The 72,089-nt window shown below is 44.2% G+C and overlaps 1 protein-coding gene across 1 annotated transcript; it reads right to left on the reverse strand.

The window, feature by feature from the left end:
- Positions 1–11,611: 11,611 nt before the first annotated feature.
- CPEB4 (cytoplasmic polyadenylation element binding protein 4) lies at positions 11,612–49,826 on the reverse strand. Its single transcript, XM_084215503.1, has 8 exons — positions 47,050–49,826; positions 38,199–38,280; positions 21,619–21,792; positions 20,492–20,581; positions 19,925–20,043; positions 18,979–19,093; positions 18,611–18,792; positions 11,612–15,957 (listed from the first exon to the last, which is right to left on the reverse strand). The coding sequence occupies exons 1-8, from the start codon at positions 48,169–48,171 to the stop codon at positions 15,730–15,732; spliced, it is 2,112 nt and encodes a 703-aa protein (XP_084071629.1). The 5' UTR covers positions 48,172–49,826; the 3' UTR covers positions 11,612–15,729.
- Positions 49,827–72,089: the final 22,263 nt, after the last annotated feature.

Genomic DNA, 72,089 nt, shown 5'->3' on the forward strand with positions numbered 1-72,089 from the left:
CATACACTGTATTATCTTAAATTGTGCAGCAGCTACAATGCCTCTAATTGAAATTGGCTGAATGCAGAGCACCAGTTTTAATTCCCAAGTCATTTTCCAGTAATGAAAGAACTGCATTCAGGGCACAGAGAGAGAACATGTTCCATGGTTTTGTTAAATTGTGTTACAGCAACCTTTGGGGAGCATCTAATTTATTTATTGTATGTATGAAATCAACCACTATTTTCCTTACGTGAAAAAATAAATTATTATTCATAAAACTACTGCCTTGGACTCATCTGTGAATAAGTTTAATTACGTATTTCACATGTTCAGAAAAACTTGCAGATGTTTGATGTGCATGTCTTTAATGTCAGGCTGCAGCAAACACTTCCACCATCCTTCCTCCAAATTAAGACATACAAGACCCTCCATGAAACAAAAGGGTTTGTTCCGAAAAAGCTGGAAGTGCCTAAAGTATGGAATGAATTCTATTTGTGAGTTGTAAAACCTACTATCCAAAAAAAACAGCTGAATGGACCTTAAACCTTGGGATCTTCACTTGTATTAACAATTTGTTTTCCCTAGTAAAATAAAACATTAGCAGTTCATTTCCTACCTTCTCTACCCAACTGGCTGCAGGTTGACAGTCGACTTCTGAACCTTTCATTTTCCTCAAGCATTTTTGAAATCACTTTCCAGACTTTGTGCCAGACTTTGGACTGAAAGATAAAATGTGAAGCATATAAAAAGTTTGCATTAAAACATCTATAGGGCAGAACTTTGAACTCCCCACTGTGACTATGATGTCCAGCTGGGTTTTTCTGTTGAGGACTGGGAAAGAAGGGAAGAAGGGATGTGGGATATATGGAAGAATCACCTCTATTTAAAGGTCAGAAACATAAATTCCTCCATGATTTTTCACATGAGATCTCCACCTTCTTTCTTGCCTTGAACTCTTGTGTTTACCTAGGACCTGAGTAGTGCCCTTCTAGATAAGCAAAGCTCATGAGAACGTGTGTAGAGCCATTAAGCTTTTTCAAAGTCATCCAAAATGGGGGGCAAAAAAAAGATTGTGTAGTTTTCCAGGAGTAAAAAGTTTCCCATGTGGTCCCTCAGCAGCAGCATAACTGAGGCCCAAACTCAGATTCCAGAATAGCAATGCTCTTGCCTATCTCATATCAAATCCATATTAATTTGTTTTATCGATATTGTAAACTTTTATGTTAGAGGCATAAAGCTCTGTCCATAGGGGGCAGGTTTCAAACTTGTGCACTGGAAAGATTAAATTGGAATTGTGGACAAAAAGCATTCAGGCAGAGGTGGCCTAACAAATATTAGGCTGTTGACATGCTGATATTTGGACTTTTGCTGGACTTCATTTGAGAAACTTGTTTAAATCAAAAGATAATTCCTTTCTCAAGGCCATTTATTGCTAAAACGTTCTATATATTCCTCATTGTTTTTGAAGACTATTCAGTGCACCAGGAGAGCCATATTCCAGGATGCTATTAGCTGTTCCTCTGCAGTTGGTAGCATTTTGCTGTTTTTAAATCAAGTATCTACGACATGGCTCTGTTCTAGTCCAGCTGATTACTTGTACTTCACATATTACAGAGTCTCATAATGAGTTACTGCTTAACAAATGTTCCTCTTAAAATTTCAAGCATTTGTCGAACTACTGAACAGGAACACATTTGTGAAGCAGAAAGTAATTCTGCATTGCTCCAAGGATGGCATTAATAGCCTGGGTTCCTGCCTTCGCTTATTTGTAACTCGTGGGATTTCTTTGTTTAAAACATGAGAGGAAGAGGAGCTGCAGAGCTTTTTCCTGCTGGGTTTCACCCCAAGGTGTGCTGCACCCTGGCCCAAATCCAGCAAAGCATTTCAGTACAGGCTTTTTAAGTCAACAGCATACTCTCATTTTTCAAGGTAAGCACACACTTAAGTGCTTTATTGAATAAGAGCCAGAATTTTAAAGCCTCCAGAGAGGGAAGATAATACCATTTTCTCTTTTCTCTAACTAAGGTTTTCAGTAACAAGCTACCAATTCCATCTTTTAATCTCCCTCCTGCTCTCACACACAGAGAACAAGCAGCTTTCTCAAATGCCAAGGCAGCTAATTGAGCCGCCACACTTTATACCTTTTTCTTCTTTCGTTTAATGACTTTATCAACGTTTCTTGAAGGGATGGGAAAGTCAAAGGTGTCCACCTTAGCCTCTCGAGGGTCACCTGGAAAGAGTTTAGAAAGCATTTTTTTTAGTATTTAGAATATGTTCCTAAGGAAGATGTTGATCACTGTTACAGGTTGCCCGGTGAAGCTGTGGCTGCCCCATCCCCGGAAATGTCCAAGACAGGTTGGATGGAGCTCTGAACAGCTTGGTCTAGTGGAAGGTGTCCCTAGGAAGAGGGTGGAACTGGATGGTCTTTAAGGTCCCTCCCAACCCAAATCACTCTATGATTCCACAGAGATCCTTATTTCTGGTCACTTTACAAGGTATCAATCCTTACATCCTGCAGCTTGTTCCCTTCTTTACTCCATTATAACCATGGGGCAAATGAGCATCTCTCAAACACCACAAAACAGATTCCAAAACTACACAGCACCCACATATTAGACAACAGGCTTCTGGGAGCTTTTAATTCCCTCTCTTTCCCAGAACTGGACACAGCAATCCAGGTGTGACCTCACCAGTGCCCAGAACAGGGGAAGAATCACCCCACCCGGGTTTTGCAGTTCCCGCTATTCCTGGTACAATTAAGACAACACTTGAGCCACCTCCGGCTCTCAGAGAGCCCGACAGAAGGGGACTGTCCCGGGGTCTCACGTACCGCTGCTGGTGCGGCTGCCGGCTCTCGCCTCGCCGCCGCTTCCCGCTCGCCTCCCGCTGCCGCCCGGCCCGGGACTGCGCCCGGCCCGCGGCTCCGGGGCGGCCCTCGGAGCCCCAGCCCGGCCCGGGGGGCACTGCCGCCAGCCCCGGCCCAGGCGGATCACGGTGCCGCAGCGGTGCGAGCCGAAGCTGTTCACGTACACCAGCGGCACGGGCGGGCGGGCGCGGCGGCCGCGCTCCATCTGCGGCGGGGCCGCGGGCATGAGGGAACCGGGGCCGGGGGCTTGAGGGTAACCGGGGATTGAGGCTTAGTGAGGAGAGACGAGGGTCGGTGAGGGGAGCGGGGGCTGAGGTGAACCGGGGGCTGAAAGGAGCCGCAGCTGAGGGGGCGGCAAGGGGAGCGGGGGACCGAGGGGCCGGTGGGGGGAACCGGGGCTGAGGGGGGGTGAGGGGAATTCAGGGGTCAACGAGGGGGACCGGGCACTGAGAGGAGCCGGGCTGGAGATCTGTGAGGGGAGCCGGGGACTGAGAGGAGCCGGGCTGGAGGTCTGTGAGGGGAGCCGGGGACTGAGAGGAGCCGGGCTGGGGGTCTGTGAGGGGAACCGGGGACTGAGAGGAGCCGGGCTGGGGGTCTGTGAGGGGAACCGGGGATAGGTCAGGGAAAGGAGCCCAGGGCTGTGAGACCAGGCGGGACTGAGTGGGCAGCGAGGGGTTGGTGAGAGGAGCCGGGGACTGAGGGGCTGCATGTCCCCCTGTCCCTGGGTCAGTGCTAGAGTTTAGCCCACATTGCTGCTGCCCGAAGCCATTTATTGATATATTTCATGCAAGTTATTGATCAGTTTGTACCAGTGGTAAGGGGACTCCAGGCTAAAGGTTGTTTGATGTCTTGTTTGTCTCTACAGCGGGGGAACCCTGGCATCCCTTTGGTGTTGGTGCTGCTGCAGTGCCTGCACTGATAGAGGGATTTCCTCTCCAAACAGTGCACCCCCTCCAGCCATGCACAGATCAATAATGAAACATCAAATACCGCAACAGATGTGTGACATTGACAGGATGCCTGGCGGGTCAGTCCAGTCCATGCAGGTGCTCAGGGTCCCATTGCAGCCATGAGTTTGTTTGGTATGGATGGTGACAACTGGCATTCTCAAACCACTGAAGAGCTCAAGTCATAGATTCATGGAATGGTTTGGGTTGGAAGAAACCTTAAACACCATCCAGTTCCATTCCCTGCCATGTGCAGGGACACCTTCCACTGTCCCAGGTTGCTCCAAGCCCCATCCAGCCTGGCCTTGAGCACTTCCAGGGATGGGGCATCCACAGCTTCTCTGGGTACCCTGTGCCAGGGCCTCACAGGGAAGAATTTATGTCAAGTCCCGCTGATGTTTTCTTTGTCACTAAAATACTGCTCCAGATTGCTTCCCAGAGTTCAGTTTGCACAGGGTTGCAAATTAGAAATAATAAATTCTATGAAAATACCTACTTTTCCTAATTGTTTCAGCAGCACTGGCAGCATGAATGATGTAACGGTACGTGATGGATGCAAAGAGACCACGAAGCAAACCATGGTGATTCCTCGGCTTTGAAGAGGCTGAGGGTCCCTGTGTGTGTTCAGAGAAGGGAATGGAGCTAGGGGAGCTGGAAAATGGGCTCAGACTGGAGAAAAGGAGGCTCAGGGGCGCCCTTGTGGCTCTGCACAGCTCCTGACAGGAGGGGACAGCCAGGTGGGCATCCAGGATGAGAGGGAACAGCCCCAGGCTGGGCCAGGGCAGGCTCAGGTGGGCACAGCAGGAATTTCCCCATGGAAAGGGAGCTCAGGCACTGGAACTGCCCAGGGAGGGTTGGATCCCCATCCCTGGAGGTGGCACTCGGTGCTCTGGGCTGGGGACAGGGTGGGGATGTGGCACAGCTGAACTCGGTGATCCCGGAGCTCTTTCCCCCTCAGCGGTTCCCGCGCCGGGCCCGGCCGGCGCAGTGCGGGCGGGCCCCGCCAGGTGGCGGCCGCTCCCGCGGAACCGGCGCTGCCCGGCGCCGCCGCTCCGGCCGGCAGCGAGCGCGGCCTGCCAAGCATCCCCGGACTGCCGGCTCTTGTACACACTGCCCGCTAAAGGCATGTGGCGTATGCAGCTCCAAGCGAGGAAAAACAACTCGTAGAGTCACGGCCTGACAGAGTAATTCGTTGTTTCCCAGTTATAAAAGGACATCTCCTGCAGGGACCAAAGGGTGTGGACTGAAAAGGAGGTTGTATGTGTGACACAACCACCGAGTTAGGAGCCTTGAGATCAACTGTGACCTCCTATATTTGGGAAAGGTTCTTCCCCCAGAGGATGCTGGCACTGCCCAGGCTCCCCTGGGAATCGGTAGGGCCCCAAGGCTGCCCGAGTTCCAGGAGGGCTTGGACAGCGCTCCAGGGATGAGCAGGGTGGGATTTTGGGACTGTGCAGGGATAGGAGCTGGATCAATGATCCCTTTGGGTCCCTTCTACTCTGGATATTCTATGATTGTACAAGTCTCAATTCCACTCCTCCACAAACCCAAACTCTCTCCTCTGTCTAAACCTGCACTAACCAACTGTACCAGTGAGGCAGCAGCCAGTGAGTTCAGTTTGGGATATTAAAACCAAAAGCTTCATTAAAAACTGGTCCTGGCATACAGACTTCCCCAGGTGCATCCATCCCAAAGCCCTGGTAAAGAAATCCCTTCTTTAGCTGCAGTGCTGCCCACACCACAACCCCCCAGTGAATGCTCACACACAACCCCAAAGAGCCCCGTGTTCATTCCATGACTGTCTCGGCATTGTGCAGGAACACTTGCTGCTGTATCTGCCAGGGCAGGAGCTGCCTGTGCCAGCTGGCAGCTGCTTCCTTCCTCCGGCCTCCTCGGGGCACCACGGCTGCCAAGGCAGTGGTTTCTCAGCACCTGTACTCACAGAAACGCTTCCACCCTGCTAATGCAAACACACACAGACCTCGTGGGGCACATTTTGTCCACTTTTCCCAACAGCACGTTGCCAGCGCTTTGATCTCAAATGCAAATTCAGCTCAGATCCTTTTTCGGATCTGCTGCTACCCAGAAAAATCAGTGCCACCTAAAATCTCTCTGCAGATCTGTCAAGCTCAGCTATTTTAGCTGCACACTGCTCTTCATCCACCTTTCCACATGTGTGAACTGACTACCAGCTGGCCACTATCTCTGTATTAATCACCTTGAGCAAACATCTCAGCTTTTCACCACAGCTGCAACTGTCTGGTTAAAAATAGCCCAGATTCCAGCGTTCAGCCTGCACCTCATTGTGTGTTTGCTATGTGCTCCAATGGCAGCTCCTCCATCTCACGACTTGGTTCCTGAATTCCATTGTTTCAGTTTTGCTTTGGCCAAGGATGTGTCATCATTCATGAGCCCTGACAGTCCTTTTAAAATGAGGCAGCTTTTGGTGCCTACAGCTGATGCCAGTGAGAAGGAAGGAAGGAGCCATTGGGACATTGCTGCACACGTGGTCAGAGATTCTCTGAAAAAACCCACACTTTGGCTCCTGGGGGAGATTTGGGTTTCTCTGAGTGCTCTTTGCAGTGGAAAGTACTCACATGATTCCACAGAATTCATGTAATCACAGCATGGGTTGGGTGGGACCTTTAAAGATATCTCATTCTTGCTCTTCTATGGGCAGGGACACCTGCCACTGTCCCAGGTGCTCCCAGCCCTGTCCAGCCTGGCCTTGGGCACTGCCAGGGATCCAGGGGCAGCCACAGCTGCTCTGGGCACCTGTGCCAGGGCCTGCTCACACTCCCAGGGAACAATTTCTTCCATACATCTCACCTAAACTTACCCTAAAATTCAACATAACTCAGGCAAGGCCATTGCTCATTAAGTGTAACATTACCTTGATGAACTGCAAAGGGTGAATACATCTGAGGTAGGACTCTGATACTGAACAGGGAAAAGTGTGCTCATTCTGACAACAGCTACACTCAAACCTTCTTAATTATACCCTCAGCAGTAGCACAAACAATTATTCTATCACCTTCATTTTCACAGAATATTTAATAAGTCACTGGAGTGAGGGATTTCATTAGTATGTGGTTACTGCACAAAAGACACTGGGGACCATTTATTAGTGTAACCAGGAATCATTATAAAAACAAAAGTCACAACTTCTGCTAAGTCAAAGCAATGAATTTGCCTTCAGCTTCTTCTTACTTCTTTCATCATTTAGCCTGGCTCTCAGTTAATTGTGTGAGCAGTAATGGGGCAGCAGAGAGAGAAAATGGAACAGCACCTGCATTTCACAGCAGTGAACCTGCACAGCTCCCACTGCTTTACAAACCACGCACATGGGAATCCCTCCCTCCACACCACTCATAAGGAGAAGCCAAATCGCCCATCTCTTCATGCTGTGCATAAAAATATTTAGCAGACTATAAACTGTGTTACATAAAAGCCTGAGCCTCCCCTGGAGAGATTTCCAAATCACTGAGAAGATCCATGGGCTTTACAACAAAACCCACGTCAAGGAGATCAAAACCTCTGGCTTAGCAGAACTTTGTGTTACAGCATTTCAACAGATTGCCAGTTGGAAATAAAACTATGGGGAAAATGAGGAGACAAAACGAGCTCTGAGATTACACCAGAATGCACAGACTGAATTGCAGGAAAGGCTGGTAGTCAAGTGGATGAAGCAGAAGGCAGGTGAGGACGTCACTTGCTCTGATTTCATTTTCCAAATGAAAAATTAACTAAATGTGCAAGCTATCAGTATTTGTTTCCAAATTAGATACAGGGAAACTTATCCAAATCTTAGGCTGCAGAGACTATGATATTAAAGATTAAAAGTCTCCATTCAGGGGAATGTGCAGTTAGATCCTGAGAGAACACACAGCTGAGAATGTTCAGCTCTATCTGCCATAACCCTCCAGATGCTGAAAGAATCCTGGCTCATGCAGGATGTAAAATGCAAAAATCACCAATCATCCCCAGATTCAGCATTAATGTAGATAACCCAAGACCAGGCAAAGAAAGCTCACAATTTCTTACGTCTCCTCTGAGATTCAACAGGGTCCCAGGCCAAAGTGTGACCACCAACACACCTGGCTGCAGGAGTGCCCATCCCTGGAGGTGGCACTCAGTGCTCTGGGCTGGGGACAAGGTGGGGGTGGAGCACAGCTGGGACTCGATGGACTCTGAGGTCTTTTCCAGCCCAAAAGGTTCAGGGATTCTCAGCAGCAAGGCCACCCTATAATGGCACTGAGCATTCCCTCCTCCCTCTCTCTTCCCCAGAGACATCAGGATGCTGCCAGGAGAGGAGCAAAGCAGGGCTCTGTCTCCATGGATTGCTCCTCTGCAGAGAAAATGGAAGCAGAGGAGCTTTGTTCTGCCCTCACATTCCTCCACAGACACCCCCTGCAAAAGCAACGCCTGAGCAAATTTCCTTTCCACTGAGTGAAGAGCTGAGCTGATTTTGCCAGTGTACAGAGCAACATCTGTCCGTGCACAGCTGGCCCACTGCAGCAGAGCTGGGGGCTGCTGCTGCTGCTTCCAGGAGAATGCCTCAGAAACGCGAGGAATCCCATTTAAACTCAGAAACACTTGGCATGAACGTGCTCCCAACCCAGCCCAGCACTGGGCATCAGCCTAAAGCCACAAGCATTGCCTTGCAAAGTGACACTTGGCCAAAGTGACAACTTAATGCACAGCAAGGCCTGAACAATCCCTGAGCAAACTGATCCCGGTCTGTGAGTCAGCAGAGATGCCAGATGGTGATTTACACCGAGCAAACATTCTTTTCAAACCTTGGGTGGACAAGGCTGGCAGAGATATTTTTTTTTTTTAATGCATTGCTCTCCTTCCATGGATTTCAGATCTGGTCTGAGTTATTGAGGCACACAGTGTGTGTCCACTGCATCTACCCCATCACTGCCATTTAAAACCAATGTTTTCACTCCCATGAAAAGCAAAGCAATTCAGAGTTTTGGGATAAAAAAATACCCCACAGCTGACAGCAATAAAACTACATCCACTTTAAACGTTAAGAATAATACAAACCCAAAAATGTGTCCTCACAGTCATCCTTGACCTGTGCTGTGCTCAGAGGATTTAATCTCAGCTTTCATGACTCACCAAATTAAATTTCAGGAGGAAAAATGTAATCAAGCACTGACTTAATACATCTCTGTATTTTATGTATACCAAGGCAGACTGAAAACTTTGGACCAGCAAATTTTCTGGAGGAACCTTGACAGAACACAGTCTCCCACGCTCCATAAACAAAGTGACAGAGGCAGCTTCCCTTAGGGAGAGATGCATTCAAATAAAGCAGCACTTAGTATCAAATTGTCTCTCTGACAAGCCCTACAAGAAGTCAGGAAATTATAGTTCCTGTGCCTTGAAAACAGGTGATATCTGATGGCATCAATCAGAGCATGGGGGTGCAGGAAGACTTTCAGTGGTGTATTCAGAGCACTGATTCACCCCCTTCAGTTCCTCTGAGTGCACAGACAGCTGTGAGGATATTCTTATCCCACAGGCTGTTTTTCACTCTGACAAACTGAATCAGCTTATTTCACACAGAGGAAGGGATGGCAGCTTTTCTCCTCATCTCCCCTTTCCGAGGCTATGGCTCATCCCAGATTCCCTGGAGCTGCACTGAGCATTTTGGGAGCGGCAGCTGGAGGGTCAGGACTGAGCAGGAAGTGTCCCACAGCAACCTGACAGCTCAAAGCCCTCCTGGAGATCAGCTCAGCCTCTAAATCAGGGGGAGATTGGGTCCATCCACCTCCTGCACCGCCCTGGAATGTGGCAGCTCCTTCAGTGCCAGTGGCACCTGAGAGGGCTCCCAGGGACTGTGATGGGGGCAGCTGTGCTGGAAGGAAAAAGCTGGGAATCACACACTGGGAATTCTGAAATTCCCAGCAGGGCTTACCTCCATCTTCTGGAGTCTGCCTGTAGCATTTACTTAGAGCTTCAGTGCACAGTGAAACCTAAAATGGATTTGTTGTGTCATTGCCCAAGAAACTTACCAGCAATTTATAATCAGCCCATCACTCCCAACAGCGATTATCTGGAGTTTTGAATGATCCAGACCTTTCCCCTTATTTGTTTCAATGTTTTAGACTTTGCCTAGTAAGAAAACTTAAACATTCACCAAGGATTCTGCAATCTTCAGAACAAGAGAATTCTAGAATGAATCTACACTATAATCCCCAATTGTAAATGAGGTGTTGGATCCTGAGGAACTCTGAGTTTGCAGGATTTTGGGGTCAGGCAGGGAGTGCCCTGTTTGTGAAGGGCATTGCTGGTTCCACCACCATGGCATCCAAAGCCTTTAACCTTCCATACTCCAGGACCAGATTTCAAACCTGTCACACTTGTGAAAAAACATGAACACATAAATTAGCCCATGTTGTCTGAAAGACCATTTGCACTTGAAAACGATGAGAGAGCTGTGGCTATTTCCCAACAACCCCAGTGCAGGGAACAGAGGGATAAAGTTTCCCAGCCAAGTCAGAGCTGGAGCTGGTCAAGGGTGTCTGGTGCTGCCTGGCTGGCACCGAGCACCGAGGCATTCCTGACTCACTGGGCAGGCAATGCACCTCCAGCCTCTCCTGATCCCAGCATCCCAGCTTTCTGTTCTAACAGTCATGGCAAGGGAATTGGGAATATGTGCGTGGAACCACCAGCAAAGCTTCCCATTGCTGTTAAAAAACCAATTTCCAAAAGCAGGAGCTGCTCCGCTGCACCAGGTGAAGGCAAAAGCAAGTGAAGGGATCAGCACTGGCAGAACTAATCCCATCAGAGCTGCAGGACCTGCATTTCCCGGAACACCCACACAAAGGAAGGAAACTCACCATCCACCGAGCATTTGCACCACAATTCCTTCAGTGATGGCACTCCAGGTTAGCAGCACAACTCTGGGATTCTTTAAACACCTGTTGAACAGCCCGCGAAGAGCAGATCTGTAAGGTAGAAATGCTCCACACGACTTTCCAGAGATTTCAAGTTTAAAAATTTTAAATTAAAGGCAGAAACGAGCAAGTTCTCTAAAATGTCAGATGCCTTCCCCCTGTTATTGTCAGATCACAAGCGTGAGACAATTAAAGAGGATTCTCTGCCTGTCCCTGCCTTGCTGGGCTCTGCCCTGGCCCCACTCTGGTTCTCTCTCTGTCCCACTGCACGGTGGTCTCTGGTCTCTCTCTGTCTGAAGGAACTGAGATTGATCAGCCTGGAAAAGAGAAGGATGTGGTTGACCCAGCTGTGGCCTTCCAGTAGCTGAAGGAAAGATGGAGAGAGATCCTTTACAAGGGATGGAGGGACTGGACACAGGGAATGGCTTCACACTGACAGAGCAGGGATGGATGGGATGTTGGGAAGAAATTCTTCCCTGAGAGGGTGGGCAGGCCCTGGCACAGGTGCCCAGAGCAGCTGTGGCTGCCCCTGGATCCCTGGCAGTGCCCAAGGCAAGGCTGGAGCCAGCTGGGGCAGTGGAAGGTGTCCCTGCCCGTGGCAGGGGGTGGCACTGGATGAGCTTTAAGGTCCCTTCCAGCCCAAACCACGGTGGGGTTTACCTGTGCCTCGGTGGTTCTCTCCTCACCTGCTGCATCTTCACCTCCCCCAGGAACCTTTGCCGCATTTGTGACCAGGACAGGGCAGCAGAACTTCCCCTAAAGCCCTTTTCACCCCACACAGCCCAATAAAATCCCCTCCCCAAGCCCCAGGAGCTTCGGCCACAAAGGAACAAGTTCCTACAGGAAGCTCAAAAGGAAAAGGTTAAGGAGAAACATTGAGTTAAAAGTTTTATTCATTCAACATCTCACATTACAAATATTTAAAAATTATATGCATACTGGTATAAATAGTCATTTGCAAACTATTTAATAACATTAATTTTCACTAGCACTTCAACAAATGAACTCTTTAAAAAAAGTAACTTGTGTTATATAACTTAGAGTAGAACATACAAAAATATGAACTTAAACGTGAAAATGACTTTAATAAAAAATGAATTACCCTTATTTAAAATGCTATAATAAATACTACAACCTCCCCATACACAGTAAAAACTATATGGAAATTCAGCCAAGTAGTACAATTAACTGACATACTTAAATAACTTTTCCTTCTGATAATATGAGCAATACATTGGGGGAAAAACATATTAGGGATTAGTAAAAACTAGACACCCACTTGCTAAAAGTTTCACTTCCAAAAAATATAACAAAAAAATCTGATGAAAATTATAAAAACTAATTATACTTTAAAATTTAAAAATATAAAAAATAAAACAGCTGAATACAATATTGTCCCAATTCTTACAATGCTATCACAGTAGCTTTAAAATAAGATAATAAAATAAAGCAAATGACCAAAACGTTTTATTCCATTTTTTTTAAAAATAATCTCAAATTTACATTAGTAGAAAGATTGATTTCTGATTCTTTTCTTTAGAAACACCAGCAAGAAAGAGGATTTACTAGAACAGTAGAAAATGACATTTTTAAATGTCTGCAATTAAAAACAAAGAATTACACTGCAAAGATCTTCCAGAAGTCTGAAATAGGTATTGCACATAACTTGAAGTTAACTTGCCACAATCCATCACATTCAAGTTTTAAATCACCTTTGAACAGAAGGTTTGAACTCTTCAAAAACACAAGGGGTGAATTATCAAGTCTTTCCAACAGCATCCTTATAAAACGCTAAATTCAGTCACTGCAAGGTTGAAATTTGCATTCTGCAGAGGTCTGTGTATGGAGAAGTAGAGACTATACCAAAAAAGCACGGGTCAGTGGGGTTCCTTTACATATAAAATAATCAGAAACACTTTATTTTACATTGCAAAAATAACCATGGAATTACTCTGCCACTCCCCCGGGGAACGCCGCTGCTCATTAATGACACCCCCCCACCGGTAGCTAATTACACGTTAATGAGCCTGGGGCTACACGGTAACCCCAGAGAGCCCCGTGCCATCAGGAGGCTTGGCCAGCACTGGTGAAGCACAGAGTAATGGAGAGAATTGTTTATGCCCTGTAAATTGAAGTGTAACCAAAGGATCTGTAAACACGCTTGTCACACAATCACAAGTGAATATTAGTAGAATAACGATTTCTTACATTAGTCATGCATACTAACATTACATGCCTGCCACCTAGCAGGCTCTCTTTTATTCTTTAAATATAATTTAAAAGAGCAGACACGGTTCTGCATCAAACACCTAACATCGATTCTTTATTAATAATAAAAATGGCTAAACATTCACCAGAAACGTCTGCATTTGTGTATAATTTTTAAAAACTCAGTAAGAAGCGGTAGACAATTTTGATGGTTCTTGACTTTTAAATTTCTACACTATATTTATGCATTTAAATTTCATGGGTCTAAAGACAAGTGTCATTTGTCACTTTCATGCTTTTTCTTCTTTAATTCTCAACTTTACATATACTATTTCTTAAATTATATGTACACCAAATACCTGGTGCTGGGCTAAGATGTTTAAGCAACATGCTTTCTTTTCTCTGCAGATTCTAAAATAGCATTGCCAGTGCACAACATCCATAATTCAAAATGTATGCAGAGCACTGAAATGTATAAAAAGCAGAATATAAGAAAATAAAATTTATTAAAATTATTTATATTAAAAAATGAAGTATATGAAGATCTCTCAGTAATAAAAGTACAAAAAGCTACTCTTTGCAATATGAAAAATTGAGGTATTGCATAAAGAGATATCCCGTCAGTGAAAAGTGTGCCTAAAAATGCTCACTGTTGGAAAAACAAGATATACAAAAGTAGTGCATAACAAATATACATTATGTGCATGACAAAATAAGTTAGCTACAAAAACACTGTACCGAAATTCAGCAGGTCATGTACAAAGGGAAAAAATTATTATTCAAAGCTAGTTCTCAAACAGTGTTATTTTCTTGTAATGGAAACCCACCTCACCTGTTTGCTGGGTAGGATCGGCACAATAGCACACCCCAAGCCACCTACAAGCATTAAAAAAATGAAAGGAACATTCCAACTAGAATTATGTACTTCAGAGAAAAAAAAGTCCCTGACAATCTACACAAGAGCACTCTGCATTTGCATTACTGTTGTCAATATTTTCAGGGATTTCAGTAAAAGCAGCTCCCTTGCTATACTTGACTAATAGACAGCAAATGTCTCCATTTTGACCTTTGGAACTTGGTAAGGTATCAGTTCATTAAAGCCTGTATTGAACAGAAAAACTGCTTCTCATAAAGATAAGGGGGGCTGGGGGAAAGGGATGAGGGGGGCTTTGAAGGGAGCAGATGTTTTCCAAGCAGTGCCAGGGCAAATCTTTGGTTTGGGAGACTCTCGGGTGGTCCCAGGCCCCTGGGGCCGGGCAGAGATTGCCACAGAATCGCTTTGTTTGCACACTGCTACATCCTTGGTGGAGAAGTTGGCCAGGGCATTTAGTTCAAAAGTACTAAAAATAAATTTTCAGAACTACTCCTTCATTCATCTGTTTCAAACTAAACCCTCTGCACCCACTCGTCAGCGTTCGCTTCGCGTGTCCTGGGCTGATGCTTCTCAAGGCAGGACTGAGTCCCAATAAAGCCGGCGTTAATTAGCGGTGTTGGCACTTCCACCTGCGTGTCTTTATCTCCCCACAATTAGTTCTGAAGAGCTGGGATCTGAGCTGGAATTCTTTCTACAGGAAGAGTAAGAAAGGCATCTGCACACTTGCACCATTCCGTGCACAAAATTCGGCCAGCGGTGCAGAGCAGGATTTGGAAACTCCTTGGGTTCACGCCTTCTGTTACAGCTAAATTTGAGGGGATCGAAAACTGACTTTACAGCCAAGATGGGAAACCAGTAAGCAGCCAATTTGAGTTTGTGTGCCACAATGGAATAGCAAAACTCCAGTAAAAATCATTGATATCCTTGAGGTATCTTTAGGTTTTCTACTTTTTCACGTCAAAATGGAGAGCAAAGGCTGGCCCCTGATGAATGTTAGTATATTAGGATATAGAGTTATATATAGCCATCAAAAATAAAATCTATATATTTATCCTTCAGGAGAGGAAATGCCAGTTCACTAGTTGTCATTACTCTAGCTTTGGTAGGATATCTAGGGCTGTAACCAGACAATTGAGTTCTCGTAAAGAAAAAAAAGTGCACTCCCCCCTCAGTAGTAACTTTACTCAACTTTTACATTCAGGAATTCTTAAAATGTAATCATTTTGATGAAAATATAGTAAGCTCTGCCTATCTCGTTAGTAATTTGGATGTGGGTGGTAGCCAGAGGCACGGTCAGATACACACCGAGCTAAAATTTCAGCCTCAAAACCCTTAAAAGAGTTTAAAAGAAAAAAACAAACAAAAAAGATCATTATTATAGTGCTGCTTCAACTTTGCTCATGCATTTCTGTTGCTTTAAACATGCTCTTTCCTGTTGGTAGGTAAATGCTAACTTCATCTGTTGCTGGAAAAATCCAAAAACAAACAAAAAAAATAAAAAAGAGAGGCAAAAACAGGCTTCCCTGGGGGAAAAGTGTCAGAACAGACTGATAGTGTTATTGTTACACGGTTATTTAATAAAAGTATTATTATGTTCTTTATTAACAATAATTTAATTAAAAAACCAAAATACTCTATTGTTTCAATTCTTTCTCTTAATATTTTTTCTCTCCTCTAAGAAAACGTTGCAGGAAATTAAGTGTTCTCTCGGTAGTAAAGACAAGAGAATGCAACTCACTTGCAACATGTTATCGATACGAAAAGGAGTTCCCAATACAGTTTTCAATGACAAGATTCTATAAAATACCCATTATAGGTCATTCTTTCATTAGACTATTGTTAAATTACAGACTACTACAAAAGGACATGCTGTGAGTGAGGGGCGGGGTGGGGAGGAACAGAAGAGTGCACTTAATTGGAGGCCTGCAAATGAGCGATCCTTTAGTTCCAGCGGAATGAAATATGTCTCGGGCGGTCCCCTCCCTCCTTCACCAGGGGCTTGTGGAACTCCCTGCCGGCCCGGGAATGGATAGCAGCCCAGCAATATTCACAGTAATACTGCAGACACGTCACGTTAGCACAGAAGAACGGGGCGAACTTCCCGCCGCAGCGGGCGCCCTGACACTCGTCACACAGCTGATCGTCCAAGACATATGGCTTAACTTCCACCTGCAGCCACAAAACGAGACAGTTGGTCATTCTTCAGTGCAAATTATTAACCCCACCCCTGTGTTTTAGCAGGGCAGTTATGCAGTAGGGAATGCTAGAACCGAGATTTCCCCCTGATGACACCTGAAGGTGGCTGTTGAACACCCCAAATTCCAGGCACTTCAACACTTCTACCCCCTCTGATCCTTCAGAAAAAACCCAGAGATCAGTGCTGACCATCAGTCTGACACCTGCTGTCACTGATTTACAGAAAGGCTCAAACAATGTATTGACTGACACCAAAACTTCGAATAATTATGGGAGTTATTTTTGATGCCCAATTCAGCTCTGTCACTTTCAGGCAGGAATGGAAACTGTTTATACAACACTGTAACTGCTGATTAAATACGCACGTGTGTCTGAATTTCCAGTGTTAAGACAATTCATTTATTCTCTAAATAAACACTTCATTTCTGTATTTTTTCCATGGCTTAGTCCTCTCAGCAAAAGGAAATCCACCTGATCTTGTTGGGATCAAATGAGAGGCTTACCACGGGACTGATGCCCTCCTACGCTTGGCATTAAGGGCCAGGTGATGGGCAGGAATTCAGAACAGCAGAAATAAATATAGGTACAAGTTGCTGCCCTAGAAGGGTTTGTGAACCTTCTCTGAAGATCACTGAATGTGATGTTTTTACCAACATTTTCAAACACCCAGGCTGTGACTGGTATCTCTGCTGTTATCTCTGCATCTGGCCTGGGGCTGCTCCCCTCTGCACCTCACAGGCCTGGGACACACCTCAGGCAAATAAGGACATTCACAACTTGCTGGGTTTTTAAACCCACCCAATTTTATCACAGTCCAGACGGCACTGCAGTAGTCTGATGTCATTTTTGCTTACAGGACACATAAACTGCTCAGACAGAGCACAGCAGCCTTTTTAATGACCTGTTTTTCTCCTCTTTTAGTGCTCGAGTTGCATTTCCCAAAACCCTGCCCTGCCAACTCAGTCCATTTGTACAAGAGCAGAAGCAGGCAAATATTCCTAACACCACGTTCCCCATCCCCTAATCTGCTCTGCAGTGGGAGGTTGGGGATTTTTTGAGGAGTGCTGCCTTCTCCAAGTGCTAAAAGGACAAAGATGCCACACAGGCCTCCTTCAGGTGGGGATTCTGCTCCGTTCCCTCTGCTCAGCCACCTTCGGAGGCCAAACTGCAGCTCAGGTGTCCCTGTTGCATTAATTCTGAGTGTGACAGTGACTGCTCCCTGAGCTGGGCACAGAGGATTTCCCAGCTCCAGGGAAAGCCTCAGTTACAGCAGCTCCATCAGATCCACTCAGGGTGGGAGCCCCAGCCACTGAACCCTTCCTGTGCATTATCTAAGGGCACACCCTTGAGCAGCACCTCCTTGCCTAATTTTACAGGAAATCCCTTCTTGTTACTGGGTTTTTTTACTAATTTTATTTTTAGTTTTACAGAAAAACAGTATTAGAAAACTAAAAATAAATAGAACCTTAATAAAAACTAGTGTTGCTGTACTTTTGCCTCCCTCATGCACCCGATTTCTCATATAATGAATCCTCTCTGAGCATTATCTCCCCACACAAAAACTGCACCAAAAAAATGAGGAAATAGGGAGTGGGGGGAGAGAAGGAAGGGGAAATAGATTGCAAAATTTTTTTTCAGAGTTTACAAGTACTTACTTAAATTTGTAGTCCCACCAGCTTCAATGGACCTATTCACCCAAGTGTCTGCTTATGCAAGCACAAGTTGCACAAGGGCAGCCCAAATTATTTGTTCAAAGCTGTACAGAACTTATTTCAGAGCCAAGATTAGAACAAAGACATTCCAATTCACAGGCCCACAGTCAAATTGTTGTTACAATTCTTCTGCTTTATAACCAAAGCAGAAGTGAAAAGATAATGGGCTAATCAGCCAAGTTTGGAGGTTTTCCACTATATTAACTTTAAAATTAAGATCAGCAGTGACAGTCATGTAGGAAAAATGCAGAGACCAAGGATGAATTACAAGAGGAGATGTGAGCATCTGAGTTTCCCAAAACTGTAGTCTGAGTATCACTGTAACTGGCAGTTACATTTTAGAGAGATGAAGAGGGCAGAAAGCAAAGTGCTGATCCATTTGGCGTATTGCTCTAATTTAAAATAATAAGGAATACAATAATAAAGGAAAGAAATAAGCAAGCACAGCCTTTGCACAGGCTGTGGAGGGTGACTGCGAGGCTGCAGGGCACAGTAACAAGCTTACAAGGCATTTCCAGGATGCTCTTGGACGCCCAGCACACACTGGGGGGGTTCTGCCTCTTCTCCCAAAGGATGCAGAGCAGGAGTAAGAGCTGCCCCCTCCTTGGCAGGCACCTCCCTCCCTGCATCTCACAAACACCACAAATCCTTGCAGAGGGAGCATCTGAGGAGCGCAATATTTTTGGAAAAGGCCAAGGCAGCTGCCACACTTCCCACTACACTCAGCAACTCGAGAAAAGCCTTTTTCACAGTAACCTCCCACGTGCCAGCACCAGCAGCTCCCTACCACCCCGCATCCATCCCGTGCTGCATCTGAGAGGCACTAAAAATGGGATTAACCTGGTGTAACACTGCCAGCACACCTCTGAGGCAGGGAGGGCGTTTGCAGAGGAGCAGGGGGGAGCAGGCCTTACCCGTTTATCAATCTCTCCGTGCTGCAGCTGGACGAAGCGGGCGCTGATAGCAGCAATGTAGCTCTGTTGGTTGGAAAATGCCACCCGCCCGGCCCCCTTGGGGTACTTCAGCTCGGGGTCGGTGTCGATGCCGGCGTAGCAAACCCCTCCGTAGAGCCGGTCCATGATCATCGCCAGCTCCACTGCAGCACAAAGCAAAACCAAACAGGGCTCTAGGCCGGCTCCTTTCTCTCAAAGCACCGCCTCAGGATGGTTTGTGTCCCCCACTGTGTCACCACACTCAGTATTCCCTCGCTGCCAGGCTGGCTTCCCCCAGTGCTCCCCAAACCAGGCTGCACATCCAACATGCCCAGTGCTGCAGTGTGTACCTGCTCGTAAAGGCCGAGGAACACCACCAACAAAAATGGTTTTTCTTGGGTCAAGAGGCTGGGAACCATCCATAACAAAATCACTATCACTAAGGTTCCAAGGCCGGATCTGAACCTATGGACAAAAAGCCTGGTTTTTTTAACCATTCACAATTCAAAGTGTCTCAGTAATATAAATTACAACAGTGTCCTACAGAGAAGAAAACTTCTTACACAGCTGTACTTTCTAAACTCTACTTGTTCAGCAATCAGTTCTCAAAATGAAATGGTAATGAGCTCTCTTAAGACAGACCATTTGAGGATGCTAAATTTCATCACTTCCTTGTTACCCAAATTTCTGGGGAAAAAACCCCTCACCCTCTGCTCACACATTTACTTAATCATGACTGAGCTGTGCTGTTCAACCCCCCTGGTCACACAGATCTGCACTGCTCCTGTTGCCCCAGCCTTATCTCAGTGCAGCAGGCTCCAGAGTTGCCTGTTTAGCTCCTGTGCTGCTTTCTATTTGGTTACAGCTGGCCAAAATTTGAAGCACAGGACTAGAGCAGAATTCTCCCCAGCTATTCACGGAATTGTGTCAGCCCCCCAACCATTTGTATATTAATAATTTACAGTTCAATGCCATGGTATGTTTTGTATATTTTTTAGGATTTATCTGTTACACACAACACTCAGACAAATATGAATTCTACATGTTCATCATTAGCAAGCATGAAATACCTGTCTGGAAATACATCTTTTTCTGATAAAAATAAGCATTGTAACTAGACTAAAAAACTTTCTTATGTCTAGTTCATAAGCATTAAGTTGGTCTTTTCTCTTCTTAATTTGACACCTTAAAGAAATTTTAACATTAACATTCTGAAGACAGAACAAAACTGCATGTGAAGAGCCCAATTTGTGATTATCACCCAGGAATTGTGCAGGCCCTGACAATTCCACCTACCGGTTTGTCTTTGATAGTGGGGCTGGAAACACAGAGATAGAGCTTTCCATCTTCTTCAATGCATGCATCAATCAGTGCCTGCACAGAGCTTTCATCTTGGAACAGCAAAAATGCATATCCTGGCCAAGGGAAAACACAAACATCACTGCTGCTGTCTGTTTGTCTACAGGATCAGAATTTAACTCAGAATTAGGTTTGACATAACACTGCCACACAAGAGGGGAAAAGATTGAAGGTGCTCTCAGCACACATTTCCAACCCACAAGAGCTCTAGGTGTTCATCTAAGTGACAAATCCTTCCCAGCTGCTGTGGAAGGCATTTACTGCCATTAAAAAGCTGTTGCTACATGTACAACAACAGGGAAAAGAGGGAAAATGGAATAAAGTAAAATCAGGAAGCTAAGGAAGAATTCTTTTAGTGAATAATAACTGCAAAGCCATATTTGAAACTTCACCAGTTTAGAACAATCTCACGGATTAAATTCTTCTTTCCCCCTAAACATTGTGTCAGTGTCAGACCACAAAAAATTATTCTAAAATGCTCTCTTATTGGTTTGCAGTATTTACCTTTAGGAGGAAAATAAGATTTGCTCTCTGCCTTGTGTGGCCAGTCTACAATCAAAGGTCCAAAGCGCCGAAAACTTGCAGTGATCTCATCTGGAACAGGAGAGAAGGGAAAAGGCATGAGCTTAAAATAAATTTAACTTAAGGCATTTGAAAGACCCTAAATTCAGGTAGCTTCCTCCTATAAACAAACATTCTGTGACCCTCCAGGTTCAGCAGCTCCCTGCAGTGCTCAGTAGCTGATGGGGGGATCTTTGTGACAAGGCAGAACATCCTTATAAAACAAGACAGGCCAAAGCTCAAACTCTTCTTTTACTGATAATTATAAATAAAAGCTCATAACCCACTAATTCTCAGGAACTGAGCCACTGTATCTATACTGTTATAATTATCTACTGCTCTCATGTGTGACATGAAATCCAGGTTACCATGTCACAGCAGTGCATTAGAAGCTCCAACACAAAAAAAAAAGTGGGGATTAAAACAATTCTGTGATTAAGAAAAAAACTTTTCAGCTTTATTGTTGCATTTCTTCTAACCACTATGCCAGCAGGCTCATACAGACAGAACACAGATCTCTGGTGAAAGGAATCTTCACAACACCTGCACCTGACTTTTTAATTTTATTTTGGTAACAACTGCAGTATTCTGCCACCTGTATTTGTGTGATAAACCACCACAAACCCCTGGTGCCTCAGGATGCCCTGCAGAGATTCATTCCTGTCTGGGTTCTCACCATGCACAGGTCAGGAGCCACCACAGGACAAAAATCATTGCTGGAAACAACCTCAACGACACAGGAGCAACCAAACACAGAGCTAGGACTTGCTACCCCACACAGATCTTATAAAACTATGAGCAGCTCTTCCTGCTGCTGACTTCTGAGGCCTGTGCAATGACTGCAATGGATTTAGGAGTTTCCACAGGTGATATTGGCTCATTTAATTTTGCACTTTTGTGCTTTTCATCCTGCTGAATGTGTGGACGCGTGATTTCGTGATTTTGTTCTTTGGTGGCAGAACAACACCACGGCCTAAACTCACAGAAAGATCCATTTCCATATCAAAGCTTGGAGAACACCCATCCCCGAGCTGGCAGACAAAAGGCTCTGCCCTGGGTGGGGTTTTTACCTTCATCGATGTCCGGAGGCAGCCCCCCCACAAAGACCTTGCGGGAGTAGCGTTCCACGCGCTCCCCGTTCTGGTGGGAGAAGCAGTGGGGAGACCCCAACCCGCTGTGCAGGCTCTGATCCCCACGCCCATCATCCAGGAACCCATCCTCCATCGGGAACAGCGAGGACTGACCTGAAGAGGGGGTTGGAAAAAAAGAAAAACAGGGAAAAAAAACCATACTAACAGAACAAAGCGCACACTGTTGGAATAATTGGGGAAAATGCACCAGTTGCTGCATCAGCAGAACTGGGAGTGATTTGCCCTCTGAATGAGCAGTTATGTTCTCGATTTCATTGCACCCTTTCAGTTTCCAGCATCATCCAGCAGCTCAAATGCTTCATTTCAGAGGAAAGGTTCCTCCTCGTAACAAACCAGCATTTCTAACGGGTGCTCGAGCTGACTGCTTTCCATAATATTTTGTGTTTCCAATGAGGTTTCTTTTAAAAAGTATAAAGAGGGAAGGGAACAGCCAATTTGGTTTCTGGGGCTCTCACAATATCAAGCCATCCATTCCATTTTCCAGTGAACAGCTTCTTCCAGGGAATAGATATAATTTCAAGGTAAAAATGGGAAAACAAGAATTCTACCAGTTAAATATATCACACATTTAAACTACCTGATATCAAAATATATCATAAACCACCCACTAGTAAATAACAAAAATAATCTGAGGAAAACATTACACTGTCATCTACTGCAAAGACTGAAAATTTTGTCCCCCCTACAACTTCACTTCAGTGTTACAAGAGAGTTTTGTTAATGGCCTCACTCTAAGAGAAAATGTTGTAAAATGAGAAATGTTCCCCTTGCAGTCCAGCATCTTTCTATGACAATGGTTTATCAGAGAGTTCCTTAATAATATTTCTTTCAAATAAGGTTCTTTGTTGTAAATGCCACTGTATAATATCATAAATAGAGCACAGGAGTCCTTCTCTGCCATGAATTCCCTCTTTAATTCCAATATTCAAGAGCTACACAGCAAACTGAGACTTCTATTCATTTAAGGAACATTTTAGGAATAAATATATATAGGGAGAGTAAGTAATGAGGCGTGCTACAAGTTCTAGGACACATTTCCTTTTGTCTATGATGTGATACACTGTGTCTGTTTTTTCAGGACTCATCCCAATCTACCACAGCAATGCACTGGTGAGGTTAATTTATCCTGGTTTGGTTTCCTCCCCTTGAAAGAAATTGGTTTTAAAAAGGAAAACATCTTGAAAACAGAAAATCTGACCAAGATACAGACATTTTTTGTGACAAAAATCAAACAGCTAAGAAGCTGAATGGGAAAAAAAAAAGTAGTAAAATCCACAGTCCATAGAATTTCTATGAATAAAAAATGGAAGGCTCAGTCAGGTTGCCTTAGTTGAAATTTCAAGAATCTTTTACACACCTTTAATAAAAGTAACAGTCAAGTCTAATCAGGCCTCTCTCTGTAGCTGGGTGAACCTCATTCCTACTATGATAAAAATCTGTAATATTGTCTTCAACCTTGTTTTTCCCTAAGGAACTGCTGCACATGTGATTTGTTTCATCTCTTAAGACCCCAATCCTGCAGGTATTGTTGGGCAGGAGCAATTCCCAAACCTAACTCCCCTTTCCAGGCTGGAGAGCTCCACACACACTGAACCCAGCAGGTCAGACACTCACTGTATTTATGCTCCATCAGCACCCAAAATTCCCAACATAAACTCCTCCAGCACTGGCATTCATAACACACACACACACACACAAAAACACAGCAACACAGCCCCCCAGGGTCACAAACCATCCAGGTGATGTCCACTGTGATCATTTCAGCTCAGGTACTCCCTAATCCACTTAAAATGCTGATTTATGGCATGCAGACTATGTAAATGCATGTGAAACTGCTCCCTTATAAGCTTAAAGTTAGGACTTTGCCCTCTAGTAAAAACTGAATGTTATTTCTCCCATGAGACATTGTCAACATTAGAAAATTAAAGAGGAATATTGTTACCTCGCCTTCTCCCATATGTCCTTGCTGCATGTTAAATGAGAAAGAAAACAGCCTTTCAATCATTGTTATAAGGACCAGAAGACCTTGTTTTATTGCCTTTATACTGACTCAGTGATTCTCAAGCCTTTGCAGATCCAGGTCATTTAAAATAAGTGTTCACAAGCTGCCCCTCCCACCCCCATGGCCTCCTCAGCCCAGCTCTGTTACTTACTGATAAACCACGGTGACAGGAGCCTGACCAAGTGGATGTGGATAAACATCTCTCTCCCAAGAGACTTTTGGAAGCAATTTTAGCCCCCAATTTGCACATGTATTTATTTATTTGAGCTATTCCTGGGGGTGTAGCTATAAGCAAATGGATCTTTCCTCATGCACCAGGCTCTCCCTGCCTTGCCAAGCTCCAGAATATTCCAACACTGGTCTCCTGAGCAGTGGAGGAGAAGCCCTGACATAAGGAAAGGGAAAAACTGGTGTGACACTTTCTGTTTTGAAACCAGGTTGCTTTGCACAACCCAGGAAATCCTTGGTTCAATTCTGCCTGGCAAATAACCAGCTGAAAAACTGAAAAATCAAGGAGAAAATTGGGCCACTGAAGTCGCCTTCTGGACTCAGCAGTGTGTCCAACAGGATGGATTCTCTCACACTAACCCAGGACACTGTGCTGGAATAATTTGTTACCCACTCAATCCTACTTTTCATGTTTCAGAAGAAATCAATTCTACCCCTACAAACAACAGCATTTGCTGTGCTGGCTTGCAAGAACCCATTGTCAGAGCACGGCCAAACTTTCTAATCAAACTTGCACATTCTTTCTCTTTTAATCTCATTAAAATCTCTTTCTGAAATGAGGCCAACTGTTTTCAAAACTTGGATTCTTCCTGGCAAGTGCTGTGAGAAACTCTGAGCACATCATGTGTTTGATTTTGCTTCCCCATTCAAAATTGAGGCCGGCAATTAGTTTGAGCATTTAAATATTTGTAAACCACAACAATACAGGAGTCATTTCCTCTTTCCAAACAAAAATTGTATCAATCCAATTTACTTCATGATTATTTAACATCCATAAGATCATTTCACTCCTCTGGTAGAGACTCACAATTAACACCAAGAACACAAAATAATAAAACCCTGGGTCTTCAGACTGGAGCATATTCTTGAGGCAAAGGTTTTATGGGAGAATCTTAGGGCTTTTACAAGTATAATTTTTCCATGGTAATTTTGAATTTTGGAATGCAGGAGGCTGATACAGTCCTCAAAGGACAAATGTAAGGAAATGACAGAGCATCAGCAATTGCTGTGTCCCTGCCTGAGCCCAGCAGCCTTTGCACGTTTTGGAGCACATCAAGCACTCTCAAAGCCAGCTCTGCCTACAAAGCCAGAAAAATCCTGCTTGTGGTTTCTGAATTACTGACAAAACCACACAGCCTCCTTCTCTCTGTACACTCACTGCTGGCAACAGCACCCAGACACGACTGCACCGTGGATGTGAGAGCACAGCTTAGGCCAGGGGACTCCTACAGCCTCCCCACCTGAGGCACTCCAGACAAGAGGACTTTTCTCCTTTACCAGGACAAAAAACACCCCAAAAAAGCTCAGCCACCAGCTAGGAATTATTTCCAGTGCCAAATACTAGGTTTGGAGAACCAAATACTATGATTTTTTTCCTCTTCCTCTTCTTAATTTGCCTCTTGTTTTCAGCGTTTGCTTCACATCTAAGCCACAAAATACCAACATCTGACATTTCAAAACATTTCTCAGGAGCCACAGTTTATAAACTGGCCCAGCACAGCACAGATACAAACTTTCTCTGCTCCCTGCATGCAGGGTTCATCACACGCCATTAATTTCACACAATGTGAAACTCTGTGAAATACAAACAGCATTGAGGCAAGGAATGCTCTCTTGGCAGGCCAGGAAGGCAGCTGAGTCCCCCCTTCTGGCTTTCAGAAATTCAGATTAAGAGAAGGCTTTGCTACACCAGTACCCAGCTAAGCTGCTGCACAAATGAAGCCTTAAACTGCCACCAACACAGGAAAAGGTTTAATTTGTAGATCACAACACTTGCTCGTGCTTTGCTGAGAAATGAGACAACTGCAGCCTTGGTTTGGATTCCTCAAAGCTGCTTTTCCCTTCCCCATTTCTTCAGTGGTTCAGATAATTGCATAAAGGGCCCAAGATTTATTTATCTCGTGAGATAAATGAGCAAGAATTTTGCTACAAAACCTAAAAAATACAAAGTGTTCATGCAACTGGTTCAACTGCTCATTAATAACCAATGCAGAGATGTTTTGCCAATAAAATCAGCCTGAAATTTAAAATGCTATTAGCAGCTGCTTCAATTATTTTGTCCCTTCAGCCCTCCCTCCATTCTGTGTTGGAAATGAAGCCATAGAGAAAGTCAATGATCTTTTGCAAAAATCTGCTGCTTTTACTTTCATTTTAAGGAACATCAGGAATAAGCAACCCACTCAGATTTTTTTTGTCTTCTCCTCATTTGAGACACTTAATGGGCTCCTGGCCCCTTCCCTTTCTCCTTTCTTTTTTTAAAATTGATATATTCTGTGTCTATATCTCCAATTAAATGTGCTGAGCTCTCTTCACTCTGGAGGAAGCATCACAAAACCTGTCAGCACATTGGGTACAACCCCACAAACACATTCTGCTGAAAAACCCTGAAAAATGCTGCAGGGATCCTAAATCCCTCAAACCCCAAACCTGCTCCAAGTTTGTGCTGCACAAAGTGTGCCCAGGTTGGGCACCTGGTTCTTGCTGATTCCAGGTGTATTTTGTATTTATACCATCAGCAGGTGTTTGTTAAATATTTCATAAATGGAGAAAAGGTCTCAGAGGCCAGATTTTCTTTTTTTTTTTTTTTTTTTTTTTTTGAAGGGGTATAATAAGGTTTTATCTATTGTTGCTAACATTGGTGAACAGTTGTTTATGTTGGAAAGTAAATATGACCAATATCTGAGAGTTTCAGGCTTTTCACTGAAACTGGAAAGGTGATTTGGGGCCAGGCTGTCTTTTGTTTCCCTTAGGACTTAACTTACAGAAACAGAAGTATCAAAGTTCCACAGGATTATTTCTAAAAGTGAGCTGGATATCCTTGAATCTACCAGAGAAAACATTTTGACTTGCCTGAATTTTACTTTTAAATTCTAGAAAAATAACTGCAGCACAATCTGCTTTAGCCATTATACCAGCAGAGCTTTTTTCCTACATTTTTTACACTCAACTGTACTTTGCAATTATATCAAGATTGCCAATGCTGTGCATGAGACCATTACAAACATGAACTCTAATATTTTACTGCCTTTTCCCCCCAGTACTCTCTGAGGGCAGGCAGGGCTGGTTCCCACTCCAGAGGGAGATTTTATCATCACTTTGTGTTTCACAACACATCTCACACGGATCACATGTTTGCCACAGGTAAGAGGACATTTCACAAGAGGTTCTGTAAGGTCACCTCAAGCCCTGTTTCACCAGGGAACAAATTCAACATCTCCTTAACCAAACCAAGGGAAGTTAAGAAAATTCTAAAGAACATCTCTATTTAATGCATTTGTTTGTTTAATAGAGCTCATTTGTTTAAATGAGCTCTATTTAATTTAGAGACCCAAGCAGGGATTTTGCAGAGAGCTAGATACACTTTGTTAAATCAGAACATAGAAAATCTCATCTACCTGCACGTATTAAACACATAAATATTTCCTTCCATTTAATAGAGCCTTACAATTTAATTCTTAGGTGACATTTTCAGCTAGAAAGCAGAAAAAGTCAATGAAAAGTTGTGTTTGTCCTCAACTGGAGTGATGGGACAAGGGGGAATGGCCTCAAACTGACAGAGAGAAGGTTTAGATTAAATTCTGGGAAGAATTTAATCTTCTGTGAGGGTGGGGGGCCCTGGCACAGAGAAGCTGAAGCTGCCCCATCCCTGGAAGAGTCCAAAGCCAGGTTGGACAGGGTTGGAGCACCCTGGGGCAGTGGAAGGTGTCCCTGCCATGGGAGGGGGATGAAACTAAATTATTTTTAAAGTCCCTTCCAACCCAAACCACTCCGTGACTCTCAGGTTCTAAGGCAGGCAAAAAAAAAATTCTCTTTATTTATGCATTCCTTGATTTCAGTTCTAAAACACAAAAGGATCAGTCACCAATTCCAGGAGTGTTAACTGAAACATTTGCATGTGTGCAGAAACATTGCCCAGTTCAGGCACTTAATCTCATTCCAGGCAAATTATTCCAAGCACATGATGTGGAATTACTGCATGCTGACTGTGAAACAACAGTCCATGCATGGCACCAGCCCAGGACACCTGATCCAGGAGAAATTCTCTCAATACAGAATAAACTGAACAAAATGCTAACAAATCTGCACTGACAGTGAATGTATTCCATGTCAGAACTTTGCATTTTACAGTCCCAGCCATCTCTGACACTGTCAGATGAGATCCCTGTCCCAAAAATGATCTTCCAAACCCAGCCACTAAAAGGGAATATGAGAGATTCCCTTTTTTTGTGGATTTCAAGCACTACCAAACTTCAAAGAGTGAAAACTGTTCCAGTAATATTTTATTAATCTTAAAACAGACCTACAAAAATGAAGCAGCTCTGCATGTACATCTGAAGAATGTATATTTGACACATTTTCAGCAATGTCAAAGTCAGCATGAAACCAGCAAAGAAGCCTAAATTTTGCTGCCCAGTAAAACCAAGGATTAGCACCTTTGGAATTACTGATTCTGCAAAATTAAGCAGCAGAGTTGCCAAAACTTGTACTTTTCCTCTTAATTTACTTTTAAAGAAACACAATGTAAAAAGAGATTTTAAAAAAACATGTTAAAGGCAGCTCTACCTTATGTCCAAAATGTCCAAACAAATGCTGAAAAACAGGAGTATTATTGTAGATGCAAATATTATGCTTTATTTCAAGTAAAGCCAGATGCCTGAAGACAAGTATTTACCATTCCTTCTGTCAAGAACAGGAACAAAATGAAGTTTCTGTTATTCCATAGCACTCAAGTACAGGTCTGACTAGAATCTTTAATTTTCAATTCCAGGTCACTGTCACAAAACAACTGGCAGACAAAAAGCAAACAGGTTTCTTTCCTTCAGAAAGCCTGTGGAGAATCATCCTGCAAAATCCTTTGGTAAGTAACACTGTTTTACCTGTGATTATGTTGAATTAATTGGGTTCACATGGTAGAAAGGCAGAACCTGAGTGAGTGGCAGAAAGCAGATTCTCAGCATAATAGCTGCAAACAGGGAGTGTTGACAACTTCTACATCAAACAAGCAGGGCTGGAGAGAGGCTGAGAACACTGAAAGGAAAGTGACTGTTTCCAAGGCTTGTGCAAAGAGCTGCAAGGTTTTAGGGCTTTAATCTGCCCGAAGAAAATCTGCCCCACTGAGACATGGGGCAGTCACAGCCAGGAAAGAATTACCCTTGGGAAGAAGCCCCCACACTCTTCTCCCTTTCTGGAGACTTTCCAAAGGCACCTGGATGTGTCCCTGTGTCACCTGCTCCAGGTGAGCCTGCCTGGGCAGGGGTTGGGCTGGATGATCTCCAGAGGTCCCTTCCAGCCCCTGGGATCTCCTGATTCCCAGGCTGCAGGGGCAGGCAGGGACAGGAGGGAACATCCTGCTTCCAACCCTGCCACTCCAGCTCCAAACCCACCTCTGCTCTGCCAGGAGCCTGCCTTGGGCAGCTGAGCCCAAAAGCCCTGGACATGCTTCCAGAAATTACTGAATCCCAGAATCATTTGGGTGGGAAAAGGCCTCCAAGGCCATTGAGTCCAAGCTGTGACTGATCCCAATTTTGTCTCCCAGCCCAGAGCACTGAGTGCCACATCCAGGCCTTCCTTGGACCCCTCCAGGGATGGGCACTCCACAGTTCAAGCCTAAGGGTGAAGGGGAAATGGGATAAGAAAGGTTAACTCCTGAAACCCCAAATTCAGTGTGTGTGAGGGCTTTAAACCCAGCAGCAGTGTCACTGCTTTGCTGCTCTGTCACACCAATGGGGCCCCTGCACTGAAGGGACCTCCAGACAGGATTTTCCTCTATTTCCACAACCACTTAACCACTCCTGAAATGTGACAAACCCAATTCAGTCTCCTTCATCTCAAAACTACAGAAGCTTCAAAGGTAACTTTGAAGTTTCTTTCTCTCAAACAGCAGAACACAGAGAAATCTCCCAAACCAACCTGCTCCAAATCCTAGACACAGCTCCAGCTTTGTCTACCAGGGATCAATATTTATTCCTTAATTCCAATTATATTCCAGTGGGATACTGCAAATCAATTTAAGTGAGAGCTTTAAATATTGTATGTATTTGATTACAACTCTTCTCCAGGATCCCCCACAGGGTGTGAGATAAGAAACCAAAAGCAGAGGAGCAAATCATGGAGCACAACCAGCAGCTGGAGACTGGATGTACGTTGGAATTATACTGCATTTCAGGAGAGCAGGCACCCTGCTGCTCATGGCACTGAGCTTTATTTTATATTCATGTATGACTGCTGCAGAATAGACACCAAGTTATAAAAACATCCCATCTTTTGCCTCAATACATCTTCCAGTTTATGATATAGAATAATTGGCAGCATTTATCTTTTGAACACTTCAAGTATTACTGTATTCGCTTGAAAAATAAGAAATGAAAGGCAGAGTTTGCAGCTGGGAGAAGGAAAAGCATTACAGGAATCAGCTCAGCCACAAAACTACTTCAAATGTGGTAAGTTCATTAATGACAGAATTTCTGACAGGAGGAAAGGGATGTCATATGCTGAAAACTGCTAGATAAAATTTATCTTGTAAGTGACAAGAACAATTTACTGAACCTAGTAGAGAATTTATTGAACAACTTATGAGAAGGTGTAAAACCTTCCCAAATCTCTGCTGTCATGGTTTGTGCTCCTGGCCTCTTTATATGCAGCATTTCCCCCCAGGAGCTCTGGTATCTGCCCACCCCATCAGCAATTCCTGCACCAGGAATTCTGTCCAGGCTTTTTCCTGGATCACCTGCCTGTGACTTGCAAGAGCTGGATTTACACTGCAAGATCTAAACCTGCAGTTCCTTAAGTACAATAATAGGTTCAAAGCAACTTATTTTTGTCTGTGGAAGGAATGATCACAAGACAGCCTGGAATGCAACACAAGGCCTTGGTTCCTTTTTTAACCATCCTCTTAATTCACTCCCAAACAAGAAGGGAACAGGAACACAAGCAAGTCAACAGCAACCCATGAGGAAAGGCTGAGGAAGGTGGGATGTTCAGCCTGGAGAAGAGAAGGATCTGGGGTGACCTAACTGTGCCTGAAGGAGCCAACAAGACACATGAAGAGGGACAGTTTCCAAGGGATGGAGCTCCAGGACAAGGGGGAATGTTTTCCCACTGCCAGAGGGCAGGGCTGGATGGGATATTGGGAAGGAATTGTTCCCTGGCAGGGTGGGCAGGCCCTGGCACAGGTGCCCAGAGAAGCTGTGGCTGCCCCTGGATCCCTGGCAGTGTCCAAGGCCAGGCTGGACAGGGCTGGGAGCAACTGGGACAGTGGAAGGTGTCCCTGTCATGGCAGGGGTGGCACTGGATGGGCTTTAAGCTCCCTCCCCACCCATTCCATGGTTCTGGATGAAGCACACTCAAGTCCCTGTGCTAGAACATTTCCTCATTTTTCCAGTGAAGAGCACAGGTAGGACACTCATTTTCCAGTAACATCTGACAAAACTGTACTACACACTTCCTCACACCCAATCCAAATGGGAAGAGAAAATGAAAACATTATTTTAAAAGAATCCCCATTTCCCCTGCCTGGATTCAATAGTGCTGCACAGAACCAGGCACCAGCAGGATTTATATAAGTACATATTTATATAAGTATCCCCACATTCCATGCACAACATTTATCCTTTTCTCACACCCAATGTGAGTGCTGAGCTGGGATTCCTGCTAATGGGATTTCTGAGTAAAGCTGAAATACCACTCCCTGCACCTCATTTGACATGTGCCTGTGTGGAGGCAGCACGTCACTGCTGCACTCACCTGACAGCCCAACCATCACACTGCAGTGGAAAAAACCTGCCCTCCCAGCTAACCAATCTGCATTCCAACACACAAAGCATTAAGCCAAGGATGGATAAATCTACTCTAAAATGTGTTCTCAAAGTCACCTCAGCAATAGTTGTTATTATTCTAGCTAATGCTGGATTAAAATAAGTGGGTACTCAATAAAAAAATTTTATCTGCATCGTGATTCTTTCTTGAAGTATCTTAAATAATTGATGCAAGATTTAGATTTTAGTCACTCTTGGGTATAAGCAATGACTGCCCATGACAAAAGAAATTATGACTTTGTTAGGACCAAATTTTCCCCTTTTACACTCACACCTCAGCACTCACCTCCTTATTTTTGCTCAAAACTCATCCCTTTTCTCATTGCACCCATTTCTTCTTTAATTCCAGTTTTAAGAAAAGCACTTCAGGCTTTTCTTCCTGCTTCTTTTATGCCATTTCAAGGCTCACAAACATGACAGCAGAGATCATGCAAAACGTGGCTAACAAAAGACTCAAACGATTCAACATCAAGGCAAAAAGTGAACAAAGTGAGCAAAAAGCAAAAAGACAGGTAGTTTGAGCAGTTTGGGCAGGGAGGCAGGAGAGTTCAGTGTCTTCTAAAACAAGGAACAGACACCACTCATGAAATACAGCTCCAAATTAGAGGCAGCTTTGAAGATGATCCAGAATGGTCAGAGATTATCAAAGCAAGAATTCAGAAAAGAAAAAAAAAACCAAACCCAAAACAAAACCTATTTGGTGGACAGTGACATTAAACAAAGCAGAAGATTAAACACACTTCTTAAAAAAAAAAAAAAGGGATGGAATTAATTTCACGAGGCCACAAATATAAAAAAGAAAGCAAAAAAACCTTAGAAAGGTTTTAATCAGATTAGCAAGGCTGCTGTCACGGCATTCAGAACGATTTTGTTGGCTGTACCACTTCTGAAGATCAAATCACCGAGGTAGACATGAAAATATTCAGCCCTGTTTCAATGTTTTGCTGCGTTTTAAAGAGCTCCGACTGCCACATCATTTACAGCACATACATTCCAAGGAAATATCTTGTCTGAGAAGTATGAGAGGCATTTAATTTTCCATGCAGGCTTTGGAGATGGGACAGCATGGCAAGGGGCCTGGGAGAAATGATTGGACACAAAAACACAGGTCTGCTCCAGTGAACTGCACAGGAATCCTCACACTGACGCCCAAATTGGATTAAGATCAGAAAACCCTGGGATTTTTGTACTGCTCTGAGGTGGCAGAAAAAGGAATTTCCTGGTCTCAAGGGGTGGCACAGTGCTAAATGGCTCTGTTTTGGACAGAGCATAAATCAAGATTTCCCACCTCAAAATCCTGCAGGGGTGAAGTAAAACCAGAGTTGTTTGATGATTGATATGTGCTTTGTCAAAACCAGCATTTCTACAACAGACAGGTATTATCAGAAAGGTTCAGCTGCTCAGGAATTCTTGTCTGCCCCATCCCCTGACAGCCCCTGGAGATATTTATGGGGATTAATGGGATCCCCTCTGTCTTCCCTTCTCCAGACTGACCAGGCCCAGCTCCTGGAGTCTCTCCTCACTGGAGATCTTTCCTCCCTGTGCACTACCTAAAGGCCAATTCCCCTTTTTTCTTTTTTTTCTCCTTTTTTTTTTTGCAAGTTTCAGACATGATTTTATTCTTCCCAATCCACTTTTACCTTTCTAATCCTCACCAAATCCAGCTTCTCTTCTGAAGAATTTTGTTGAAGCCACAAACCCAAATGTCCATTTAAATGACTGGAAGTTTAGGAGGCAATGAGTGTAAAATCATACATTATGTATGGTTTGTATCCATTACTTCTGTGGCAGGGTCAAATCCAATCTGTGAATCTGATCTCAGTGGTTTTTAATAGAAGATTTTAGTCCCTTCCTTGTTGCTCAGGTGATTTCATTCTCTTACAAGACTGTTGGCTGTTTCTAAACAAAAGCTGTGATAAATTCCAAATATGGGAAAGGTGGGGAAAATTCAACAAACACTCCACCTAATTAAAAAATTAAAATATTGAGTATTGCCTCTAAATTTTGAATATTAGCTGCATTTGGAAAGAAAGTGGCCCTTGCTTGTTACTATTTTAGAAAATAGAAATAGCAAAAGTTGTAATACTTCTACTTTAACCCGCCTGAAATCAGTGGATTGCAACAGGAATGGGAACAGCTGGTTTCAAATAAAATCCCCACAAAATTTCCCCCATCCCAGCTCCCTCAGCATGGGCTGGGGTTCAGTGCTACTAGACCCAGTTCTGCAATATTTTGACATAGTGAAACAATTGATTTTCCTCTTAATTAACAGGCACTCAGGTCTGCAAATGCCATCAGCCCTTCCTGGCATAGGAGGTAAAATTCAGGAAGATCCTGAGAATGAAACATTCACACAGTAACTCATCAACAGTTTCCAAAGAAAATGATGGCAAACCTGGACAGCCTGAAAGGAAGGGTTTGTTCATTTTATTTAAAGCTGGATACATTAAAGAATTGCAAATGAGTAACCCTTAGGTTCTGGCCAAGGAGATCAACCCCAAAGTCTGAGGTGCAACCGCCACAGCAGCTGTAAAAAAACCTCACAATCTATTATTTTACATTTTAAAAGAGGTCAGATTTTGTCCTGGGCATATATAAAGGACCCTAAACTTCCCTAAAGACAACTGCCATTGACTCTCAGCAGGTTCTCATTAATATTCTGGATCACACAGAAACCCAAATGTCCCATTCCACTCCATTAATATAAATATGCTGCATAATCCATACAGCTTGGAAAAAACCAAGCAGTTCAGATTCTTACCCAATATTCAAAAAAGCCCTCAAAACTATTTGGATCCCTTTCATCAAAGCACATTTTATAAGGTTTACATATTTTCTTCAATTTTGCCATGGTTTTTCAGATTAATATTAAGGGGCTGATGATTTAAAAATACAGCTTGGTCTCTCTGCTTGCTCAGAGAAATCCTGAATGGTGCAACTTTGCAGCATTCTGGTTTTTCAAAATTAAAATTTAGGGCTGCTGTTCAACCTTACCCCATTCCTAACCCTTTCCTTTTGTGCAGAAGTGTGTTTAGTTTTTCAGACTGTGTCACAGCCACAGGATTCCTGCAGACACTGAGCTGTTCACACCCAGATTTTACAGGAGTGCTTTGCAGTGCTGGAAGCAGATGTCCTGGCCTGCTGCTTTCATCCGTCCCACCTTGCATCATTTCCAGGCAATAACCTGACATTCTGAACTGAAATATTGGATATTTCAGTAGCAAACCAGTCATAAAGCATTTAAAGACATTTCAGTGTCACTTAACAAGGAAATATTTAGTCAATCTACTACTATTACAGTAATGCTCAAATTGCCATCTGCAAGACCCAGATTCAAAAATCAGGCTCTGGATCCCAGGCTCAGCTCAGGGAGGCTGAGTTCATTGTAAAGAAGATGCAATTAAGTCTCCAGGGAAAGATTTCTGCAGGCTGACATTGGCTGTGCAGCACGCAGCACACTCACTGGGCTGGATAAAAATAACATATTGAAATGGCAGCTGCTCAGCAAAGGAAGAGGATTTGAGCAGGGATAAAAATATACCTTAAAAGAAGGGGAGAAAATGGTAAAATGCCTACTCAAAGCATTAAAAGGTAATGCTGAGTGTACTGAATTGCTGTAAGGTTCACCTTTTAACCTCATGCAGAAAATATTATTTATTTCATACAGCAAGACAACCTAAGAATGTAATTATTACTGACCTAAACAAATCCAAGGCTAGCACAGTTTAATCCCCTCAGTCACAAAGAACACACTATGGATGGACTTTGTTACATTTGGAAGAATTCCTACTTCTGATTCTATTACAGAATTCCCAGCCTGCTGCTCTGAACATATAATTTAAAGATGGAAATGATGTCCCAGAGACAGCAGGTTCCAAACTGTGACTGATGTCTATTACCATGCCCATTCTCCCAGTTGTTCTGAAGGGGTATTTTACACAGTTCCTCTTTCTCTGGCAGTCCATGACAATATGAAGGGGGTGCTGTCAGTGTTACACACTAAACTCATGCTGAGGCAGGATTAAACCTCTCACAAGATAGCAGTGAGACCTATTAGATCATCTGAATTATTTCCATGCCATTCTGAGCTTGCTCTCCACAGTATGTTTTATTACTGTCTTGCCCAGGCTATTTTTAAGTCTCAAACCCAGAAGCTTTTCCTTTCTGAGAGTATCCAACTTTAGTTCAAAGCACTGCATGCACTGATTAACCCATTTAAAATGCAAACCGAAAAACTTCTTATGGAGCTGCTGCTGATTTAAATGCAGGTGTTTGAAACAGCAAACAAGATTTGAGCTGACAGCCATAATTTGTCCTATTTAAAGATTTCTATATCCGAGATTTAAATAAAGATGGGGCAAGAAAAGAGAAAACACGAGACAGGATCTGTGCTAGCAGATGGAAAATAAACACAATGGGCTCGTGATCACCAGCCCCACTCCAGGCCTGATGTGGAATGTTTTGTCCCAGCAGTTTCCAGTTTTTTTCCAGCTGTATCAGTTGGTTTAACTAAAGGTATTTCCTCTCCTTGCAGACCCCACCCTAGGCAGGGATGATCTCTGCAGTTAGCACGGCCGGCGGATGCTGGGTTGAATAAAGATCCATTCCTTAAATACCCGACAGGAATTAAGTCACTGAGTGCTGTGCCAGAGCAGCACAGCCAAATTCAGGCACTGCACACTTTTCTGGAAGCAAAGTTCATGTTCTTGCTGAGGAGATCCTTGAAAAATGAGGCTTCACAACAAAGAATTTTATGGAGAGTCACTTAAATGTCTCATCCGGGCTTTGAGGCTTTTTTCTGTACAGTTATATAACAGTGAAACAGAATAATTCACAAGGAATCTAAGCCAGCCCAGGACCTGACTGCTGTCCCTGTGTCTCAATCAGTGTGAGACAAGGCACACAGAACTTTGGAGAAGCCACAGATGACTTTGTAGAGGGGATTAACACTCAGGCTAAAGCAGGAATTAATGCGTGTCAGAACTATTTGTATTCCTTGCTGACATACTTATTCCATTACTCTTAAAACATGCTAAGCACTCAAAAAGAAATATTTCAACTGCAAAGAACCTTTTCAAAGCATTTAAACTAAACATCAAGCTGCTTTCAGAAGTACCCTTGCTTAGCAGCTGACCATAAACACATATGAAGGTGACTTTGTTAAATTCAGATTTAAAGGGAGATTTTATTTGTCCCACGGCCACATCACCTTGGGCCAGGTTTCAGAGCTGTAACCTGGTTTGGGAGTGCCTGGCAGTTGGATAGAAAGTTTTGGGGCAAATCCCAGGTACTCAGTCAAGGAAGAACACCTTACCCTTGGTTCTACATGCAATTCTGGAGACATAGGATGTTGCCAAACAGAACATAAACCAAATAAAAGCTGTTAATACTTGGCATGAATAAAAACCTGGTCCCCATTGCATAAGGAGGGAAGGTATTTTGGGATTTTAATTCATTTGGCATGACTTTTATCCACATCAGGCTCTCCCTATCATTTCAACAGAGAAGTATTTTGTGGTGTTTCTCCCCACACTGAATTTCTGCACTGCTCTGGGGATGGGAAACTCGAGTTGCATTTCCAGACCACAGAGAAGGGAACAAACACAAGTTCTTGCCAGTTTATCAAAGGTTGGTCTTCTGAGCAAGAATCACTATTAAAACAAGTCAGATTTCATTACTACCACAAGCCTTGATATCAAAAGGAATTTACTTGCAGAAACCACAAGTGCAGGTTTGTTTTTTTTTTTAGTGGTCTCATGACTGGTAACAAAAGTGAGTGGTTAGATAAGAAGTGTGTGTGAGAATTTGACTACTCCACTCATACATGTAACCACTGAACTGCAATGGATTACTCATCCTACAGGACATGAAACTACAGCTCTGAATTGTTGACCATAAGCAGTTTTTATTCAGACAAAATTATGTGCAGACAATACTTTGAATACTTTGTAAGGTGAGGTATTTCCAAAGCACGACTACCTTTGCCAAAAAAACAAAAGGAAAAAAAAGAGATAAATCCCAAATCACTTCAATCTCCCTTTTCCTTTCCCAATGGTTCCAAAAATGTAAAAAAAAGACTAAATACTCTGTTTTTCTCAAAAGGACATGGGTAAACCTTATTCTTTCCCAAGACAGAAAAAACTATGATTTCAGCAAGAAAACCCTGTTAGGCAAAAAGTTACTTCTTGCTGAGCTGCACAGGATTCCTGAAGTTGATCAAAACCCCTGGCCAATAACACAACAGGTCAGCCTGTGTTTGTGTTCTGCACTGCTCTGGACAAGCACAGACACCCTCAGTGCTCCTGTGCTGAAACTGCTTCATTCACACAGCTAAAAAAAGCCATCAGGTGCACAAGAGAAATTCCCTTTTCCTACCCAAAACTGCAGTCTCTTATTTTCAGTAAGCCCCTCTCCCCAGTTATTTGCTGCAGGAAATAGTCTCTGTCTAAATTTACCTTTCAGTGAATCATTTTCAGCCCTCATTATGTCAATTAGGGAGTTCTCCAGTGAGTGCATGTCAAAAGTCCTCGTGCGATCCTGCAAGGAAACACAAACAGAGCCAGGGTTAAACACGAGCACCTCAAACACAAAAACTTCCAATTTCTTCTACATAACCACTGCAGAATTAAGCAAAAACCACATAGCAAAGGAGAGAGGAATATTACAAATTTCCTCTGATAGAGGAATATTAAAAATTACAATATTATTAAATATGAATCTGATCTATAATAATTTAATCATAACCAATGAAGTCTAACACCAAATATTTCTCCTTCTTATTAACCAAAGCCATCATTTTACATGTGCCCAGGTCAGACTTTCTCAACCAAACAATAAATTCCATATAGTACAAATCTGATATGATAGAAGCAAAACACAATGTAAAATACCCTGGCATTGCTTTAATTTAATTGGCAAATTCAAAATAACTGAAATTTCTTGTAATTTCTGAAATCTTTACAGTAAGGTAAAAGTGCAGTAAAAGGTGTTGTAAAAGGTTCCAAAAGGAGGCAGAAAATCACTCTAATTCCCAATATTATTCACACAGCCACGCTTTCTGTGTATTTATACATTTGGACTTGGATAGAATTTTATACAATTACACTAATCCACCCTGATTTTAATTTTTTTTCTGTCCAAGAAGGTCTCTACCATCAGCTTTAAAAATTTTATTTCATTCCTGTTCTAAGGAATCCCCTCTGAACTGAGCTCAAGGATTGGGAAGTTTCTGTTCAAACAAGAAACAGAAATTTTGGACACTTTTGCTCTTGACTCCTTCTCCACAACTCTTGTTATTCCAGCACTCAGTGTGTTTTTTGTCCCTAACACTGGCTGTGAAGCTGAAATTTCTCCAAAGCACACAGATCCAGCTTGGAATATTTTTAAAGGCAGTGGTGAGTTATAAAGTGCTTTATTTCAGTGCTGAAGCAGCAGTGATTGTGTGTTGCAAGGGCCGTTCCTGGTTTCACTGATCCCTCATTCTGGACTTTAAATACCTCAAACTATTCCAAGAGCAGGAACTCACCAGCTCCTGATCCATTTCCAAGTTGTAAATTACATTCTGATCACTAAAAAATACCATTTTTCAATCGAATTTCCTGGTATTTTTCCTCTCTTCAGAACAGTTTATTACTGAGACAGAACAGGCCACGTATTCCAACCCGGATGTGCTGTGTCTCAAATAGCATTAAAAAGGCCAGAGTTTGGAACCAGTTCCTTTATTAAGTCTAGCAAATATCAAATTTGCTATAAAAAGCACAGCACTGCCCTGTCTCCCCACAGGATTGATTTCCATGGTCATTTCTATTACAAGATAATTGAGGCACCTTAGAGAAAATATCAGGAACATTCAAATCCTTAAATTTTGTGTTTTTCTTTCATAGATTTCCTACAGTTTTCTGCCTGTCCTATCAGATTTAAATTATTGGTTTGGTTTAAACATTGCTACTTCTTACCTATTTCAAAGTCTATTTACATTAAAATCCCTTAGCAGGAGTGAGTACAAGCCCTCAGGTTTTGAATCCATTAGGATCCAACAGTTGAGTAACTCAGGAATGGATATTAAAAGGCAACCTCTGCATTTCCAGCAGTCCTCACAAAATGACAAAAAAAAGCCTAAAACACAGGTGGGAGCATTTACTGTAAACCTGATGTCCCTCAGCAGCTTCTCCTTCCTGAATTCTTGTGTTAACCTCAAGCCCACCCCATGAACAGCTACAAAACTCGAATTTCACAAAGTGCAGAACCTCAGTAATTCCAAATCTTTGTGGAATTGTGGCACTTCACATTTCAGTTGTGTGAGAGGCACAAAGGAAGTGACCCAGGCCAAGTAATTCCCAGTTTATTGAGCTGAGCACCTGAGCCTGAAGCAACTCTGTTCTCTCTAAAATATCTGTGTTATGTTGGCTGAGCTGGAGCAACAAAGGGCTTGCTGCAATGCTCATTTTTAATATTGAGAACAGAGAACTTAAACATTTGAAGGGAAAAAATGGAATTGAACTGGTTGGCTCACAAGGAAGTGCATTCTCCAATGCAAGCTTTTGGTGCTGAGGAATTTATTTTCCTTTTCAAGTGAACCACAAGCTGTCCCTTTTCCAGAGGTAGGTCCATAAGCTGCAAATCACACTTCAAACACTTTAAAACACAACCCTGAACAGTGATACAAGAGATTAACTGGTGATATTTCCCTCCCAGAAAAAGGAGGAATGGCCAAAACTTGGGATAGATAAGGAAGACTGTACATCCGCCCAGTGAAAAGATGTCAGCCTAAATAAAGACCAGCCAAGGTGCCAAACTCAGCTGGGTCACAGGTTTGCACACTGCTTATTTTTTAAAAGAATCCATTAATTTAGTTGGTTATTTGCCCTGACAGGCTGCACATTACTAGAGAAAGTCACCATTGGTAGTTTTGAGAATTTTTATACAAATTAAAGTCCTTTTTATAGTGAAACTCCTTTGAAAACAGCAGCACAGATTTCATCAGTCTTATCTTGCAAGATATTTTACCAGAACCACATCTGAAATATATCCATTTATTATGCACCTAAAGAAAAAAAAAGCCTGGTGAAGGTTAGTGGGAGTGGCCAAACCCCTGAAGAAATGTGTAAATCTGCATTTCATCCCAAAATCTCTAATTTCTAATAATCCATCTAAATAATAGCTGATCCATCTAATAGCTCTAATAATTAATCCAAGAATAGCTATAATAATCAAGATATTTATCACAATCTAATAGCTAAATGCAAGCTTTTCTCAGATACATATTACTTATAAAGCACATAAACCACACTGAACTTAGGAAAAAAATATTTTCTTTAAAAGATTTTGTGTAGAGAGAATTAATAACAATATGGTGATGGTTTTTAGGAAGCAATTCACCAAGTTACAGTGCTTTGGAGCTGGATTGCTGCTTTACACTTATTTATTGATAAAGAAAATATACAGGGGTAATGACTACCCTGGACTAAAGCAGAGTGTGTACAATTCAGTAACAAAATGTGGCAACCAGAGCCTGATATTATTTACCTGGATTCCAAAAGAACTTGGCTTTACACAAGTTTGTTTAGGGTGTCTAAAATGTTGGTTTATCAGAGGGCTCAAAGGCTACACAGTTTTACCCTTGGGAAACAGAACTGAAGCATACAGACATCAGGTAAACACGAGGCCACAATAAAAAATTTAAAAAAGAAAACCCAAACAAACAAAGCACAAAGCAGATTAAACAAACTAAAGCCACAAAACAACCAAAAAGAAAGAAATCAACCTGCAGGCTTAATACATGACTATGTTGAAAATTTCAGCCAACATTCCAGAAGAGATTCATTGAACATAATTTGAAATAAGCAGAGCAGTTTGCACAATGTACAAGAGGTGACAGCCTGCACATCTGGTGAAAAATGAGTTCTTGAGTCTGTAAAAGTCTACAATAATCAACAAACCATTTGTGAACTCTACCCTGGCCATCTCTGCCTACAAAACAATTAAATTCTAAAGCCTATTCCAACTTTATTTTTCATCCCTATTTATATTTCATCCCTAAAAGAAAGTCACTTGGTGCATAACATGTATGATATACACTGGGTCATCCTCCCATGCAAAAGAAATTCCACGGGAATTTTTCCTGCACAGGAAGATCATACTTTGAATTTTAAAATCCCGTGCATTAATTGTCCTGCACATCAGAAAAATGCACATTTAATTTAACTATTAGCTCTTTATAGAGTCACTATATTTAGTCTGCACCCACAGCATTACCATCACTTGAATAATTTAATTAAGATGCCAGAACACTTCCCAGAATGGGCCTTCCAGTGGTAAATCCAAATTTCACCAAAAAATCAACGTTTGAACACTTGCTGGTAGCTAAGGCTGGGCCTGATCTCTTAAAATAAGGTTGATGTGAAGTCCAAGGCCTCAATAATAATGCAAAAGATGTCACTGCATTAAGCAGTTTATTGATCAGCATTTATTGAGTAGGTGTAGTTGTAAAAGAGGGGCTTGTTTTAAGACATTTAAATCTTTGTCCAACCAGAACATTTGTGCAAATCAAAAACCTCACAAGTACATTTGTACCTTAATTACAGGAGAAGCCTGAAACTTTCTGAAACCCTGTTCCCATTTCCCACAGCTCCAAAGCCACGTGTCTCAGGCACAGGGGAGCCAGTATCACCAAATTTATCATCATAAATACAAGTTTCACATTTCTCTTTCAATTGCAACACAAATTTGGACTGAATTTTGCTTCTGGGGAAGCTTCTCCTCCTTCCCAGCACCCTGCAAATGCTGTATTCCAGCTCCCAGTCCAGTATCCAGTGAATTAAAGGCTTTGAATAAACAGGTTTTTCCTGAAAGGATGTTGCTGTATTCTGCCCAGATCATCTTTTATAGCTTCACCAGGGAACAATAAGAAAGAGCTGGAAAAATGAAGTGGCACGAAACACAAAGTTTAGTCCAACTTTTTAAGTGCTAGAAATGACAAACCTTTACTGGAAATGTTTGTAACATGAGTGGTTCTATTTTAGCTGCACATTAAGTTTATCATGCATCTTCCACAATGATTTTCCACAATATCTTGCATTCTCACTCTTTGCTGGGCTGCAACTTTCAAAGCAAAATGTTAATAAGAGTACTCCTTTTAATCTAAGGAAAAAGACAAACATAATTCAAATAGCTTCTTAACAAAAGCTCTCTTTAAACAGAAACCCTGAGGTCAAAAACACACAGGAGGGCCAAAGCCCAAGTATGAACGTCAGTAGTAAGTTTATAAAACAAGAACAGTGTTAACTTCCACAGCACTTAACTTGTGCATGTCATACCACATTAGAGTGCTGCTAATCCCACAGATCAGTAGCTGTGGGGAACAGCACACAAAACACTAATTACTGCACAGCTGATGGAGTTACACAAAAATGGGGGAATGGGTTTAAAAACCCAGCTTCAAGGATTTGCTCTGTTTTCAAATGATGCCTTGAAATTATTGGGAATAATTGCTGTTGCTAGAATAAAAAAATTAAATTCTGCAAAACAAATAAGCTCTTTTTGTGCAGCCAACCATCGTGAGTTATGAAAAGGTTCCTCAAACACAAATATTAAGACAAAGAGGAGCGGTAAAGAAATTTATTTGCAAGATCCCTTCAAGAGGAAAGTTTGGCAAACCAACTCAAGAGGCTATTTTTTTAATTCCAGCTCCCTGTGAATTTGTTTAATGCACTTATTAAATCAGGCCATTTCTATGGGCAAACAAATGCTGACGTAGAGGTCGGAATTCAAACACGTTTTGTAATCACGAATGTGTTTTCTCAAACATTCCATATCTGCCTGGGGGAAGAGCAAGTCTCCCTGGCACAGGCCCTGGCTGGATTTGGAAGGGGTTATATACCTGGAAACCAGCCACTGGGGAAGAAAGGAAAAAACATTTTGAACAAGTGGATACAATGAACTGCTCTCATGTACAAAATTCTTTGAAATGGGCAGTTATTTTCGAGCCTGATTCCGGGAAGAAACACAAATTCTTTTAAAGCATTTTTACAGAAAGCTGAGCACTATTGCTTCACTTGCTTGTGCCTTCAGAGAGCCATTTAAAAAATATCATCACGCACTGAAGATGAGATCTGGAAAGCTGGAAATGCCTATCAAAGCAAGATTTATGCATTGCATAACAGGCAGGATGTTCCACTCATGAGGAAGTGCAAGTACACAGCCAAAGGAAAGCCAAAACAATCTTGAAGGCAGCACTGCCGTGAAACGCAATTACTGAGCACCAAGTTTGTCAGGGCTGCTGGGAGAGAAGGACAAGGAATTATTCTTAAAAATCACTAACTTGGTAAGGTGCCACAGTCACACTCAAAGCATTTTCATATATTATTTCTCATGGAAGGCTGTGAGAGCCAAAAGACTGCGTTTTTTGCTTTTTAATTTGAATTCAGGAACCATTTTTTCATTTGGAGACCATTTCCTTTTCAAACGAACACACAAAGAACAATGGCTTTTCTCTTTTCAAAAGATCTTTGAAGGGGGGAGCCTGCCCAGTGGCTAAAGTACAACATCAAAACTTAATTTCATTAACAGATCTGGTTAAGTCTTCTCTGACCTTGCTGCCAGTTCCCTCCCTGCAAGAGGTTCCTACAGACAGGGTCGTTTGGGAATTGCAGGAGACAGGATTCCAAATGCAAACCACTTAGAGCAGAGAGCACAGGGTTTGCATGCAGCTCTCAGTGCCAAGGCAAGGCATCATCAAATTGCAAGGTTATCAAACTGATCACCACAGTATTTTCCTTTCATCTGCACCATTTGGAGCACCCATTTCATCCCATGGGATGGGCAGGGATGTTTGAAGGGAGCAGGCGTTCACGTCAGCGTCTTACAGGGAAATTATGTGACGCCATCCTCTCCAAAGAGGAAAAGAGCTCCTAGTCCTGGTCACCCCAAGATTTCCATCAAAACACAGCCAGAATCCTATGTGCCACCAGGCTCTGGAATAGACACAACCTCTGAGGAAAAGAAAAAAGAAAGCAATCCCCAAATATTTGCAATTGCTGGTTTACATTTTGCCTTCTGAAGAAACTCATTTTCACTAGATTGCAGCACCCCTTGTTAATGATTTAAGCAGCAAAACATAAATATTAAATGAAAGGGATTGTTGTATCAAATTACTCCATTATGTTGCTGCAGCAAAGACAGCTTTCAATTATTTCCTAAACAGGAATCTAAGAAGATTCCAGTAACAAAATAGCCTTGTCCAGTACATGATTGCATCAGCAAGGATACTTCGGGGGCAGAGAGAGAGAGAAAGAGAGAGATGCATGAACACAAATATGTAATAAGCAAAATTCTGCTTTGAGTCAGGAATAGAATCAGCATAGTCAAGAAAAAAAATAAAAAGACATCAAAGGTCAAATTTTACATCATTTGTTTCCAGCAATTCAAAAATTCACTGTGCTTTCAACTCAGCTAAAGTGACCAAAAGAGCGAAAGATTTTACACAAAATAAAAAAAAGTTGTCCAAGATGGCTTCAAAATTAATCAGCATCTTTCTAGGGCTGCAGTGCTGAAGTCCTGCCCTGCTGCCCTGCCCTTTCCCTCACCAAAGTGATGGTAACAGACTGGAGAGCACTTCCCTCCACACTTTCCTCTTCCTGGCATGAAGGACTGTCAGACTTGGTCTTGACATGTACAGCTTCTTCAGAGTGTTTATGTAAACAGACACCAACATGCTACACCAAAATGATTTCTTTACCATGATCAAACTACACGTGTCTGCTATTCTGTGTCTGGAACACCATCCAGAAGTCAAGGTTGACTTTGCCAGTTTCCTGAAATTTCCTTGATGCCAATCCAAGCACATTGCTCTGCCTGTGTATATATTTGGGGCTTACACACAGCAGCAAGGACACACTTGATCTCATTCTGTCACTCTCAACATCAGCTACGTGTCAGGGTACAGAGTGAATCAAACCGTGAGCCAAGGCTCGCTGCAGTGAGGCTGAAAAAAGACCAGCTCCAGCTGGGTCCCTTTTTCTAATGGTTTCACTGGATAAATAGAGTATGCTGGACACAGCTTCATTATATTCATTATAAATCCTGACATTAAAATCAATTATTACTCTGCTTTCTAAATTTGGAAGGGCTCTACCTGATAGTGAACCAGTCCGTAGCACTGCAGTAGGAAAAAAAAGGCTCTGAAGGAAAGTTATTGCCAGCAGCTGCTGTGCTGTCAGCAGGGCCTGCACACCACCAAAAACCTGCAATCTGCAAAGAACCCAACTATCTCCACATCCACAAAGTCACTGTTAAGTGTATTTCTGTTTCTTTCCATCGTGAGACACATTGCACAGTTTGTATCTTTGAAATTGTATTTAAGTAGGTCACCCCGGTTCTTGCAGCATGGCAAGAAATACTGCAATCACGTTGAGAATTTTACTTTTGCCCTCGTTTGAAGAGCTTGAAAAACAACCCTGGAAATGTGAAAGAACTCTTGGGTCTTTTAATTCACCCTAAAGGAGTTTACAAAAGGCGCACACACACATAAAAGCTGGGTTTAACTGGTGGTCAGATGAAAAGAAGGGGACTTCTGGTTTAATTCCTACTGCAAATTAGGTTCAACATTATACAGTTCCTTTCAAATTCATAACAAGTCAGCCCAGAAGGAGAGGCTGAGCTGCCAGACAACCTGCCTCCTGCCAGGAGAAGGCCACAGCAAAATATAGGAGACCACCAACTGATCTCATCCACATCTATTTTTAGTGCTGATTTAATGGCCTGTAACCAAAATTTGCTGCCATTCCTGAGGAGAACAAACTGCACTGATTACCATTATTTGTAGAAAGCAAAGTTTCCCCCAAAAATGCTACAAAAATTATGTTGCACTGCAAGCCCATGTGATACTGTAAAACCAAATAAAATCACTCCATACTTTTTCTCAGATGTGGTACACTGCTGAATGCCTTCAAAGGCCTCAGATCTCTCATACTCCACCAGGCACTTTTTTTTTCCTTTTTCCTCTTTGTTGAAATACTTGTCAGTGAATTTCTCCATTGGCTATTTCTGTGTCTAAGTGTTATGCTGAAGCAAAGTGGCCAATACAGATGGCTGGTGTGCAATAGATATTTATGACCATCACTGTTAAAAAACTCCCATGAATCACAGCTTGGAGGATCATTCCCATTATGACATTTTGAGTTAGCCATATGGTTTTTTTCAGTTGCAAGCACAGAAATCCCACAACCAGGGCATTTTAATGCTCTTTGGGGAGGTTTGGGTTTTTGGTGGTTTTTTTTTGTTTTTATGGATACAACAGAGTGCACTCACCTGAAAAGGAAAAATGTTGTCAGCTCTGTTCAAGCTGTCATCCATCCAGGATTTGGGAGCGAAGGCCGAGCTGGGTCGTGCATACTTCTGCAGCTGGATATGATTACTTGCAAAATTCTTCTTTAAGGGCGAGATGGAGTTCAAGGGGGTGATCCCTCCGTTCAGTCCCCGGCGGTGGTCTCGGCCCTGGGACCCTCCCCAGCCCCCGTACCCGCCGCCGCCGGGGCTCCAGGAGGACGGGGTGGGCGATGGGCTTTGGTAGCTGCTCCACGGAGAAGGTGGCTTGTTAAGATTATTGGCCAAATGAGGCAACTGATTAAAAGCAGCATTTCTGTGTGTGAATGGAGGTGGGTGAGGACTTGCAGGAGACCTCCTCTGTTGCTGATGCTGATTGTGATGATGCTGGAAATGGGGGTGATGAGGGTGGTGCTGAGAGAGGGGTCCGATCTGGGGGGAAAAGCTACCACCAAAGCCAGGGCTGACGTGATGTGGGAAATTCTGAAACAGCAGAGCACCATTATTAGCTGAGGCAGTAGGGACCCCTCCCTGGTGGAAAAAACTTGCATCTTCATTGATTATTGTAGAAGAAGAAGGAGCAATAGCCGCAGACCAGTTACTAAAACCAGTCAGAGAGGATGCGGTGGATGTCAAGGGCTGTGTCGAAGTACCGAGCCCCGAAGCCTCTTGGTAATCAAATCCTGTTAAAACCGGCGATTCTATTCTTATTTTCTCCTTCCCATTGCCATTCTCTGAAGAATTATCTCCCTGGTTTTCTTCAGTTTTAGCTTTCTCGGGTTCAGAGAGCATGCCTGCTTCCTGACTTTGACCAGGGGAAAGCTGCTGTTTTTCTAGGGACTCTTGCTTTTCCTGTTGCTGAGTTTTAGATTTTTCTGACCCCAGAATCTCATCCTGAATATTATGGGCAGCTGGAGCAGGAAAGAGCCAAGCTGACCCAGCACTACTGCCATTGGCAGCTGTGTTATTATTTATAAAAGCAGCAGGGCTGGGGGTTGCATTTTGATGATGGTGTGGAGGCTGCAGATGTGGATGAAATCTGACTGGAAAAGCTGACTTATTTCCAGTGTTGTTTTGCACTAACACTCCAAACCCGTAATCCCCCATTTATTATATTTAGGGTTTGAATCCTCCCTGTAAGAACAAGTTGATGTTTAGTGTTTAACTTGTCCTCTTGTGAGGCAAGATTAGCAAGTATCCTGGTTTTCGCTATATATTCCAGTGTCTCCCTCCACGCTATTTATTTCAGATTTGGATAAAGATGTTTGCTTTTTTTTTTTTCTTTTCTTTTTGCAAAAGATAGATCTCTTCAACTATTTCAATGTGTCAATTTGTGTCCGTTTCCTTCCTTTGGCCAGGAGGAAGGGAAAAATAAATCTTTGGTTCACAAAATAAGAGGTTTCCTTTTTCTAAAGGAAATGCACAGCAATGAGAGAATAAGCTTCTGGGAAATAAGGATAAAGAGATTCTAACTATCCTGTTTTTTTCCTCCTCAGCAGCCTTGACTCGCCCATAAATGAGTTAAGAGGGAAGAAAAAAAAATACAATGACGTCTGGTCCCTCAACCCCTTGGCAGCAAAAAATAGATTTAAATCTGGAATAATTTAATACATCTCTATAATCTAATATATATTTGTGTCCTGTTCAAAAAGAGTCTTTGCTGTGGACAAGGGAAAAATTTACCTCAGGATCTCAGCATTCAGAAGGGTGAAATGGGGGAGTGAGTTGCAGAAGAGGCTTTATCCCGTGCTGCTGGGTTTAACCTATTATATTTAGCAATAATATACACCGTGTGTGTGCGTGTGTGGTTGTTTAAAGGGGTAAGATCTTATCTCAGGAAATCAGTATTCTCTGTGTGTTGGGTGGGGAGTGAGTTGTGCAGAAGGGTGGATTCTTGATGCTGCTCCTTCTGGGCTGGGTTTCTGAGCTCGCCAGACTCGCTTCTTATTTATGATCCAATATTTGCGTGTCCTTCATATGAGTCCTGACTGTCCGCGGAGGAAGGTTTTCATCTCAGAAATCAGCGTTCACCGTTCGGGAAAGGGAAGGGAGGGGACAGCGAGTTGTGCAGGAGGAAGGGGAAGGAGGTTTTTTCTCGCTCTCTGCTGCCGGGAGGGTGTTTTGTGGTGCGGGGCTCGCCTCCTTCCCCGGGAATCGCGGCTCCCGCAGCCCAGCGAGCCCCCGGAACGCGCTCCCTCCTCAGGCACTCGGCATCCAGCGGGGCCGGGCTGTGGGTGCCCCGCGCGTCCCCCGCCCTCGCTCGAGCCGGGCAAGGCAGGAGGGGTTTTACCTCAGCAGCGCAGCAGCCTCCGGCAGGGAGGGGAAGGCGCGGCCGGCCGGGCTCCTCTCTCCCCCATGGAAGGTGTTTAAGCGGCTCTCCCGGGTCGCCCGGCGGGGTCGGGGCAGGCTCTGTCTCGGAGCGCAGCGCTCGGGGCTCCGGCGGCGGCGGCTCGGGGCGCTCCCTGCCCTGCGGCGGCTCGGCTGGGCTGCGGCCGGGCCGTGCCCCTCATGTACCGGCCGCACCGGGGGGGTCTCCGCGGGCTCGATGCTGCCGGGGAGCTGGAAGGACGAGGCGATCGACAGCTTTCGGTAGCCGGCGACGTGTCCCCGGCGCGCAGCCCCCGCTGCCGCCGCCTCGTTTTGCGTCTTTTTCCGTGTGTTTTTTCTGCCGCCTTCCCCGCCCCCCACCCCCCCGGCGGCCGCCGCAGCCGGTGCCTCGCTGGTCCCCGCGCGGCCGCTGCCCAGCCCGTGCCGCCCGGACCGAGCGGCCGCACCAAATGACAACCAGCTGGCGGGGGCCGCGCGGCGCTTCCGGGGCGGTGGCGGCCGCGCCCCCGGCCCGCCCCCGGCACCGGCTCCGGCTCCGCCCGGCGCCGCGCCGCCATCTTTGGTGCGGGCAGGGACTCCCCGACCGGGGCGGCCACCCCGGGGCTGGGCGCGCACCGCCCGCGGCGCCGCCGCCATCTTAGGTGTGGGCGGGAGGTCAGGCGGATGCAGGCGGCGCCGCCATCTTGGAGTGAGGAGCGCGGCGGCCGCCATGTTTGTGCAGGGCAGGGCGTCACTTGTCGCTGCCGGAGCCCGGTGTCACCGACAGCGGCCGCGCTCGGCAGCGACCGTCAAGAGCTTCTCATTGCACCCCCTGCCATGGCAGGGACACCTTCCACTGTCACAGGTTGCTCCGACCCCCGTCCAACCTGGCCTTGGATGCCTCCAGGGATGGGGCAGCCGCCGCTTCTCTGGGCAGCCTGTGCCAGGGCCTCAGCACCTTCACAGCAAAGAATTTCTTCCATACGCGCGACCTAAGTAGCCCAAGGGCAAGCATCAAAAAATCTGTTTACTACAGATCTGGTTTATACACTACATCATTTTGGGGATGGGTGTTGTTTCTGCGTGCCGACAGATGAGAGAATTCAAATGAAAATACAGTTTAAAATGTAATATCAAAATAGAGTGACATCAAAATATCCATATGTAGGTTCACCATTAGAAAAATCAAATTTAAAAGGAAGCATGCAGAGAAATTTCCTCAAAACCTTTCTCTTAGTAGGGGGCTGTTCTTTACTCGCTCCAAGACTTCTCAGACATGACTGTAATTTGGATGATACTTTTACCAAACCAAGTATTTCCCAACAATTTTATTAAATAAACCTCTTTCTTCGCAATCACAGACACCTTGTTTCTGTGTGTGAAAACAGCCTTCTTTACATACGGTGAAAACATCATTGTGAAAATGTGATGGCTGGGTTATAATTTCCCCTTTTGTTTACTGTTTGCAACTTCTGTGAGCTCATCTGATACTGGGCATTATTTTCCTCTGCATTTTTCTAGTCATAATGTCGTTATCATCATCTTATGGCTCAGGGTTAACAGGCACTTCTGTCCGGACGCCGCGGACCTGGCTCCAGCAGCAGATTGCTGTTCCACAAATAGTTTGGGAAAGACTGAGTCTATGGCCTTAATTTAATTTCAGGCACACCCTTGCAGTGCATTAGGGTAGATGCAGATGGGCTGGAGTGATACGAGCAGAATTTCTAAAATCTGACTTTAATCACTTTGCCTGACAAATAGCGTTTGCTGAAACCACGGGAGGTTCCTCAAGGGCCAGTGCTGGGATGGTTCAGCCGGCCAGCAGGATTCGTGGCTGTTTATTCAACCACTTTGACAAAAAATGCCTGACCAATATGCAGGGATTGCAGGCATTATTTACCAAGAAGAATAAATTACTGAAGAAAGTCAGGGTTGTCAATAAGTGGATTTAACCCCCTGTGAGGAAATTCTCACTGTGGTGGATGGGTGACGTAAAGAGAGTCTCAAAGAATACAGAGGACGACAGTGTCGTAGAATCACAAATGGTTTGTGTTGAAAGAGACTTAAAGATCATCCAGTTCCAACCCCTACCATGGCAGGGACACTTTCCAGTAGACCAGGTTGCTCCAGTTTTTTAAATCACTCAAGCTGTAAGCTCAAATCCCTGTAGAGTCAAATTAACACCTTAATCGCACTGATTTTGCAGTAGCTTATGCCATGACCTAACTTTTGGACAAAATTTGAAACATAAGATTCAAATAACTAGAAAACCTTCACTACAACAGTAAATATTCAAGACTTTTGAAATGGGAAGGAAAAGGGAGAGTTCTCTCAGTAGCGTTTGCTCACACACACTGGTGAGATTGCCCAGATTTGCTGCCACATCCCCCAAATCTGTCCCTGCAGCTCAGTCCTGATGTGTCCAACACTTTTCACCTGCAAGAGGTTTCAGTCTGAATGACACTTGAAGTACTTTAAGTCATCACGGTACCTTTTGCTAATCACCATCAGCATCTAATGGATTCATTTCTGGAAGCACTTTAACTCTTCTGGGTTCCTTTGAGGAGAGGATTCCTTTGGCCACTCCAGCTGCCATCATTAGGCAGTTTTAGCTGATGACTGCCAATGGCTCTGTGCTCTACCCAGGCTCCCCCCAGCATCAATCTCCAGGATCACAAACCCCTAAACAACCTCTTCACTGCGAGACTAAACCCCAAGTGGGAACATATTGCTCTCCTCTGAGGATTAGATTTCTTAGCCTGTTTTTATTCTGCCACTCTCGCTGTGAATGTCACATAATCAATGCTTGACTGTGACTCAGGTCACAGGAAAAACTGAGCGTGGCTGAACTGGTGTAGAACTTGCTTTTGCTCAGAAACAATCATAGAATCACAGAATCACTGGATTGGAAGAGACCTTCAAGATCATCGAGTCCAACACAGCCCCAACACCTCAACTAAACCCTGGCCCCCAGTGCCACATCCAGGCTTTGTTAAACACACCCAGGGATGGGGACTCCACCACCTCCCCGGGCAGAACATTCCAGAAATTTATCACTCCTTCTATAAAAAACTTTTCCCTAATATCCAACCTGTATTTCCCTTGATGCAGCTTGAGTCTGTGTCCCCTGGTTCTGTCAGTGCTGCCTGGAGAAAGAGCCCAGCCCCAGCTGAGCACAGGCACCTTTCAGGGAGTTGTAGAGAGTGATAAGGTCACCCTGAGGTCTGTGGTTTGCTCAGCCTTTCGGTGCCCCACACCCAGTGAAACACAGCACAGGGGAACATCTTCAGTTTTGTCAGGTGTACTCAAAAGGCCGTGTGCCTCACAAGAGGTGGAATTTCTAATGAAAATTTAGTAGGATAAACTCACAGATAAACTGAACCTGAAAGCAAGTGGGATCTCCAGGAAGCAGCTCTCCAGCTCAGTCACACGGCTCATCCTGGCAGAGCAGATGTGCCGTTTGTGATACGCTCCCAGTGTTATCAAATCAAGGTCCCATTGAGCAAAGAAGTAAAAGGACTTGCAGAGCTGAGAAGGAACTCCTTGTAAAAATGCCTTGCCAGCAAGCCTCTCTTTTTTAAATCAAAGCACTGCCAGCTCTCAGGCATCTGCTGGTTGCAGCTGTCACGGTGTCATTCAGAGGGAAAGGTGAGCCCTCGGTGACTCAACACCCGAACATCAAACACTGACACTGCTCATGCTGCAGAAACATCAGATTGCTGCCTCTATTTCACACTGTTGGTGGGGAAGCACAGGATTCCAGTCTCATTTAAGTCATCTTCTGCCTTAGAAGAAAAGGAGCAGAAAGAGGATAAAAATCTCTTTTCTAAAGGCAAAATTATCAGCTATTTCTTAGGTCTCAAAAACTGCAATTGATGTTTTCTTGGGTGTCAAAAGACCTATTAGGATGTTCAGATCTCCAGTTTTATACTAAACACTGTTGCTGTATCTTGTCCACCTAACAGCATATTAACACAGTTTAGTAAATCAAATTTAAAGTCAATATTAACCCTATACTTACAGCGCAGGGATTTTAGGAAGGGTACAGTGGGACATATTAAAATTCAAATGGATCATTTATGGGGTTGTTAGTCACTCAGATGTTTCTCCACATTCCTTTAGGTCTGGTGTATCATAGAAGACACAGGACTTACTTGCATTCAATGGTAATAAGAGCAACCAACAGACCTGAAAAGCTGCATCAACATTTTATCCTAACAATTGCTCCAGGAAGGCTGAACTAAAAACCCCAGGCAAGCTGTCAGTAGCTAATATTAGCCTACACATACAGAAAACTTTTAAATTCCAGAGCAATTTCCAAATGCTGCAGAAAATGTTCTCTAGACTGCAGAGAAAACCCAGCAGTTCATTTTTGTGCTGATGCAGCTGCAACTGCTGTTTGCTAGATCCTATCTCAGCTTGGTCATTGCAATATCAAAGTATGATTTTATGAACCTTTTAACTCTTGTGTAAAGCATATTATACATGCTAACGGCTTCATTTGACTAAGCTGGCTTCGTCATTTTGCTGCAGCTGAGTGAAGGTACTATATATTGATATACCCTCATATGTTAAGCAACCCTTTAATGGAATACATTGCCTTGGAGTCTTTAGTTTTTATGAAAAAAATCCTTATCACTGCCCAGAGAACTATTTTGTGTGCAGTAATTATGTAATATTAATGAACAATATTACATACAACTATTTTCTAGCCCTATTCTTTGTATGGCATGTACTTTAGAATGACCTGACACTGCAAAAATGCCTCTAGCTTCCATGGCTCATGTAAAATACAATAAATACATAAATAATTGAGAAGAGGAAATAGGTAGTGCTGCAAAGGCTGTGGTTTTCTTACCACTGCACTTCAAAATCCGTCAATGTGACCTTTGCTAATGTGCTTTTCTTCTCTCATTTAAGAATTCTTCCTTGAGCTGGACAAAAAAAAGTCCACACAGGCACAGAGTTTCAAATTTGAAAACTCACTTTGTAATCTTATTTCTGAAATTGTAGAAGGAAAGAAGCACCCAGGAGATGAGCCAGGACAGCGTGTCCAGGGACACCACCAGAGGCACCTGGAGAGCGACAGCCATCCAGTGAATTCCATGGGAAAGAAGCTGTTTATCCCATGGAGACTAAGCTTCTCAGTCTCTTGGGGTTTGGAAGTTTTTTCCCCTCACTTCTCAAATAAATAACTGTTTATTTAATTCCTCCTAATAAAGGAGGAATGCAGGGTTGTGTCATGGGCCAATTACTCAGGGCTTGCAAAGTACGCTGGTGCCGAGTATAATTTTTACTGCAACTCGGTGACACCTTCATTTCTCAAAGTAAGATTTCATAGCCTGCTCATTTACAAAGTGGGCTAGTGCCTTTGGGTATTTGGGAAGGGCAAAAAGACAAATTGAAAAGCATCAAATCATTTAATTTCAAAGTGCATTAAGCGCACGCCTTCCAATTTTCTGACTAAAATGTTCGTTGGCTTTTTCCAAAGAGGTTTATATTCAGGGCACAGAAATAGTTTGTGGATTTTAGATTCCTGAAATACTTAACAATGTTATTCAGGGGAAGAAAACACAGGCTTCTTGTCCTAAAAAACCCAGATTCACGTGCAAAGTGTTAATGAACCCAAGTGACAGCTTAAGAATAAAAATAGCATAACCCTCCCTTCCCCCCAAATGGTAGCTAATCAAACATTTTCTAGAACAGAATTTCTGACTAGTCCGGTATATAATAATTTAAAAAAGCAAAAAGAACAATATTAGGAGTCCAATTCAGAGAGATCAAAATGAGGTTGGCCTTGTTTTCCACCTGGGAGCCAGAGTACCTCCAGGCCCTGGATCTCCTTTCTCCTTTTGGAGCATTGCTTGCTGGAATTTGTAGTCTCCAGGCTGCATCTCCATTATTAAACAGGAGAGCAGTGGTAATCTGCTCCATTTTAGGCAAATTAAGTGCAGCTCTTTGGCTCCTGGCACATTCCCAACACGGCCCTGTGATGAGCATAATTCCACAAAATCCATAAGATTCAGAGCCCGTGGCCGCCACTGTTTCCCCTTCCCGTGCCTTGCAGGTAATGGGAGGTCCTTTGCTGGGGTCCTTGAAGGGGACAAAGGTATTCTGGGTGAGTTTAATGAATATTGGGTTTCTGTGTGCTGAGGGAAGCAGTTCAGGAAAGACTTCCAGTTTTCCCTTGGAGTTCCTTACCTGATGGGTTTCATGTCACATTTCTGCTGGTGAGGGAAGGGGGGATGTTACATATTCAGTGTTGCCCTCCTCGTGCCTTGCAGGGGGAACAGGGTGTGTTTCCTCAGAATAGAATGAACTCGTGCTTTCCAATTTTTCCCCATGTTAGGAAATAGGTCCTGTCTCATTACTGGTGACAGCACATATTGGTAGGTCATAGAGCAAAGGGAGAGCCTTGCGTAGAACAGCTGGGGCCCAGAGCCAGAAATCTCATTAAAGTAAGCTGCTGCTATTTCCAGCCTGTAATAGAGCTTTGGAGCTTGATTATATTCAGTGAAAGCAGGTCATTACAAACACACTGCTTTTTGCATATTATCTAAATTGAAATAATAATATGTTCTCTCCTTTCATGTGCTATATTGATAAATCCCAACTTATGAATGAAACATGTTGATTAGTTAGTTAAAAATAATTAGTTCCATATTATGCCTCCAAGTTTAAGGCTTGATTAGTGCAAACAAATAACTTTTCTTGATAATAAGTCATTTACAGAGTATTCTCTTAAGTGGAGCACACAGGCATAAAAATAATCTGCAGCAGTAAATTGTGTTATTTGTTCTCTCTTTTCTCTTTGACTTCAAATGTAACAGTACTTTTAGAAGTTGAGAGACACAATTTCTATATGCAGATTCTGATCTCAACAGCAACTGCTGCAGTGCTGCTCTGGTGTTATTTGATGGAGGTGGCAGAGCACCAGATAAGAATGTGACCCATAAATGTTCTTTGATTCAGCCTTTCTGGCCACGTAGCTCCAAAAGAAGAACAATTATTTTTTCCAGTGACTGAGAATATCGCTCTGCTATTAACTTGCATTTAAATATTCTGATATTTGCATCAGAAGTGAGCTAATGAGTGGGTTTCCTGAGCAGTGGAAGTTCTTTTGAAGCAAAACAAAACCCTGCATGAACATTTTTTTCTAGTCATCAGTTCACTGAAGCCAGCACTATTCAACAATGTTCAAAAAGCTTAAACCCCTTCCTGAATATGAACATTTTCCTGAACCAAGGCTTAGGGCCATCATAAAGTCTTTTTTTTTTTTAGCTCCCCATAGGGTTTTTCTCACATAGGCCAAAGATGGGTCCACAACTGTGCACAGGAGACACCCCTTAAAGAAAGGCTCTACCTTGATAGGATTATGGGATAAATACTGCAATAAAATTAGATACCATCCTGACAAAAAGCCTCAACTCTGTTGATACTGCTGTCTGTGCTGCTGCTCCCACCTACAGAGCCTCTCTGATGGAAAGTTATGGCTCTCAATTATCACTGTGAAAATCCAGCCCTATTTTGGGAGTGCTCATAACTCGGAGCAGTCATCGAGGTGTGGGAGTTTGATGGCGTTGTTGGAGAATAACATCCTTCGCGCTGAGGCGCTGAGGCACGACGAGCGTGGCAGGCACATCACACACCTCTGAGGAGCTCTTCTGTAACACTCTTCCCTTCCTGGTTGACAGGAGAACTTGCAAAGCCTGGGAAGAGGACCAGACCTGTGCTTCCAGGCTGCCAGGAAGGGAATTAAACCAATGGCAGCAGTTGTGGTCACAGCAGATGACAAGACCGCTGGTTTTCCGACTCCACGTAATCAGCAGACAGCCATGAGGTGGAGGAGGCTAAATCTCTGCTGTTTTGTGAAAGAACTGAGGTGACTTACTGGTTAAAAACTGCTCAATCCTCCCCAGTCCTCTCAGAGGGCACTTACTGAGAAATGGTAATGGTTTACAGTCTCAGAGTGCTTTTAGAGCACTCAGTGTCAGAAAAAATGGCATTAACCCACTCCCCTCCCCATATTCTGGACCTGTTTCTCAATGCTAATCAGGAGTAATTTCACTGAAGTGAAGAGAGTTATACAAAACCTATGTGAAAGTGGAATCAAATCCATGTATCATACATTTAAGATTCCTGGCAAAATATGCTCTATTTACTTGAGGAAATTAAAACATTTCAGAGTCTGGATGATTTAAGGGCTATGTTCTTGCTTCCTAGAAATTAGAACAGTACCTCATGTAATCAATAAATGTATAAAACTGCCTGAAATGCAAGCATTGCAGAGGTCAGGAGTGGGAAAAACACAGCTGAAATCACTTTACATGACATACTGGAAAAGCAACATTATTTTTACCAACAGCACAAGGAAGCCATTGCAAATGGCAAGAAAATGATTGAATGCTATGGCAAAGAGCATTTGTTTGATAAAGTCAATTTTGCCACTTCCATGGCAACTAAAACACTAAATTAGACTGTTCAGGGAAGCACTTTGGTTCCAACCTCCTTTGAACTTTAAGAAATTTGGGGAAAAAGCCCTTGGGTTGGGCCCATCTGTGTGGGAAACACCACGCTGCATTCCCAGCACACCAGCAGGGTTATTTTCACATCAGATCACAAGCACCAGGCAGGGTAGGCTGTATTCTCTGGAATAGAAATGACTCATTTCCACACGAAGCCTTTCCAGTGTCTTCCACAAAAAGTGGCTCCATTAAGACCATAAAAAGTGCTGATTCTGCAGAAGAGATGCTGCAAGTCCTCCAGGAGAGTTCTAGGACAGAAATGGGCTCTTAAATGTGTGGAGAATCCTTCAGCTCCCACTCTCAAACCTGAAAGAGCTGCTTGAGGAGGAAGCACAGAATATCCTGAGCTGGAAGGGATTCACAAGGATCATCCCAGGGATCTCCTGTCCCTGCACAGACCCCCCAACAATCCCACCCTGGGATCTCTGGAGTGGTGCAAAGCTCTCCTGGAGCTCTGGCAGCCTCGGGCTGTGCCCATCCCTGGGGAGCCTGGGCAGTGCCAGCACCCTCTGGGGGAAGAACCTTTCCCAAAATCCACCCTGAACTCCCCTGGCCCAGCCCCAGCCCCAGCTCTTCCCTGGGTCCTGTCGCAGGGGGCAGAGATCAGAGCTGCCCCTGCTCTGCCCCTCAGGAACAAGTTGCAGGTTTGATGACACTTGGAGGTAAATAAGAAATTGAAGGAATTATCCTGGACTTTGAAAGCACAAATAAGCAGCACGTAGTTTTCTGACTCATGCAGATCACTGTATCAGCTCCTGGGCTGCTGCAGGAGTAGAAGGGGTTTGCTGGAAAGAGGAACAAACCCTCCTCTGTGCTGCCCCTTCCCCCTGGGTTACAGTACACCAAGGCTTGTGATGCTTGGCCAAAGAATGGTGAAATCCAGGAGTGACTCTGGACAACACTTGCTGGTGATCCTGAGTCACTAGCTCATGCTAAAGTCAGACCTGCAGTCAGATGTGGGAAGTGCAATGGGGACTTTGCCATCAGTGCTTTATGCCTAAATTTTGCATCACAAATGCTTCTGAAGGCATTAACAGACATTTCAGTGAACATCCAGTGAGGGGAATCGACCCCTGCAGAGCCAGGCTCAGTTTTGAATGGTTTGGCTTTTTGGTTTGTCACATCTTCCCAGTCCCCAAACCTTTGCATTGTAACGTGGTGTGCCATAAATATCAGTAATGGAAGGGATTACATCAGCCACCCTTGTGCTGCCAACCTCAATATTGAACTCTGCTGCAGCAAGCAGCCCTGCCCAGAGGACTATGACAACTATTCAGCTCCATTTATATTAGAATACAAAGTACAGAATAAACCCACAGCGTTTCTGGCAACTGATACTACGTGTCAGATAAGAATGGCACAGGGGAGAACAATGCCAGAGCACTGAAGTTCCTTCTTAGATTAAGAGCTGAGGATATTTGATATGTGCCCTTCCAGAATGTGCTGTAGGTCAGGCATTTTTTATTTTGATTTTTTTTAAATAGTAAACCCCCACTACCTAAGCAAAAGCAAAATGTAGTTTATTATTTCTGCACCCACTGACTCTGTTCAGGGTGTTTTGGCTGCAACAAGGGAGAGGGAGGGATCTGGTTGGATTTTAATGTATTTTCACCTCATTTCAGATACTCAAAAGACACTGGTTTAAATGCTTAAAATTACGTTTGACATTTCCTGGCAGTTTCTCATCGCTCATTCAGCTGCACATTGACTGTACTGCCCTCACTGCAATTTCAAGTTTGCTTGAGGTTGTTTGGGCCAAATAAAATCCCATTCTTATGAGATAAGCCAACATTAATTTCCAGGGAGTTTGACCAGAACTATTGTCCCCCTGTTAGACTGCTCATCAGAACTTATTCTTTTCCAACCCTCATAGTGAATATTCTTGGGAGAGACTGCTCAAAGATTTAGGTAGCAAGTGTGAAATAATTAGACTCAGTGGAACACAGGGTTCTAAAGAGTGGAAGGCATGATTCAGCATTTCATCTTTTCAGTTTTAATGATTTGTTGTTTGTTTTTTGCAGATCTTCAAAGGGAAAAACTGGACTGACTTCTCTGCGTGGGACTTAGAGATGCTGGAACTGGAAAGATAAAGGAGTTGGCAAGAACTTGCTTTTCCACCATGCTGCTCTCCGCTGCTGGCCCCACAGAGATGGCTTCATTCCATCAGTATTTATTGCATAGAATTTGCAAACAGCTCGTTGAGATGCTCTGAAAGACGCAATAAAAACCCAGAAAATATGAATGCTCAAAAAATGGCGTTGTCTGCTGTAGGAATATGGAACCAGATCCCCAGATCCTGTGCCTTTATTTCAGAGAAGGAGCTGGGCTATTGTTTCTATTTAAAATTGGTTGCCATGGTGGTTTCATCCGGGCTTTTGCCCTGATGAAAATTGTTTGTATCAGTGACGCAGCAGCGCTGGCAACCCAATGTTTGCATCTACCTCCAACAGAGCAGCAAGTGAGGAGCTGGAACTTGGCACTTCACCTGTGCACCCCAAACAGGTTCCATAAACACCCAGGGACCCCTGGCTGTCACACCTGAGGGCAAGTGGGAGACCAGCCAGCCCGCAGGTGGTTTGAGTGCCTGCAGAGACCTCAGACAAAATGGAAATGCTGCAGTGAAAGCCCATGGCCCGGGAGATCTTCCCCCAAGTGTGACCCTGATGTGAGGTTTGGATTTTGCAGCACCACCTGGAATTTCTGGGAGGTTTCAGCTCTCACATTTTGAAAGTGATGGGAAGCCCTGCTTGACATTCAGATCTGCTGATACAAGAATCTCTCCCATTTTCTAATGAGCCTCAATCATTGGCCTCCTTATGTCACAGGCAGCCAGTGATCCCATGAATTAGGTGAATGGCAGCCACCAGGACACTCAGAAATGTCTATGAACAATACAGGTTAAAAAAGGAACCCTTCATATGCATTTATTTCAGGTGACAGTTCAACTCCTGGCCCAAACCCAAGGGTCCTGCAAAACTTCACTCTGCTTCCCACTTGGTGCTGATTCTGTAGGGCACATTCACAGGGACAAACTCAGGACAGTCTGGGATCTCAAAGAGACATTTAGGCTTAAAGCTTTCTCTTTAATGAGAAAAGGTCTTTTGGAATACTAAACTTCCTGCAAGGGCCAGAGGGGGTTAATGCTCCTCCCTGCATTGTCTGTCAGCACTACACCATGCACAGAAGAGCAGCAGATTTCCTAGCTGGAGCAGTGCTGGCTAAATTGATTTAGATCTGGAACGTGAGTACCAGTCCCTTCTCTTCACCTTTATTGGGAAATCCTCCTTTCCAGCAGATGTGGTGAGTGGGGGAGGAGAAACCCAAGAGCAGCTGTGAACAATGAACAAGGACCAAACGTTTTCAGCAGGAAAGAGAAGCTGGCAGTGCCAAGAGCACGATGGCAGCTCGAGCTGTGCAGAGCAGAGTGCCCGGGGTGCCAGCTCTGTATTCCTTCCTAGTCTGCAAATGGAACAGCCAGGCAGTCTGTCTTTCCAGCACAGAGATTGTATTTCAGCTGATGTGCCTGCAGTGCCCACTCTGCTGAGCTGGAAGTGAAACATCTGCTGAGTAAGAAATTATTAAAGGCCAGCAAGAGCCTCGTTGGCTTTTGGTGCTGTCGGTGCAAACGCTATCGATAATGGAGCAGCTTTTCCAGGAACACAATCAGGAGAGAGCAGGCTGTGTTAGCACCTCGCTGCTCCACTCAGCTGTTCCAGGAAGGGAGCTCTCCACAGAGGCAATGCTGTGCTGTTCCTTTATTCCAGAGGCTCAGGATGTCAGAGCTGAGGCAGTGCTCCGTGTGATGCATCACTTCCCCCCACAAGCTCACAGGCTGAAAAGCACCACAGGCTCAAAATTGGGACTTTTTTAGAAGGGATTGGTCTGTCTGCAGCAGCCTGCAGCCCAGGGGGATCTTTGGAGGGAGAGCTGAGGGTCTTGCACTGTCCTGTCAACTGCAGAGCTGACTTTGGAAAGAGGAGAGCTGCAGGTCAGAGCTTCACCCCGTCTCCATCAGGATTTGGCAAGAGTCAGATCAGAGCACCTGGATCCTCCAGCCAGGAGCTTTGTATAAAACTGAGACACAGAAAGCTCCCTGTTAAAATCTGGCACCCCAGGAATGGGAGAAGCCAAGTGACTCTGTGTTTGTACTCCTGCTGCAGAAGACATCTTTCTCTTAAACACTTTAAATCAATACACCGCTCTAAAAAAGGCCAAACTGTAATAAATGCAGAAAAATATCAGCATATGAGAGGAAAATATCAGAGGTTGCACTTGGTTAGGCCTCTCCTAGATGTACAATCTGAATGGTAGAAGCTGGCTGTGCTCTCCTGACAGCAGTGGGACAGAATTTCATCCCTTACCATGGATCTTGTGGATTACTCTGAAGGCATTAAAGGGATAGGAACTCTGCCCTGCAAGGCTCTGCTGCCCTGGCACACTCTGGGTAAGGCCCTGGCCCCTTCTCAAGCTCAGCCTTATCAGTAAACTGCAATCAGGAGAGGCAAGAGAGATTTCTGCAGTAAATATTGTATCAGGCAGTCCGGGCTGCTTCAAATGAGAGCAGCTCATAAGGAGCTACTAAATATAAAATCGTCCTCAGGGCAGCTCCAGTTTAAGCCAGGGCATGTCAGCCCTCAGAGAAGCACGGAATCTCTGGGATGTAAATAAGAGAAAGGCAGGGTGAGGGGGAAAATGAGAAGCTTACAATTGAAATTCTGAAAAATAAATGGGAGGTGGGCCATGCAAAGGGAGAGGACCAAAAAACCCAACCACCAGGAACATGAAATGCCCAATATCTGCAGTTCCAGTTTGAAATTTCAAGTGTCCTCTGCCACAGCTTCATGCATTGCTGCCTTACACAAATCATCCTACATACCATGGTGGCTTCTCTACCTTGGAGGACCTTCCAGCTCATCCTAACCCTTCTCTCCCCTCTGTTTTCTCCAGACCATTCCTTCCCCTGTGTTTGTACATAACCCACAACATATCGATGTCCCCAGAGCCTCTAGCAATAAGCAGAAATGCAATAATTGAATGTTTGAGCAGCAGAACTGAGTTTTCCATTGCTGCTGACTAAACTCCACCTCCTGAAAAGGCAGAAGATGTTCTCTGTGGGTTTCCTGTTCTGTGGATGGCAGATCTGAACCCAGTTTTACACTTGCTATGGGGGAAAGGCGGTCTGATGGAGGTGCAAGGGAAGCAGATCCAAAATCCTCCCAAGACACACAAGGAATCTGCTGGGGTCATGTTCCTGCTGGATGTTATTGAACTAGTTCAGTGATCCAAAACTAGATCTGAACTTTGCTGCCCTGGCCTATATCTGAGGGAGATAAAAGCTGCTATCTATATCCTTGGGGCCATTTCTGAGCTATTGTGTTTCCAGGTTATGTTACCCACAGCTGACTCTGCTGACTTCCTGCATCTGATTCATTCCTCACTTTTATCCACCTTTCCAGAATACAGCTAATTCCAAAACATAGAGGAATCAACAATTATCAGTAAATTTATGAGGTGGCAGCAGGACACCCTGATTGGCAGTTAATCCTACAAGCCAGACCATGCTGACAGGTTTGCAAATACCTTTGCTAAGCTTCAGTGTCAACACAATTTTATATTTTGGAGGCAGGTCCTCTCTTGAAGGGCACTTGCATCATCCTTGGGGTTGGTGTCCTGGTGTTTTTTGAACACTCTCTATTCCAAAGGCATGTCTTTGAGATGTTTTCCAAGTTCTCACCATACCTGGGTCAAGTGCACTGCATGCAATTAATTTTCATTCTGACAATAATCTTTTAATCACAGTATTAAAAGCATCAGCTTAAAAGAAGGGGGGAAAAAAATAAAAAAAAAACCCAAACATATTCTACAGTACAACACTAGTAAGGAAAAGTAGCCACATCCCAATCTGTTACAGGCCAGCTCAATTTGCCCTGTGGTTTTATCATCTCCTGCTGTATCAGTTCTGATCTATCAGATCACTTTTGTATACACATCTTCTAAATGGCTGTTTACCCCTGCAGCAGGTGCCTTTCAGTCTTTTATCCCTGGCACCCTATGAAAAACGAGCAAGGAAATGAAGCAGGACACATCTGACAAGCTGGAGTGGAGGCAGAGTATGTGAGCACCTCAACAGGAACTGGGAATTTAATCTGCCTGGGTATCAACTGTACTCAAGCCTCTAAACATCTTTTACTACCTTGACCCAATTGACTTGGACACAGTTCACCCAATAAATCTTTAGCAAAGTAATTCAAATGTCCCCAGGTCATCTGCTGGCGCCCAAAAGAACAAACTGAGGGTTTGGGATCCTAAAAAATGATTCTTCAGGACAGTAGAGGTGTTACATCTGACCTGCTGGGCCAGCAAAAACCCACTTCTTGTGCAACTTTGACTTAATTCTGGCAGCTTTCCTGAGGCTTCTCCTGCTACTGCAGGCTGTGGGCTGAAATTCATCCAAGGCTCTGTAGATCTTCGAGCCAAACTCTTGCTCTTTGTGCAAAATGTGTTGCAACAGTCAAACCCTGCTGAACCCCAGCAACTGGGCAGGGAATTGCAGCACTGGGTGTTGGGATTGGTGATGAGTTGTGCTCCTGTGCTGGAAACAGGAACTCCAACCTGCAGAGCACGGAGCAGTCGTTGCTGGGAGGCTTCAGAGCTGCTCTCTGAAGTTCTCCTCCAGTGATGGGTTGCTTTGTTTGGATTTTTAAGCAATTTTGGGAGCTAAATACAGCTGGATCAGAATCACCATAAAAGGGAATTGGATCTGGTGACCCTCCATCTCCTGAGAGTAGTATTTTCTGGGCACAAAACAACTATTTGAATCTGTCTCTGAAAGATTCAAGCATGAAAAACGGGGGGTTTGGCACTATTTGTTTGCACTAAGATTGGAGCTGAGTATCTCAGTCCAGAATGTATGGAGCACACACACACAATATACACTTCTATCTTCATTACAGCCACAGGTGTATATAAATATATTTACAGAGTATACAAACACACCTGGTTTTGCATTCAGGTGTGTGGTTTAGCTGTCAGAACACTCCCAAGAGAACCAGGCACAACCTAATCTTTCATAGTCCCTGGTCACCAAAATTATATCAGTTTACACTTCTGAATGTCTCAGTCACAACTCAGATTGTTTGTCAACACGTTACCATAATTTTAAATCTGAGTTCCTCAGAAAGTCCCTTTCTATCCTTCTGGTTGGACAGTAGAACCTGAGGACATCTCTGTTTCACAAACAGATTAAAAATGGGTGAAAATAGATCCAGCAAATTCATTTGCTCAGGTCCTTTGCTGAAAGGAAGGCACAAACTCCTTTGCTTTGCCCCAAATCTGGGGCTTTTACCAAATAGTTCCTACACAGTCTTATGGGAGAGAAGGCACTGCCCTTTTTCCTCTTAAAACTCAATTGTTTCCTTATTGACAACTTTTACAGCTGAGTTATGAATGTTATGAGCATGATGGCAAAAGGAGGGAAGATTGGATTGACTTTGGAGAAATACATAAATTTCAATAAAGCCAAGACACCCACTGGCAAGAGAGAAATGAGAAAGGCCATAAAAGTATGCAGACACACAAGTATTTAAATAATATCAGCAAAAGCAGAGTTATCACTTAAAGCCCGTGCTCTGTGACTGCACAAAGTCCCTTGGCACTGTGAAGAGAAGTTGACATCTTTCCTAGAGTCCAGCTAGTCTGAGAGCCACTCATTTAAAGTAGATTTTTTAGCCCCATTGTCACAGTAAATCATCAGGATGAATGGAAAATGTGTTCAAACGTGGTAAACAGTGATGAATCACCAAATCTGCTGCCTGGCTGAGATGGATCACCCCTCACGTGGGATCTGCTCCTCCTGCCTCTGGCTGAGGTGCTGCTGATTCTCACTGAGAGTTCAATAAAACCACAGCTTTTCCCCAGTACCTTCAAGAGTAATTTGTATATTTGATTCATGTTTCAGGAGTGGAAAAATCATTAAGCCCATTAAAGGAATAATATTGAAAGGCACAGTGCAGGGAGGGGGAAAACTCAATGGCTGCAGCTGGGTTGGGAAGAGAGGGAGGAACCAGTGGGTTACCCTGCATAAAGCAGCACATTTTTAGTGTGGCTGAAGCATCTGCCTGTGACGGAGATGCTCTCACTGAGGACAGAGAGAAACGTTCATCAACAGCAACAAAAGACCTTGGAGCATCCCTCCCCAGCCCTTTATTTGCTGAGAGTGTAAGCCATGAATGATGAGAGCGCCGAGGGTTAAAGTGAAAATAAAAAATCCCTCTCCAGGAGAACACACGAGGAAAGGGCAGCTAAATCTCTGACAGATGAGAATGCTCTCGGGGTGTCAGCAACAGGAGTTCTGATTTACACTATCTGGAGGGAGAGATAAGGACTCCACAGCACAGCAGCATCTAATAAATGATGCCTGCAGCACAATAACGAGAGTGAGCTCTTCATTTTATTTATTTATTTCGCAGTTAATTTAGTGTTCCTGAAAGCCAGGGCTTTTTTTATACCTCTGGTCACTGACAGTACAGCCAAGTCCTCCCTCACTCACAGCTCTGTCAAAAGACACTTTATAAATAACTGGAGATGAGGATCTCCCGCCTGACCTGTGGGATTCAGCACTTGAAAAGAAAGATGAGCAGCAGTGGCAGGCACAGCAGAGCCCAGCCCTGCAGGTCTGCCAGCCCTGCCTGCCTCAGACCTGGCTCCAGAGCCAGGAGCAGCAGCCACTTGGATGTGCTGAGCACCTGGTGCACAGAACCAGCAGCTCCTGCTGTCAAACTGATCTCATTTCCACTTCTGGGGTCTGCTGCAAAGGCTTGAAATGAAGGCTCTAGACAAGATGGTCAGATAAAAGTTAAGTTTAGAATAAACAGCTCATTCATTCTCATCTCACCCCCTGCCATGGAATAAAAACCAACTGCTAGTTTGGGGGACAAGTTGGAAAAACACCCAAACACCTGATTTAGGGTCGTTTCCCCTGCTTTGCAGGAAGGATTGCTGCGTGGCAATGATTTCAGTGCACTTGCTCAGAACAAGAGGTGTTGCAAACACCTACTTTGTTTTTGCTGCTGCTTCCATATTCCTCACTCCCTGCAGTCTGTCCCTGGCTCATTAGTCATGTTGGGGCAATGATAAGGTGGAGAATGATTACATAGTTGGCTCAGACTTTTCCCTTCCCAGTACAGAGTGTGCTTGGATCCCTCCTGGGTGGAGACTGACCTGAATGCCTTCTTTAAGCCATGCACATGCAAGCCTGTAGTGTAATGATTTCCACTTTGCTTATGTACCTGTTCCTGTTCCCATTCCCAGGGCCCTGCTTTCCAAACAGGATGGTCCTGATCCAGGTCCTGTAGCTGGCTTTGCTGATTTGAGTGAAAAAGCTGCAGATCCACGTTGAAACAACTCAGCTTTTCTCAGCTGTTTTTAGAAAAAGCTTTATTCTGTGCATTCCTCACCTGTTATTACGTGGAGAGAATTCATGAGTGAGTGTGTTGTGACAGTCCCCTGGGGAATATTGCCTCTGGGAATAACTTTCTAGCTCTTCACAAAGTGTTTTGTGAGTGACTGCCTTAGGAGATGCTCAGTGGGGAGGTTCTGGGTTTGTCTCTCTGTCTTTTATTAGGACAGGGGTGGGTTTTACCCACCTCAATACAGGTAACTCTTACCTTGAGATAGCCAGGGCTCACTTACTGGGTGACAGCACAGGACAACAGAGGCCGAGAGCCCATGGCTGTGCTCAGTCCTTCCCCCCACACCCTCTCTCCTTATGTGTTTTTATTTTGCAGAAGGCACTAATGTCCCTTCTTTACCAGTCTGAGCCTCAGCTTCCTCCTTGCCTCAGTCTTTGACTCACCCTTACGTGGAATCCACGTCATTTCTCCTGCCACGTGTTCCATTGCAGCCTTTCCTCTATTCCCACACTCCCAAACACAAACTGCCTGGTGGCTTGCCTGCAGCCAACCCCTCCTTTGTGCCCCAACTCCACCAGAATTACCTGTTCAAAGCCACCCCACCGTTCCTGCTGTTGCTCCACAGCCTCCCACTGCTGACGCCCTCCCATGCAGGCATTTGGCACGCAGCGCTGATGGAAAAGCAGGTGGAAGATGCAGGGTGAGGAGAGGGGGTTGCAGAGGAAGCTTGGGGCAGTGAAACACAGCTCTGCTGGCTGCAGGGGCTGCCTCAGCCCTGCCACTCCTGCCCCGAGCTCTGCACAGCCCTGAGCTCTCCCTGCTCTGCCAGTTCCCAGCTCCCACAGCTGTCAAAACACTCCTGCAGGGAAAGCAGCGCTCTCCCCCACCTGCCTCTGGCCCTGCCCACGTGGCTTTCCTGCCTTAGTCCTTGCCTGAAACCTCTCCTGCTGCTTTGCACCTCTGTGCAGAGCACCCTGCTCTGCCCCAGCCTGGCCAGGTCTGCCCCACTCGGGTCTGTGCCCACTTCTGACACCTCTGTGTCATCTGTGGACGTGGCAATGCCACAGAGAAGCAGCTCCACTTGGCCTGCTCTCCACCAGCTTGGTTTCTTTGCCACATCAACTTCAGTGCCCCCAAACTCTCACACTGTTGCCCAGACACCAGAGAAGGTCTGAGCCCTGCAGGCCAAGTGGTGAACCCACTTGCTGCTGAGGCATCTATCCATTCCACTGAAATTCATAAAAAACAAGGAACTAGCATATCCTAGGCATTAAATCAGCCCCCCGAAGTCATCACCAACTTATTCTGCTTTCAAGTCCCTTAGTGATAAAAGGAACCTCAACAGAGATGTTTCAGAGCTGCTTTGGGATTTAGATTAATCTAATTTGGGGGTTTGGGCACCTACACATCTTAGGCTGCACTGAAAATCCCAAGCCAAACTGATTTTTAATGTGGGAGAAGTTTCTGCTTCCCAAAGCAAAGGGAACTGCTTGCCTCGAAGCCAGAATCCACAAAGTCAAAAAGGCTGGAGGGGACTGGAGGAGAAGGAGGGGAGGCACATTCCCAGTGGAAAATGCTATTGATCCTTTGCCCTGACAGCACTAGCCAGCAGTGCTGCAACATGAACTAACCTGCCCACCAAAGCAAAGCACTCAACAATTTGTAAAAATCCCCTCCAGAACGTAAAGAACAAGACCACAAATGCTATTTAAGGTTTGCAGGTTTCCTTGGGCAATGAAAGAAGCAGAAGGCTGATTAATCTCTGATTTGTTCCCCTGCAGGAGAACAAACACATCCCCTGTGCTCACACACTGCTCGCTGCTGTTGGGTTTGTCAGTGCACAGGGAGAACGTGCAGAGAGAGGGGGAGAGGGAGGAAAACATTTTTCCTACCAGGAGGAACATTCCCTCAGCTGAAGGCACAGTTCTCATCCCAGCAGGATGAACTTGGGGGAACATCCTGACTTGGATGTGTTTTTTGAGAGGAGGGGATCATCTCTGATAAATAAAATAAAAACAAAACCCTGATAAAACTTGTTTTCTTTCTCAGAGCTAGAACTCACTAGTTGTGTTCTGAAATGCTGAAGAGGCAATTTCTGCTGGTGCAGAGGAGCCAGTAATGGGATTTGGGATTGTAATGTACCAGATAGAGACTGAAATAAGACTGAAATTTCTGCCTGCTCCCGGGAAAACCCTCTGGAGAATGATTGGAAAGCATTTCCATCTGACAGGCTGGCACTGAGCCTCTGCCCAGCCAGGACTCAGCTCTGGGGCAGCAGCTGAGGGCACTGGGCAGCACAGGGGGGCAAAACTGCAGGAAAGTGAGAATTCCCCAGACCTTTAATGGTGTGACTTGAAATCGGAAGAAACACAATGCTGGACATCTCCTGGCTTCCCAGGGAAGTGGCTCAAATCTATTATTATTATTATTATTATTATTATTATTATTATTATTATTATTATTATTATTATTATTATTAACAACAGAGCCCACCGTGCCTTGGGAATGAAGGAGGCTCCGCTGAGCTGTGCTGCATCAGCACTTCCCAACCAAAATGTGGCAAGGATGGATGAGAGGAGTAGGTAAAGACAGATCAGGCATGGGAGTTTTCAGATGGCTGGCAATTCTGTAAACACAAATGAGTAATTTTGTTTGATATTTTAGAAGTTATAAAGAGGCAGCTTGGCACTGGGCAAAAAAATGTTTCCCGCTGGACTTCGTAATAACCAAACTCCAGAACATTTTTAAATGAAGAGTCAGCCTGAATCAAAACAAGGATTAAGAAACAAATTTAAAAAAAAAATAAAATATGTGTTTGAAATGTCAATTGAAATGGTCTGGACATTTCTGTGCCTTTTTCAAAATTAAGCCAAAATGGTGTTTTGGAAAATCTTGTCCTTCCAAATTTTATTTTCTTGCAAGAAGAAACAACTGGGCTGGAGGCAAAGCATCTTATCCCACTCCCTGCAAAGATCACAAGCCTTGCTGTCTAGGTGACACGGCAGCTGCCAAACCACTGCTGAGGTTCTCAGTGCACTGCTGGGCTGAGGAGGATTTTGAGGAAGAATCTGGAAAGGGAGAGGGAAGCCTTGAAAGTACAACCACCCTGCTGGCCTGTCACACACGGGCTGTGAGAGACCCGGGCAAGAGAAGCCCTTTTCTCCCTCCATTTGAAACAGCCCTTGCATAAGCAGTGCTTTTGTCTATTATTCAAAACCATTTCACAAGCTATTTACTTTTCACCCTCTAATTATTATTATTTGATATTCAGGTGTCGGCTGGAATTCATTCCTGCTCTGTAACGTGAGAAATAAAACTGCTGGGGAGTTTTCCCTCTGTGAAAACCTCCCCAAATCAAGTTTGTTCCTCTTCAAGCCCTTGCCTACATGAGCTCAGTATTTCCACCTGTGCAAGCACTTCGTGGCTGTGTGGGAATGCCTGGAGAAGGCCTTTGAAGAGGGGCAGATCCGACTGGAATTTCAGTTCTAATTAATTGCTGTAGAAAATGTCACTGCTATTATTCAGCCAGCTGTACTCTTATGTCATGTTTGCCTGAAACAAAGTTCTCCCGTGCTCTGGAATGAATCATAATATTGAAGATGAATGCTCAGCAGTGACATTCCCCAGCAGCTGGAGCTTGGGATGGGCTCCACAGGGCTGGATGTGCTTTGGTTGGAGCCATTCCTGAGCTCCTTCCCTGCTCAGAGGCAGCTCCCACCCCACCTTCCCAGGGATGAGCCTCTCTGAACCCTCTGTGCTGGGAACTGAGCTGCCCTGGTGAGTCTGCCAGCTGAAGGAAGTGTTGGTAGGGCTGCAAATCACCTCAGCTTCCTTCTGATCTCAGAGCTGACAGACATCAGGCTGCTTCAAGCTGAAGAAGCTGACCAAGGTGGCAAGAGGTGGCTGTTACGTATGATCAGCTTACGCTGCAATTAAAGTTCTTTTTTTTTTAAATTAAATTATTATTATTTTAATATCCCTTTGCAGAGCAGGTTCCTCTCTGCTCTCCTTTGAGTTAAACCTTCCACCACTCCCATGGCTGCCAACACCCACTGGTGAGGAGCACTGCAGAGAAATCTAATCAGAGAGGAGATCAACTCATTACCCTGAGAAGTAAACGTGTCTCTCAGACAAAGCAGCAATTTTCTCTGAGTCATTGCAGCATCCCTGAGTGTATCCAAAACAATCAAAAGCTGGCTAAACCAGTCCATTTGTAGCAGAGCCATCACCTTCTTTCCTCCTGCAAAGTCCCAAGGAGAAGCCATGCTCTGCTTGCCTTACTCCTGGCCAGAAAACCTCTGATAATTAATAACTCAGAGAAATTCCATACTCTGAGCATTCCTGTTTCCTCCTTGCTAAAGGAATTGAGGAGAAGGGACATTTCCAAATCCTGGCCCGAGTGGTGAAGGACTGGGAGTGGTGCAATCACAAGGACTGGGAATGGTGGATGGGGCTGAGCAGCCGGGGCTGTGCGGGCACAGGGAGGAGCAGGAGCAGGAGCAGGAGCAGGAGCAGGAGCAGCGTTACCATAGAAATGAGGAGCTGCCTGCACAGCCCTCCCTTGGCACAGAGCATCCCTGCCTCAGCCCGGGCTCTGGCCAGGCTGGGCAGCCTCAGGGCGTGCAGGGCTCCAGCTGCTCCCTGGGGCACTGGGGGAGCCGGCACTGAGCTCTGGGAATGGCCTGGGAGCTTGGGGAGGGAGCAGCAGTGCTGGTGCCATCCAGCAAACAGCATTTGGGGATGCTGGGGATGGAGCAGGATGGAGACCAACAGCTGAACACCT

This window comes from Fringilla coelebs (assembly GCF_963513975.1).
Source record: "Fringilla coelebs genome assembly, chromosome: 15".
Lineage (NCBI taxonomy): Eukaryota > Metazoa > Chordata > Aves > Passeriformes > Fringillidae > Fringilla > Fringilla coelebs.

Coding starts and splice junctions, on each gene's coding strand:
- CPEB4 (XM_084215503.1), bottom strand. CDS start 48,171: ATGGGGGATTACGGGTTTGGAGTGTTAGTGCAAAACAACACTGGAAAT. Junction 20,044..20,491: donor ATCTTATTTTCCTCCTAAAG/GTAAATACTGCA, acceptor TCCCTTGGCCAG/GATATGCATTTTTGCTGTTC. Junction 18,793..18,978: donor TCCTCGGCCTTTACGAGCAG/GTACACACTGCA, acceptor TTTGTGCTGCAG/TGGAGCTGGCGATGATCATG.